Here is a 72,089-nt window from a genome sequence, read left to right as displayed (position 1 = left end):
ACTTTTTGCCAAGAACACCTTCCTTATACTTTTGAGCACTTATACAGTTGAGAAATATGTCAGAAATATCACTGTTATAGAGTGGTTACGATCTTGGTCATGTTGGTCTGGAACTCGAACAGAGCCTTATACAGTTGAGAAATATGTCAGAAATATCACTGTTATAGAGTGGTTACGATCTTGGTCATGTTGGTCTGGAACTCGATCATTCACCTCTAGTCACAATAGGAGGAATTAGCGTGACTTAAAGGGATTGTATAGTTTGGTTGGGACCTAACTTCGGTTTTCAAACATTTTTTGGTGAGATAATGAGAAACCTTTTATGAAAACAATATGAAAGAGCATCTAATTCCAAGATGGATTCAACGTTTATTTGATGAAATTGGTTTTGAAATGGCCGAGATATCCAAAAAAGAGCAATCCTAATAAAAGGTACGTGGGACCCATCTTTTATTAGAATCGCTTTGTTTTACTTTGTTTTTGGATGTCTCAGCCATTCCAAAACCGATTTTCATCTAATAAACTTTGAATTCCTTTTAGAATGGTATGCTCTGTAATGTTTCATAAGTAGTTTCATAGTACCTTTCAAAAAGTTAAAAGCCCAATCCTCATCTCCACCAATACTATACCATATCCCTTTCAGCGCTAGCGATCGCCCAGCCATAATTCTGCTGAATTGAATCAAAACTTCGCTATGTTTGCTTTGATAATCTTTTAATCTTGTGGACATCAACCAAGCCTGCTTAATCATTTATCAATTCTACATGCCCCTCAAAAAAAGGCCTGCAATTTTATTTTGACGTATCATGTTTCTCTTACAACTGCATTATGTCATTCAAATGAGACATCATAAAAAAGACTAATCAATAACTTTTCCATATCTTTAAAATGACACCTCACTTGCTATGATTTAGTGTTCCTAAAATGTGCAAAATAGCCGAGAATGGGGACAGATCAAAACTGAAAAGTCTCAACATTTCTGCCATTGATGATATACTGTTTCAATAAATCAAAAAAAAAAAAGGTCAAATACTCCCATTTCCTAGACATTAGGTGATTGTTCTGTCAACCTTTATGTTTGATTTTAATCTGCAGATACTAGTACATCTTTTTTCAATTCATGGACGAAAGGATTTATTATGTACGAGTGTATATTTCCACTTATTCTTTTACACTAACTTTGAAGAGGTGTGAGTGTGAATGTGAGTATGTGTGCATCAGATTAATTTCACTTCATTCATATTCTATTCAATTCAAAATCACTTACGTATTTCGTCTCCGTTTTTCAACAAGTTTCCAAAGTTCCTTTCTTCTTCTGATCACCTCGAACCAACCTTAACTACAGAATACACCCGATATTATAGTGATTTCAAAATGATTTTTGATTGCTTAGAAAAATGACGGCTACAAACATCGAACATTGAAGGCACATAATGCACAATAGAATTAATATTTGTGAATCCATACAAACTGACATCTGTTTAAATAATGGTCAATTTGAACTTCACCTCTTGAACCTTGCTATAGAGATAACCTGTTTGCTATATAGTCGATTTCAAAGGAGCAGTGCTGGTAACTATTTGTCCAGAAGGAAGTTTGCATCTACAATCCAAGACTCGAGATTACTGTCTCCTGTTTAAAGAACTATATTATATGCAGTGCAATAATATATGTTGACTTGTTTCGATTCACAATTCCCTGATCATCACTTATATGGCCAAAGCCTAATAGGATATCTAAATATTTCATTTCATTCATTATAAGTTTTCGTCCTTATTTTTTTTTTCAGATTATTTGGATTTGCCGGCATAAATACTTCCAAAACAAGATTCTGTCAATGTCAATCACTAACAAACTACTTACTGCGTATTAGGATTTTTTAAAGATACCAGAATGCACCTTCCTTAAAATAAACATAATTTGCGTGTTTCTCTTGAATGTCTTTTGTAAATCATATTGGTCACATGCAAACATGCTCAGTCTTGGGAAAGGTGCATTCCACTATCTTTCGTTAATCATACTATGTACTTTACTTTCTTCTTTTTTTTTACGGCCGTGCATCCAATTAATCTGAAGAAAAAAACAGTCGAAAAATCATTATGAAATAATGTTATAGCACATATACTGTTAGATATAAACGTTTTGTCACATAAGGAACGTTAAGGGAACCATGATTCAGCGCAAGTCAACATACATCTGCAATCCATGCTTACCTTTGCAGAGAATTTCCAGGGAGGGCACGAAGTAAGTGGTGCACACGTACCCGATGACTCCGCAGAGGTAGAAGGCCGCCAAAAAGTTGACGACGATCCCGCCGTTCTGGCGCTGCTCGTTGGTGAAGACACCTTGTGGGAATTTGTTGATCCCCCTCTCGGTGCAATTACTCTCCCCTTCCTCCTCATCGTCGTCTTCACGGTCGACTTCGCGTGAAAATGATGGATCGACGTCGACTCCGTCGATGGCTAGTAGATGCCTTGATTTAAGTCCTACGTATATTGATTTTGATGTAAATTGCAAAAGAACTTTGAAATAACCCTTTCATCTTAACTTGCCCTTCCCCCCACCCCATGGTAAGTATATTGACGAAAACTATTGCGTCCCTTGTATTTCTAACAGTAAGAAGTTCTAAAGGTAATCATAAGAAATGAAGTCATATTGACTCCGCAGAAAAAAAAAAGTATAATACACTGTATCTGACACAGGGCACTTGCATGCAGAATTAGATAGAAAAATGTAAATATAGATTGTGCTTCGAAAGACATGCATTGAGTAATAATTTTCTGAATATTAATTGCCATCATAGAAAAAAGAAATTGCTCGTTAATAATGAAGTAAACCTTGATAGTAAAGAAAATTAAGTAGAGGGACAATGGGAGAAACAAACGCCGAAAATTTTCATCCGATCATTTTTATTTCCTTGCATTGTGAAGATATAGGTTTCAAACCTCAGAATTGCATTCATGGTTCGATAACACTGAAATGATATTAACCGGCTTATAGTTTATGACGTACTTTATATATTAAAGCAAGTATGATACTTGCTTTTAACCTTTCCAAGTCCTCAGATAGCTGGAAGGCAGTCTCTAATAGATTTACGTCAGGCTCAACAGAGTTTCTAGAGACATATTGTGCGTACCCTATTGGGCCGGTATGTATATATAGATATATATATATATATATATATATATATATATATATATATATACATGTGTATATATATATATATATATATATATATATGACGAGTTTGTTTGCAAAAACCGATAAGTCCATATTTGCCAAATTGAGATATTTGCGATTAAAGGTCAAGAAAAATAAAGAGAATAATAAGAAAATTTTTGCTTCTTTTGACCATAACTTCAAAAATATACCTTTATATGTAGTGACCAATATATCATTTAAAAGGTATTATTTTGTACTTAATGACAGAGATCGTACTTCAAAATCTTCAAAAATGGACTTATCGGTTTTTGCAAACAAACCCTTCATATATACATGTATATATATATATATATGTATATATATATATGTATATATATATATATATACATATATGTATGTATATATATATATATATGTATATATATATATATGTGTGTGTGTGTGTGTGTGTGTTGTTAGGTATGTACCATATGAATATAACTCTAACCCAATCCATGGGATACGAAAGACGATAAAGGCATTTTATTTTGGTCTCAGAGCATGGGATTGAAGTGCGATTTCGCTGAGGATGTACGCCTCTAAAACCCTTCCTCAGCAGCATCCCAAACCCCTCCGATGGGATAATGTTCTGTATGTTCCCTCTACGCTAGTCCTAATTATCATAATGTTGTGTGTACATCCCCAGCTACCGCAACAGAACTAGTACGTTGCGCCCAAGAAGGAGGTATATGGACTCTGAATAATCTATATGGCGTCACAATCGAGACACTTATGAACCTCTCACAATAAACTACTTAAAGAGATTAATATCAACACATGAAAAAAAAAAAGGTGCGGGCGATGGATGTGGTTCCAAAGAATGAGTATCTTGCATAGATCAAAGTGTAATTAAATGATGCATTGTTTTCACGTGTGTGTAAAGGTATATATGTTTATACGTGTGTGTGTGTGTGTGTGTGTGTGTGTGTGTGTGGATATACTGTATATAATTGTAATTCTCACTTGACGTGTGGATTTTTCTATGCTGGAGTCATATGTGTGTATGTACATACTTCTCTGTTCCACTTTCTGCACGTTTCTCCCTGTCCTTGAATTCGATTTCTTCTCTTTTGAGGGATTGATGACACTACACACAGGCTTTAATCCCTTTTGTGCCAATGTGCACAAATTTCACACATATACCTATGAACAGGTAATTAATGTGGCACGCAAAAGGTTACCTGGTATTGGGTTCGATTTGGTTTCTGAAAGGGATTCCATGCATTCTTTGGCTATTCAAATTATCTTTTTTTTTTTCCTGGTCACCCGTCCATCACAATCATAGTAACATCCAAGCTGCAAATATTACTGGTATGTTGCCTAATTATCTACTGACGTATGGTAATCTCTTTCCCCTTCTTGTTCTGTCGTATGTCATAGCATATCGCATGCATTATTATACTGTATTGCTTGCTGTGTTCCAGATTTACATGGTGTATACTATACTCAGCGAATGTTATGAAACATTTGTAAAGTAGAAAGTAAATGTGAAATGAGATATTCGTCGGGTATCTATGTATTTAGTCATGTGGTCCCATGACATTTGCTCTTGCATCAATTGCTCCCATGAAATATCTGCACACTATATATGAGCCAAACATAAACCCTACCCACAATATAACCCTCACCCTAATCCTAATCCTCGCATCAAAAGAAACCAAAAATCCTATCTCAACATTAAGAAAACACGAAATCCTTGGAGAAAATAAGACCGGAACAATAATTGTCGCAGGAGCAAATGTCGTGTCACCGGTCATATTTATCATTTTAACAGCAGCTTGGCCATAACGGAGTGGGGAGGGTATATTGGTCGAACTATTGTCAGATGTATTCCTATACCTATCATATAGTATCAGATTATGCTTATACTTATCATTATACAATATAAGTTATATTAAAGCTTTTATGACTGTATTTGCAGTCTTACAATACAGATTACATTGTCTGTGAGCCCCTTGCATATCCTTATTTCATGTATAATGGGGACGAATGTGAAGCTTGCTTTCCCGTATAGATTTGTCCCCGTCTAGAAAACTGCCTTTATGCTAAAAGCATGCGCACCCAGCCCATTTAATCAAGGGATGGTGTCACCTCTTTGCCCAATTTCGGGGCTCGGTCAGTTTTGAAAAAAACAAACAACAACACTTAGGTTTAATGGTCCCGAATTTTTACAGCCACCACACTCTCCCCGTGTAATTATCCCACGGTTTTCTCTAAGTGCTCTTCTCCATCCGAAATGTTAATTCATGCTCTCGCTCGGAGGTAGGCGGACGAGATCATAATATCATATCTTCCTAACACCAGTCGAGAATTGTGACTTCACAACACGTGAAGAACGCACTGTACGCACTTGGGGATAATGAAGAGCTACATGCCTTCGTACTATCTGCGCGAACTCAACCCGCCTTCGGAGAGGTCCTAAATATTTCAGCATCCAAGGCATTCATCGGTGAGATATGTGATGAAATATTCATGGCATTATTACACTGAAGCCTCGGAATTTATCAAGACCAGTGAAGACTCTAAATATTTACACTGATAAAGAATGAGGAAAGAGAGAAAACAAACTTTAACAAACAAACAAACAAACTCACACACACTATACAAAAGGAAAATGAAAAACACTGAAAATGAGAACAGGAAACATCGATATATCAATACAAACAATTCAAGAAACAGTGACAGGATTATTTTAAACAACGTGGCAAGAAAGAGGAGGGATGCTTTGCTTCGTGTTGTATTAACCATTAACGAAGATTCTATGCTGTCAAGCACAGACCGTTTTAATGTGTGGGTCCTATAACCGGCTTCAAACACATATACCGCTGTGCTATATAGTAACAGTCTGTAACTGATGTTATCCTTGATTGAGTATACAAAGTACTCTTAATAGTTTGATAAACTAAACATGAATTGATAGATGCTTGAATGAAAGAGATTGTGTTGTGTGTACATTATGTTTACATATTCGTCCTTGTGTATGTATGTAGCTGTGCAATGCGGAGGGGAAAAAAAAAAACAATAGAGAATTATGTTCATGACATGAGCAATCTCCATGACAATTTCAAGCATAATCTAAATCCAAATCTAGCGGGAAACTGAAACGCCTTCTACATGGGGACGACGAACTCTGCAACTAACAATCAGATGTTAGCAGTTTGGTTGTATTATATTGGCCCCAGTTTCGAAGGCAATTACTTTAACTTCTATAATTGCGAAATATCCCATCTAAATTTTGGACGTCTTTTATAAAGAGATATGATCATTTTAGTGAGGAGTCTCTTTCGGGAGGATGGAGACAATAACAATGATGGAAAGCATTAATTTTCGCATGAGTATATTTGTTTTCGTTTGAGAAAGAAAGGCGTATTGAGCAGTGCATGATGCACACAATATGGATCCACAATAATATGGATATTGACTTAACCTTTAGACTATAGCACATTTTGACTCTGCCCCGTACCACATAAATAGTAATAATAACAATATGTTTTTTAGTTACCCGGGACAGACTCCACGATGTGAGAACTATTCTCCCACTGGACCTTGTCTGTTTACCAAAATTTTTAACGACCAACAAGTGATAGCACGGAGTTGTTCTATTCTATAGCTGAATTCTTACATTAGTGTTACACACACACACACACACACACACACACACACACACACACACACAAACACCTTTTGGCCACACTGCATGGAAAGGCACATAACCGTTTTAGGGTGTAGAGGGTGTAGAGTCTGTTTACCAAAATCTTTAATGACCCGCAAGCGATAGCACGGAGTTTTCTATAGCTGAAGTTTTCAACATATTATATGAAAAAGAAACATCTCGTGACCACACTGCAAAATAAAGTCACATAACCGTTTTAAAACTGGAGGGGTGTAAAGTCTGTTTGCCAAATCTTTAATGACCTATGAAAGTGACAACATGCATGGAATTGTTCTATAGCAAAATTCCAACGTAGTCATTATGAAAAAGAAATATATTATGACTATACACTGCGTATCAAAGTCACATTACCGTTTTAAAAGTGGAGGGGGTATGTAGTCTGTTTACCAAAATCTTTAACGGTCTATTATACAAGTCATACAGCTGGATTCAAATAAAATCGATATGAAAAAGAAACATCTTATGACCCCAATGCATATTAGTCACAAACCGTTTAAACACCTGAAGTGGACATAACAAGTATGAAGCATGTTAACCATTATCTTCAATGAAGTATACAAGTGATGACATGCATGAATTCTTCTTTAGTTGAAGTTCAACTGTTATGAAAAATGACTACACTTCATATCAAATTTGCATGATCTTTTCTAAATTGAAGGGACAGAGTTTAAAGCAGCTCTTACACCCTTAATCAATGATGCGTATGGTCTATAGTGCCTCGGTTAATGCAATAAGATCCCCCTATGCGTATTGGACTTGGACTTGGCACCTTTCAGAATTAGAGGCATACGCATCCCTCTTCCTTTCCTTCCCTAATCTGCTAATTGGTTGATTAGTCGGCTTAATTAATTTAGAACATGATTTGCCTACATGTATGATATGAAAAAAAAAATGAAGCATATAGCATAACTACAAACGATTGTGTGTTTCGACACACCACGGGCATTTGCAGATTTTCTTGTATGAGTGTGTCTTTTCTTTCTCCAGTCCATCCATATTGAACATGTTAAAGTGCGTTAGGAAGAGTTTGAACTATCTTGTCTTGAGAGTCTTTCGCATGCTCCTGCCTCCTCTCTAGGACGTGTATTTGCTACAGCATACTGCAAAAATTGAGATCAAACCAAGCTTTCCCTTTCCCTGCCAATCGAGATCCCTCCCTCTTTTGGTATCAATTGATCAATTTCAGATCAGTCGCATGAAGTTACGATTGTACATCAACATACTTGAAATCAACAAGCTCTCTTTTGACGAGATGAACGTGTTGCCATGTACACGAAACCCATTTCTGTTACAAGAACTCAAACGGATTTTCAAAGTACAGAAGTAGAGCTATGATGTACGTGATACACATTACATGTACGTATGATATGATACAGTTACCTGGCCCCAGCCATGGACTTCAAATGACCTCGTTTACATTGTTAGATGTCCTGTCACACAGAAGCGGAGCAGGGCAAGTGGCATTGTAATAAAACGACTAGGTGCCCTCTCACACTTTCTCAAGGTGATGAACTAAATTTTGCTCCGTCACAACGTCAAGTGTTATCACATTGGACCATCGATCTAGCCTGATTGTACTTTCATTCTGTCTTCCGTTTATATCTGTCGTTTGTCTGTGCCCATTTACTAATATGTCTCTTTCATCGGTTATCACACCTTGCCCGGTAAATCGACTCCACATTGGGGCAAACAACGTTTGCTTTATCTTTGCATGTTATCAATCACAAACTTCTCTGTCGGTGAAACATCGACGTATCATAGCGAAGAACGATAAGCATGATTACAGAAATGAGTGTGTTTGCGTAGGCATGTTCAAGCAGTATTTCATTAAGCAAAAATATCCCTCTTTTCCTTCCCCTTAAACATACAGATTGTAAACTATGTTTGCCTTTCGGTCCTGACCAGGGTGGTATGGGCGCATGCAGAATGTTTATCATTGTAATAGTGATCGGAATGAAATACGTCCGTGGGGAGGGTGGGGGGGGGGGTGTTTCATAAAGCTGTTCGTAAAGTTACAGACGACTTACGAGCGACTGGTGATCAGTTCTTGTGGTGAAATATGGAAATTCTGATAAGTATAGCACATCACACCTGATCACAGTCGCTCGTAAGTTGTTCGTAACTTTACGAACAGCTTTATGAAACACCCCCGGGTAGTGTTAATTCCAGTTTTAGTTTCAGTTTGTTTTACTTTTCCACTTGTACAAATGAAATCATTACGAAAAAAGAAAAAAGAAAAATCTTCATAACAAAAGGCAAACAAGAGTCCTAAAAAGAAATAGATAATATGTGCTTATGATATACGTATTTTTCTTCGAATCTTAAGGAATGCAGGTCAAGAGACCGTTATCGATAAGCAATTCGCTTGCCAGGGATAACGGCCTCTTGGAAATATAATTTCTTACATTTCTCCCTTATTTTAAACTGAAGGAACTAAACACATACACATAAATAACCATTGTGAACATCCGAGTACTTTTTAATTATCTCTTTCCGAAACATTTGTATATTTTAAATGAGGATTCTGCAGTAACTCAATGCTTATGTGGATCGGTGAGGATTCTTTTTTTTTTATTTCGAGTGATACATTGTGAGAAAACTTTTGTAGGATGATTAGAAAATTGGAGAGAACTCCGATTGAATGCGTTCCATACATCAGGCCATGGTGCCATATTAATCTTTGACCTTTGGTAAATTTAGGATTTTCGAAATAAAAGTCCGTTGCAAGACGGATGATATGTGAATGAATAGTGAAAGTTCAAAATAAACGAAGGCCCTTATCTTAAACATTTAAGGGAGTTGATTATTAGCGTATCTCTATACATGGATATTGCTTTTGCCATGTGTGTACAGTTTGATGTATATCGGAGATTCTAAAGTTCTTAAATCATGAAACAAACATTCGGTATGTGCTAAGTATTTCAAAACCAGCAATATGTTTTACCGCACGTTTTTGTTTGTTTGTTTGTTTTTGGTAATGACAAGAGAGAGTTGATTTTGCTAATACCACAGTTTTCCATGCAGTATTACAACAGGGGGTATGAGGTAATATGAGTGCATTATAGAGAAACTTGCAGGGTGTTTTTACGAAGATATTCTCGAATTTTGCCGAAATCTAGATATTCTTGAAAATGTTGAACAAACCATGTGCATCATGGTCGGACCATGTTAAAAATGACATCAGCAGTGAGCATCTTTGCACCATCCTTATTTCAACTCGTCTCAAAGTCCCTTTCTTGCATTGTTTTGGCTCTAAAAACAGCTACGGTGAATTATTACCATAAAATTATGTCCAGAATAATTATTAAGATAAAGAAACAAACTTCAAAATGAACAAAAATGGATATATATATACATATATATATATATATATATATATATATATATATATATATATATCCCTAACGCAATGGAGACACGAAAATTGTCTCCTTAATGACCAGTTGTCTCCCTAATGAAGACACTTCCCCCCAATATGTCTCCCTAAGGTGCCAACTAGGGATATATATATATATATCCCTAGTTGGCACCTTAGGGAGACATATTGGGGGGAAGTGTCTTCATTAGGGAGACAACTGGTCATTAAGGAGACAATTTTCGTGTCTCCATTGCGTAAACTGCCATTGAACATGTATATAAAAATTTGCATATAAAACAAATGGAAATGTCTTCCAAATGACCCATCTAGGAGTGTGTGTATATATATATATATATATATAATATATTTATGCAATACATCATCCTAAGAAAAACAATAATGCTCATATAATTATGACCTAAGTGTTGGAACAATCATCCCCCAGGTACCAGCTCGAGCACCCCTGCACGGTTTACTCCACTAGCAGACAGTAGTAACATAATCTCCATGACTTTTAACCTTGCTTGTTGGGTTTGTTTGTTGTCGTTTTTTAATTCCATATAGTTGCTTCTGTCACAAAATTTGGCATTCTTGTGGTTAATAGAGCTGCCAAGTCCTCGGGATCTAGATCAAACATCGTACGAGTGTAGGTCACAGGATGCGGTTTTGTTTTTGACACTTCAATGGTTGAACACGTGACTGGAAATCATGTTTCTGTTTTTCAGATGTTACCAACAATTTTATCCCCAAATTGCCACCCTTGCGAAGTCGAATCAATGAAACTTTAGACATTTGGGATTACATTGGCTTCGATGTATTTTTCCTCCTGGTATAAATTCCCTTTCATCCGATCCAAACCAGTGTATCATAAATGCTTCGTGTCAAACATATTGTTTGCTCTCTTTGTACCTGGTAATAATCTCCTATTTTAAAACTTCTACAGTATATAATTATCATCACTTTCAAATTCGAACGTTGCAACTGATTAACAAATTGCCCTACATCGACGTAAATAAGCTCTGAAATGATCAGTGTTTTAGTAGTAGCAATGATAAAAAAAATCATGGGCGTACATACTCGAGCAGGATAGGATTTGAACCTACGACCTCCTGATCTCCGGACAGGCGTCATCTGCACTAGACTACCGAGCTTCCGCCCGACAGCAAGCGTTGGTTCTAATCCTTCTGGCATGCTTCGGGTCCTTATTATTCATATTCATGAAATTCTTCCGTCGAGATGTTTTCATTGCACCTGATTGACAAATTGCCCTACATCGACGTAAATAAGCACTGAATTGATCAGTGTTTTAGCAGTAACCATAGTTTCATAAATTTCAATAATTCCCTTATAACATTTTACTACAGTGGCATGATATCCTACCTTGGCTTGGTTCGTCCGACAACTTTGACGGGAGGAAGTCAAGATCTTGCCGGAGCTTCGCCCCGCTCTCTTGAGGCCCTCTTGACAATCTTGAGAGGTACACGGAGCCCGATGCTGCACAAACTAGCAAGACGATGGCGGATTTTACCAGCCTGAAACGATACAGTTTGCTGCTGCTGGAAGCTGCCATCAGGTCGGGAGGTATATATAGCGGAGACTGAGGCGCGGTTTTCAGGTTGAGATGAAGAGAAACATTGCTGAGTCGCAGGGATAGATTACAGTGTGGATATCCTTCGCGACTTGACAAAAGTGTACACGAATGAATTGCAGGCAATGCTTCAGTAAACTTGATTACGCTTTTGGTCATAAGTGGTCATTCTGTTTGACCCATCAGCTCTCGCCTTCATTGTCGAAAAAAGACCAGTTCATTCGCTTAAAAATATCCTATAAATCCGTGGCGTCTTCAAAATAGAGCTTCAATGGAATTGAAATATTTCATCCGTTGTTGGTGTACATACTGTAGCGTATGCAATCTTGCCCATCAGTCAGTTGCCCAAATCACATATTTGCATCACTTGAGTTCACTCAAGTAGTGACTTGTCAATGTTTCTGTATAATAACATGCATTTGCCTTGTTATCACTTTTTTTTCGTGACTGCTTCTAGTGCGCAAGGTAAGTAGTTTTTTCCTTGCAACGACGGGGGCAGCGTCAGAGAATGTATACCTGAAATTTTATCATAGATTGCTGCGTTAGATTTAGACAAAACGTGCTGTCTCATGACAAGCTCGAGGGTAAACGATGACGACCTTAATTTGTGAAAGAGACACAGCTAGCTCATTAAATATCTATCAATAGACGAACGCCGCCAGGATGAGTAATCGCAACAGTCGCCTGCTTTGACATCCAGTCGGGTGCCTGCTCTTGTAACTGCGATATCATTAAACGAAAAAACGACAGTGAATGGTAGCACGATATTACAACAACGTTATACTACCATGCTGAGCAACACAAGCGGGAGTTCTACCGCTTGCCGAGTCTCGCTGTAAAACTTGCCGTGTTCAAGCAGCACTCGACACAGTCAGTAATCGAGCTGTCGAGATCAGATTTTCGCAAACGTAAACTTGACCTCACATCTCGAGGATACAAAGTTCGCGCGTGTCAACATGAAGTCGGCCGAAACGGCGACCTTGCCTCATATTCAGGGCCGTGAGTGAGTCAGTCGAGAATAATGTTGAATGATAGATAGTAGCGCGCCCGCTGTATGTGGTAGAGCCCAGCATATTATGCAATGTATATCTCATAGCAGAATGAGTCGGGTTATGGTGCATTGTGCATCTGATTTTCAACAGTAACTAGCAGATCTATCAATCGATGTACATGTATAACCTAGAAGATCTTCACTGAACACGAATAAAATATATTAAACTGATTCAAACTGTCAGACATTGTCTGTATGACACTTAATCATTAAGTTTGTCACTCTGACACTGTATCACTCGATCTACCACTCTGTCACTATCAGTCTGCCATTTTGTCACTTTCTCTCAATTATCTTCCGTGTTTCTCTGTCATTATATCACTCTATCACCAGGCCACTGTGTCACACTGTCACACCCTGTCACAGTCACACTGTTACGCTGCCACTCTCTCACTCTCTAAATTACAGGGAGTTTCATGATCTCGTGCAATTAGCACCATTAGTGAGTTTGTGCATTGTATCGGGCACCAACAACGTGTCATGACCTATAGAAGGCTTGATTCTTCTTTTTCTAAACGAAGTAGTAATGTCTACATGTTCTCCTGAAATATTATCTGAAGCATTCGTCGTTCATTCAGCTGAATTCAGTCTTGTCTCGTTCTGTCTTGTATTTAAGTCCCCCTTATAAGTTTTATCGTCCCAGTCTCGTTTAATGTCCATTCGCCTGTGTATGATTGTCTGTGTGTTACTCTGTCTTCTTATTGGGCTTCCAAACTTTTTTATCTGACTTTATTCCCAATTTTTTCCCTTTTTGCATCAGTTCATTTTCTATTGACATTCTGTACCTGAGGGGCCCACATTCTACAAGCATTGCCTTTACAGTGGGTCCCTCCATTTTTCGATATTTTGTGTAATGTTATATCGTCTATATCACTTCAGTCAATTTTCATTACAACATTATTTACCCCAAGGTTCCTCGATTATGTTTTCTCAATTTACTCTGTTTTGATTATATTATGTAACCATATTCTCTGTTACCAAAGAAAGTGAAATGTTTATGTTCTTTTCGAAAAATGAAATAAAGTTTGAATTGAATTGAATTGAATTGAATTGAATTGAATTGAATATTACTAAAAGCCATTGTCCTGCAACAGGAAATAAAGATTATATTTCATATGATTCCTTTGCCATTGTTTGATTTTCTTCAAAGCACTGACATCGATGGTGATGTGATTACACTATCATTGGTTATATAAATTGAAATCAATATTGTGCTAATAATGATAATGATAATGGAAGTATTACGTCTAGCGTAAAATTGAATACAATGTTTGAATGTAAATTTCTCAAATTAAGAGTTAAAATTATCATTATTAAAAGACAAAGTGTTTTCTTATCAGATTTCTCATCACGAGTTAGTAGATGAACGTCCTTTGTCCGATGCATTTCACATGGCAATATCCTGACATCTATTCATTTCATGATACGATTGAAGAACGTGTAGGAACACAGGCAAACTACCATCATAGCGGTGATTGATTTCAGTAAGGCTATTGACAAAATCGGACACATAAGAGTACCATGTGACTTTAGATTTCGTAACATCAGGTGGGTTTCTAGAGTCATGAACGAGAGTAGGTGACAATTTGTACTGAAAGGAACAATTTCATCTTTTGTTGAAGTCGGGTCAAGTGTCCTATGGTTCTGTTCCAATATTGTCAACGTATTTTTTTTTTCAATTTAATTTACTTTATATCCATCAAACAAAAGTAATACATTATACGTTCGTCATTTCATATTTGCATTGGAAATAAAGAACAAATGAAGCGATGGTAAAAAAAAAAAAAAAAATTTATAGCAATAACATAATACCCCAAATTCATATAAAATAATTATGTGCCGTTAAAGTATATGGATATATGGATTCTAATAATAGAAAGCATATCTTTAACAGAGGCTACTTGTTTTAAAGTACAAGAAAATATAAACATAAAATAATATGTCTCAGGACCTTGCCTCTTCCTCTTCAATGTGAATATCCTGCTAGACAAGATAAGGCTTAGAATTAGACTGTTTGCTGATTATATGCCATTACGTACATGACAATCCATTCGCTAGATGATGCCAGTAATCTTCAACAAGCCATTGACGAACTCAGTAGATTGTTAAGCAAGTGGAAGGTGGGGCTCCGAATAAACAGAAGTACAACTAGTCTCAGTCTCAAATTAAAGACGAGCCGGCCCTGCTAAGGGATCGTAAATACTCCTTGAATGCTACAGTCATTAACACTGTTTGTTCTACAAAGTATGTGGGCAGCATCATTACCCCAGAGGTCCAGACCTATATAAAGTAGAACGGTGAGGTTTCTGGAGTTTGCCAGAATGCAAACAACACCTTAGCCATCCTTCGTCCAAATCTACACATCAACACTCCACTCAACTCAAAGCAGCATACAGAAAACCTCGTACGCCCTCTTCTGGAGAAAAGTTGCACAGTGTGGGATTGTTGCACAGTCACGTGTGGGATCCCTGAACTGCACTACCTATATAGGGCTCACACCCGTAAATACAATGGAATGTCCCAGACCCCTTCACAAATTCGTACCAAAGATACCAAAATAAATGAAGAAAAAAAATGATTAAAAATCAATGATGTAGTTTGGCAAAAAACTTTATGGCTGTAGATATTGAGTATGAATTCCTCTACAAACTGCATTTTGGTTGGAAGATGAAAGCTTTTCTGATGGAATTTGAGGGGACCATATTATTTCATTGGGTACGTGTACGGAAAATAGATGATTTTTTGAGTGACAAGAACTCGGAGTCTGGCTTTGCGGACCCCTGGACAGAATTTGGACTGAAGAATCCACCCTGAAAATTTGATGGATGAAAGGGTATATCTCATTTATCCAGGTTAGTGAAGCTGAAACACCTCATTTCTCCCAGCTATTTTACAGAATTTTTTGAAATTTGATTTTTAACACGCATCGCCAATAACAACCTGGGAATTGGCCTTCAACAAGGAGATATTGATCGATGTCATCGCATCAGTCGCCGTCACCCACCACCTGCTGGTACTACACCCAAACCGCGTGCGATCATTGTAAAACTGGCATCGTATCGTCATCGTCAGGCCCTGCTGAGAAACAGAAAAAAGCTAAAGGAACAAAAAAGCGGAATCAGCATATATGAGGATCTTACTGACACAAATCGTGCACTTCTCTGGGATGCCTTCGCTGAAATGAAAAGACCAAATACCAAGGTCCTGTCAGCTTGGACCATAGATGGCAGGATCATCATTTCCATGAGGGCATCAAATGGGAAAACAATCACAAAAAGAATCTACAGCAAGATTGACTTGCAAAAGCTCTGAAGATCCACCAACGTATGAAGTGATTAATAGATTATTGATTCTATGTAAACTGGGTTCTGCTGATTGATTTCTTATATATCTGACAATATAAAAGATCCGAATTTCAATACTACCACTCATATCTCACAAGTTTAGTGTCTAATGAAATAATCGAAAGGTGTTTTCTCCTGGTGTTTCTTTGCTCTTGATTACAACTACAATACGATCTAGGTTTATACCATTCTAATTTTTGCATTGTTTTTTTCTTTGTTTTTCCTCAACTTGCCAATTGTGTGATAGTTATTTCAACTACTCTGTAGTTATGTTTGTGTGTATTTTCGTTGTTTCATTGTAATGTCCAGTAAGAATGATTATCGTCATTTTCAGCGCCTTGACAATGTTGATTTAAGTATTCTTAAGGATTACCTAACTCCTTCTGACTCTGAGGAGAATGTCTTCTCGCAGGGGTATTTGACAATTAATGAATTTAATAAGTTTTTAGATAGTAATTTTGAACTCAAACAATTTCATGATAAGATATTTTGTGTACATGTGAATACCCGCAGTTTGTGTCATAACTATGATGAGGTTGCATTGTTTTTAGACTCTCTGTCTGTACAGCCCTCTATCGTAGGCATAACTGAAACATGGTTTCATGATAATATTGCATTGTCTTTGTATAATATTGATAATTATAGATTTGAAGAAAATCATAGAAAAACTAAGCGTGGAGGAGGAGTTGGTATGTATGTATTAAATGATATTGACTGTAAGAGACGCATTGATCTAGATGTAAACAATGATTTCATTGAAAGTATTTTTGTGGAAATTGAAAATTATAAGAATTCGTCAATAGTTGGCGTTGTTTACCGACCTCCAAATCAAAGTACTGATGAGTTTCGTTTTTATCTATCTCATATTTTAGACGTTGTACATATCGAAAAGAGAATAATATATTTGATGGGTGATTTTAACATAAATTTATTGAATGCCGGGAAAGTGCAAGATGTTAATGAATTTTTAGATATGTTGATGTTGTACTCCATGTTCCCTTCTGTGCAATGCCCCACGCGAATCACAAAACAAACTGCCACTCTTTTAGATAATGTACTTACTAATGATACATGTGTTATTCATTCAGGAGCCCTTTTTACAGATATATCTGATCATTTACCGGTATTTTGTATTTCTGATAATAGCATTAAGTCCCAAAGCAAGACAAGTTATGAAAAGCGGGATATCAACGAGACCACTATCACTCTTTGTGTACGTATGATGGAGAATGTGGAATGGTCACCTGACGCAAATGATGTTAATAGTATGTATAGTGATTTTTTGATTAAGTTTTCAAATGTTTACAATTTTTGTTTTCCTAAAAAAGTGTGTTGCAAAAAAGAATTTAAGAAAGGTAAACCATGGATAACATATGAAATTCGTAAGTTGTGTAAAAGAAAGTGTCGTTTGTACAGATTATTTGTAAAGAATCCGAGTGAACGTCATGAGACTGTGTATAAGAAATGTCGAAACAAAGTTACAAATATGATCAAACTTGCCAAAAAACAATATTATGTCGGACAGTTAAACAAATGTAATGGAAGTACGAAAAAAACTTGGAATGTTATAAATAAAGCAATGGGCAAAGAAAATAACACATTCAAGTGCAATGGAATATTAAAGAATTGTGAGAAAATATCTGATAAGAAAGAAATATGCGATGTTATGAATAAGTACTTCGTTGATATTGGATATGAATTGAATTCAAAGTTTACACAAGACCTTACTGATAATTTTATGCAATATGTGAAAGTAAATGAACGCACTATTTATTTTAACCCTGTTACTGAGAAAGAAATCATAGACATAGTCTGTAACTTAAAATCAACTACCAGTGCCGGATATGATGATATTCACATAAAAGTTGTAAAGAGAGTTATACATGTGATAGCAAAACGTTTGCGTTTGATATTTAATAAGTGTTTTGAATTTGGTATTTTTCCAGAAAATATGAAAATTGCTAGAGTGATTCCTGTGTTTAAAAGTGGAAGTCCGGAACTTGTTTCTAATTATCGGCCAATTTCAGTCTTGCCAGTATTTTCAAAAATATTAGAAAAGTGTATATATAATCGTCTTTTTAATTTTCTTACACAGTGCAATATAATACATGAAAATCAATATGGTTTTAGGCCGGGGCACTCCACATCATCTGCAATGGTGAATTTTGTGCATGAAGTTGTAACTGCGATTGAGAATAAAGAATATATGATTGGTGTATTTCTTGATTTAAGTAAGGCGTTCGACACGCTTGATCATAGTATATTGGTACGTAAATTATATGCATATGGAATTAGAGGATTACCATTACAATTACTTAAGAGTTATTTGTGTGAACGTAAACAACATGTAAGCATCTGTAATGATAAATCGATTAATTTAGGCATAAGATGTGGAGTGCCCCAGGGCTCTATTTTGGGACCTTTACTATTTTTGTTATATATCAATGATATTTTCAATGTTTCTGAAACCGTAAAGCTTATTCTTTTTGCCGATGATACGAGCATATTTTTTTCACACAAGAATATTTTAGAGTTACAAATTATTTTGAACCAAGAACTTACTCTGATGACAAAGTGGTTTTATTCAAATAAACTTACAATTAATGTTCAAAAAACTAATTACATGTTATTTACCAAGAGAAAATGTAATATTGAAAATTTTTCTGTCAATATCTGTGCCTCTCAGGTAAAACGTGTGTCGGCTTTGAAGTTTTTAGGATTAATACTTGATGAAAATGTTACCTGGAATGCTCATGTAAATAACCTTTGTAATGTGTTGGCAAAGAATATTGGTGTTATGTATAAATTAAAGTCAATGCCTAAAGTGTTTTTAAAAATGATTTATAATTCAATTGTTTTACCACATTTGTCATACGGGATCATAATTTGGGGCAATGCATCAAAAACCCAGTTGAACAGAGTTTGTGTCTTACAAAAACGTGCAATACGTATCGTACACCATGCTTCATATCTTGCCCATTCAAAACCAATCTTTCATTTGTATAAGATGCTGCAATTTTATGATATTTATCTTTTACAGTTGGGTATTTTTATGTATTTATGTTACAAAAAGTTCCTTTCAGAATCCCTTTTAGATTATTTTTCGCTGAACAGCACTATCCATAATTACGAAACAAGAAATTCTGCAAACTATCATCTATATCACATGCGCACCTCATTTTTCAAAAATTCAGTTATATATCAGGGCCCTCATATATGGTATTCTATCCCTAGAGAAATTAAAGCATCAAAATTCATAAATAATTTTAAAATTAGATATAAACACTTTTTATTGGAAGATTACAAACATAATTAATTCAAGGCGTATTTTTGTTGTTGCTGTTTTCTGTGTTGTTATCGTCCATACCTCCGTAGTTTTCTTTTGTAATGATTGCATCGGTTTGACTTGTTCTGTTTTGTCAACTTCACTGACATTTTTTTTTTCTTAGATAATTTTATGTCAAAGGTATGTATGTTACAGTAATATGGGTCAGCTACTCACAAGGGCTTTTCCTTTCTTGCTGCTTTCCCCACCAATGGCATTGTCTCTGTATGTAGTCATACCGCCACATTATTTTTACTTTTATGTCGTAATTCTATGTCCTATGAATTTTTCTCTCTTTGTATCTCATTTTGTACACTCATGTTTTATTGTATGCTCTGTACATTTTTAATGCTTGGTGCAAAATAAACTAAACTGAACTGAAAATATTTATGGGTGTGAGCCCTATAGTGCTCATGGTATTCAGTAAACCTGCAGCCGCTATCACATCACCTCTAGCGTCTTGAATATTATTCATTTATTTTCATTTTTTCCAACAAAATATAGTACACAGAATAAGTCAGGGATTATATCATAAGCATACACATTCGACTTTGCAAAGGATAATGATGCAGATAAAAAAAATATATACATGCATATCGGCAAAAATACAAAGTTACGCTTCAGTTGAGAAAAAAAAATTAGAGGTCCACTAAAAAGCACGCTTGTATACTGTAAACCATTGAAAGAAAATCTATGAAATACTTAGCACAAAAATAATTTAAAGACAGGACGGCACAAAACAGAAACAAAACAACATGACACGACTTGACAGAATAAATGGAAAGAATGGAAGGAAAGAAAGAAAGAAAGAACTAATGCCTAAACGCTGAAGAAGGGAAACGGAAGAGAAATTTGAGGAGGTACGTGCTTCAGACAGCTGGTGGCTACACGCAGCACTTCTGAGCAAGGATTACAAAAATGAGATGGCGTATTTCCTTATGACGAAATAATGAATTCAGTGATAGATTGATTGATGATTCTCCCAAGTGCTGCTATAAGACTTCAGAAGAGAAGATAAGCACTCAGAATCACAATCACAATCTACAATATGCACAACTCCATTGTATATACATGTACGTATATTCAACACAAGTCAATGCATAGCACCCATCAACCAGACTGTTAAGAAATTCTCATTCAATTTGCTACCCTTTGAGGTGAGACGAAAACTATTCCCTGCCCTACTCCAGAACTGAACAACACCTACAATCCTTCAGTCTGCCTGAAGAGACTGCCATGGCATCTGATGTAGGGAACTCCAATAGTTGAATGGGAATTAGGAATTTTCCTCGCCAAGGCCTCTTTTATTGATAGGCCTAGGCACCCAACAATATTACACAGTTATGCATGTATCCAGTTCCGTAAACAGGGACATAATTATTTACAATCGGTAACGATTTTCAGAATACAAGGAGGGAGATACAAAGAAGAAGAATACAAATAGAAAAGAGAGAGTGAAGGTGATTAGCACAAGTCTTTTCTGCAGTTTGATATGCACGTATGATTTTTAGATTTTGAAGAGACTGCCATGGCATTGTCTGTAGAGGCCTTCTGACACTATCTGATGCAGGGAACTCCAATAGTTGAATGGGAATTAGGAATTTTCCTCGCCAAGGCCTCTTTACATTCATAAGCCTAGGCACCCAACAATATTACACAGTCATGCATGTATCCAGTTCCGTAAACAGGGACATAATTATTTACAATCGGCAACGATTTTCAGAATACAAGGAGGGAGATACAAAGAAGAAGAATACAAATAGAAAAGAGAGAGTGAAGGTGATTAGCACAAGTCTTTTCTGCAGTTTGATATGCACGTATAATTTTTTAGAACTTCCCTGGAAGGACAAAGTCCAGTATCATATTATTTTAGTCCGAAGACAAGACACTGAGTAAGGATCTGTCAGATATATTTGGTATACGTATAGGGTATAGGGTATACCAAGCGGGCGCTGGGAATGGGGACATGTTGAAAATGATTCAATAATGGGAAAGAGGGACCCAAATGCCTCAAGTTTCTTATCACTCTCGAGAGTAAGCCTTTATACATACTAGGATAATAACTCTGTGAAGAATTACAATAGTGCGAAGGCAATAAGCTTTGATTTCAATAACAAATTAATGGATGACTCAGGTGAAGAGCAAGGAATGGTGAAACAGGTCGCCAAAAAAAAAAGTAATATTATTTCAAAGCTGTGTTCCCTAAATTTTCGATAGGTAAAACTCTTGGTAGCAAATACGGACAAATTAAAGACGGAGAAATGTAAGGAATACGGAGCATAGGAAAGGCAATGCCACCACATCAAAGTTATGCGAGTTGTCTGTCCTCGAACAAGAATCAAAAGCTATTAAAAATAGCGCCATCTCTCTACGACGTCAGTATAACTGTGTTTGGGAAACTGACCAGTGGAATGACTAACAATGTCAAAGTGATTTATGATAAAGAAAATAAACTCGTCTAAAGAATAACATTTGTAAAAGCTTCATTAGAATCGAACGGATATGAAATGAAAGTGTGATAGAATGTAAAATTTTCATATGATTTAAAGGGGATGGCTAGTAACTGATCAGTGGGAATCAGTGGGAATGCTAGGGGATGATTGTTCAAATCCTTTGGGATTCATTTAAGAGTACATTATATATCTATTGTTGTGTGAAAATTATTTGCTTCAGAATGGTCTCATATTCAAGCAATGTGCATTTTAATGTTTCCAGGTTAGTATGCCTGTACAGAGACGGGGCGATTAAACTGCATATTACTTGAATATGAGACCATTCTGAAGCAAATAATTTTCACACAACAATATATAGGGCCTACATAATGTACTCTTAAATGAATCCCACAGGGATTGGAACAATCATCCCCCAACATTCCCACTGATTCCCACTGATCAGTTACTAGTCATCCCCTTTAAATCTCCATCCCTAGTTTGTAAAAAAAAAAAGAAAATCTGTCAATAATTCAGCAACTATAAATTCCCCTACTCATATTCATCATTGCTAATACAAAGACAATGCAACAGTACCCTGACGAGAAGGATCTCATTTTTTTTTTATCACACTTATATACTCTATACTTTTTTTTTATTCTGTTTCATTGTGAGAAAAGGAAATCTGGTGTAAAGTCGTAAGCCCTATATACTGATGTATCATTAGAAGACATGCGAGGCAATATACGGTATGGAATTATCACTTTATCAAATTATGAATCAATTATTATTCACAAAATAAATCACAATTATAAATAAAATCCCTTTATTACAGACATACATCGTTCCGCCATCTAAACCGGCGATGTGTGATCGCACCTTAAAGGTGCGATCACACATCGCCGGTTTAGATGGCGGTTCATGGCGGTTCTCAAACCGCCGTGAACCGTGTCCCAATGATGGCGGAAAGCACTTTGACTACGTTCTCAACACTTTTTGAACACGGAGCAAACGCGGATTGACGCGGTAGTAACACGTATCGTCCCGGAAGGTGGAGGAGTCCATACCAAGCCCATGTAGTTGGATGCAATCAGAGCCCTTTCACTTGTCCTCAATGGGTTTCAACAAGGAGCGTTTTGCTTTATTAGGTATATAAATACAATTTGAGTGATGCAACAAGCAATTATCTTCAAGTTTCAACGTGACTTTTCTCTTTCTCTTTTAATTTTTAAAATATCCGTATTAACTGTCATTAAAAAGACATACATATCAAAGCAGAATCCAAAATAGTTTCCAAAGTTTCCTGATCATTTGTAGGTTTATTTATCAAGTGATGTACAAGTACTTGCTTGTTTCAACATCTCTCTTTTTTTTAATTCTTTCTTAATCAAGTTTTCACATAATTATTTCGCGTGTTGAATTTAAGATCTTGTTGCTTGTTTATCCATGTTTTCACAAAATTGCTCCTTCTTATCTTTCACAGCTTCTTGTGAAATATGAGCCTAGGAGAGTTCCTAAATTGTAAGGGGAATCTTTATGTGATACCCTCGATCCATTACGACAAACTAATATGGCAAACGTGGTTTATGCCGCCCCAGAACTGTGGAACAGCATCCAAAGTGATAGAACATGCAAGTTCCATCAATAAGTCAAAAATGTTTTTAAATACTTAACTGTTAAAATAGTAACATAGTGATTGTAGATGATGATTTACGCAGCATGTTACTGTTTCTGAAATTACCTTTTCCTGTTTATCTTTTTGTTCCCCCTCTAAAGCGCATAGAGACCTTGCCAAAGGTATTATGCGCTATATAAGAACGGTAATGATGATAATATTATAATAATAATATCTTTAATAACAGTCAATAAAAAGACATAATATGTACATTATACATTATCAAAGAAGCATATATAGTATTATGTGTATAGTTTCCTCTTTACTTACAGGTTCATGTAACATAATAATGGTGGTTTTTTTTTTCAAGTTTCAACATTGCTTTTCCCTCTACTCTCTTAAGTTTCAACATATCTGTATCAACATGCAGTCTTACAAAAATGGCATACATAATCACGAAAGCAGAACCCAACATATTTACATAAGTCTTCTGTGTGTAACACGTTGCTGGCCATCTTAAAAGCTGTTAAGTCTTGACTGAACTTACCTTTTAATGTAAATGATGTACTATTCAACATACCTAACAACTTTTTGAACATTAAACTTTATTTGTTACTGTATATGTGTTAAAGAAGTAAGGAAACTGTAGCATTCAATATATTTGCCCGATCTTGCATTATGGGTTCATCTTTGCGTTTATCTCCATTTTTTATTGCTCCGCCACGAAGTGTCGCCGGAGCCATTATTCTCTTTTAAGTTCATTGTTTCTTTTCGCTTGAAAATTATGGCGGTGTTAACACGGTATTATCACGGATCTTGCGGTGCAAAGACGGAGGATGCCGTTCTTAACACGATGAACGGCGATGTGAACACGGTCCATTTCAAACCGCCAAGACCGCCACGAAAAATTAAACATGTTTAATTTTTCTGGCGGTTCCCCGCGGTCCCCGGCGGTTCTCGGGGTTCATGGCGGATGGGTGACGGATGACCACGGTTTGTGTACGGTGTAAACACGGTCTTTGGCGGAGCACGGCGATTTGCTGAACCGCCATGAACCGCCATCTAAACCGGCGATGTGTGATTGCTTGACGGTTATTAGACAGCTCACTTGTGTACCGAAATAACTGTCGCGTGTTCAAACGTACACTTTTCAGACTACGTACATACACTCCATTCCATAATTTATCCCTGTTTACTTCTATTTCAAAGACGTTTGGAAAGCGATAAAATGCGTCAAAGGTATGCTTTGTATTATGTATTACATTTTATTAGATGGAAATGAAGTCAATGAATTGAAATGAATTGTGAAGCAAAGCTAGAACCTGGAGAAATATTGGATTTTTCCTGTATTGTAATCTTGTAAAAATGCATTTGAGATCTTGTAAATTGTACGATGCACACTTGACGTGAATTACTTCTTTCCTTTAAAGAAATGAAAAGTACAAGAATTATCGTTGTTTTAGCAGGTTCTGGAGAATTTCGTTTCCCCTCCCACCTTACGCTCCCCTAACAGGCAATTACGTTTTATAAAATGCACTGTCTAACAATGCTCCAATTTGAGAACAAAAATGAGTTGCATGTTTCCAAAACGTGGTGACAAAAGACGCATGCCACCAGGAAGGAAAAGTTTTCAAAAAATCTGATCTATTTAACAGGTGAGCAGATAGCTATCTGGATTGCCAGAAGGAGCCATGCATACATTTTGAATGAATTATGAATCTAATGTAGTGCCGAGAGGGTACTCTGAGATCACAGTCTGAATATGACATGGGATAACCAGGGAGGTGCTAGAGAAGGAGAGGCAACTAAAGCTCTCCTTTGAAGTCATGCGCGGCACCGCCGAGAAGTTATGCGTTCAACTACAGGTGTTACCCATGTGCTTTGACAAAAGAGAGCATCAATAATCGGGACTAGCGCTCTCACATCTAGAAATATTTGCTCCTACTGCAATTCGCTCTCTCTTTCAATGTGATGGCAACAATGAATCTGTGTACCTTGAATTGGAGCAGCGAATCAAAATGCAGTGTAAAACTTACAATTTTAACAGCAAATAATTTAAAAACACGCTGGAACACGCTTTAACGGAGTACTTTATTTGAAAGATCAAAATATCCCTTATTAAAAGATAGAAAAATTAACATGCGGAAATGTGCGCATTATAGAATAAATTAGGTTTTTAAGAGGGCCTAATTTTCATTTCCTTTCGATTTGCGAATTACGAAGAAACTAGAAATACATGTTAATAATATTGAATTCTTTCCTAAACTATTCTAAATCAATTCGAGTATTTCATTTAAAATTTTGCGGTGAAATAAAGCTTGTAATTCAACGAAAGGTGAAATGCGTTCTTCGTCTCCGAACTTCGTCTTGCAACTAGAGCGGTGCCGAGCATGACTTCAAAGCGTAATGGAATGCTAGACATCCCATTGTAACGCCTTGAACCCAAACATGTGTTTGCATGAATTACGAAGAGTTGCCACTCCATCTCTGTAACACCTCCCTGGGATAACTGAGATAATGGGGAGCACGAGCAGATCAGAGTGACTCAAGGGCCGGAGTGAAGCGTCGTGCACGGGTAAGTGCCGGGGGAGACTGCAGAACTCTGCTGCCCGATGGCAGGTGGTTCTAGTTTTTACACTGCGACTGAGGTCTAGGCTGTGCTATTTGATTAGAAGAAAAAGAACAGATGAGCTTTAACATCGCTGTCGTCCTTGGGAGAGTCGGAACACCGACCAGGTGGGTTCGAATTTACAAGATTAATAGGTATGATGACTGTAGATGAAAGGTCCTTTACTGTGATGAAGCAGATTAACGCTCAGACTGGGAATATTGATACTTAACATTGCTTAAACTGGGTATTTGTTGATGGTGTTTTGTGAATAGGTCGTCTCATAATATGCTTGTATTATGGGTATTTGCTTTATTTTGTTCGGCCGATTGAGCGTGTTGTTGGTAGACAAAAAAAAAATAATCATAATGACCCTTAACCGCACCACAGCATTCAAAATGATATGACAGTTTGATACACTATAGAAAGTAATTGTACAGTTTTGTTTTTATGCCAGGACAAGGAATGTTTGATGCACTGACACACTCACCGACATCATAGTCGGCTGTTTGGCTTCTTCTTAGAGGTTTTTGCATGATAATCGCACATCGACATGCCACCTGAATACTGCACTGCTTTGATTTATTCCATTTCCAACAAACAAATAATTAGGAATACAATGAAATGTTCGTACATACAGATGTCAGGAAATCACTACAACAGTGCGATGAACATATTAACATGTAATAAAGACACACTGTGTCAGGTAAATTATCAACAAAGATACAAATAAATGTTATATCATTATGGTAACTAAGGCAGAAACAAATTGCTGGAAATGGAGGGGACTACTAAAAAGCAGAGCTTGTAGTATGCAGTCTTTGAATGTAATGTTGTTTTCTTTTAAACTGCTGTTAGCTTATCTCCCAAATATTAGTTGTAGCATACGCTAAATATTGGTTCCATTGTCAAGAGTTTTGTTTCTCACTTACCAGACGTGTTAGAATACTTAACACAAACTCTTTATCTGAGTCACAATTATGTTATTATAATGAATGATTGTGAGAATGAATGAGTGGAAGTACGAGTGACAGCGATAACAGTAACAGTAACAATAACAGGGATTATATGAAAATCGTCAAATCAAATTCAATAGATTTTATTTCCAGATAGAGCAATAAAGAGTTATATAGCTATCGCTTACATGAGTAAAGATTATTTTAAAGAATTTCAAATAACACAAACTTCAACAATACATTGTGAAATATTATCATCTTTGTATTTCGATAAATAAGCAAACTGTATTATGGCAAAGAGAAATTCACAAGCGAAGCGTAGCTTGTACATTTTGTGAATAACTCTAGGGGATAAGGGCATCTCAAGATCCGTCAAGGAATCCATGTATGAAAATTTTGACATTATGACGTCAGGCGAAACTAACAGAAAAAAAAATTAACAAGGGCAAGAACGAAAGAAAGGACGGATCATTAAATTGAATTGGCAATAATAGCATACATAATTAATATAATGATGTAAGTATAAATGTCTGAAATGTTAAGAAGTAGATACACACAGTGACTTATTTGTGTCAATATAGCACACCCATACCTACATACGAATTACTTCACCAAGCTTAATCTTGGGAAGGTCGTGCATCACTAAAAATAGGTAGAGCCCCATCTACGTTGGTAACGGACGCAACTCTCCATGGCTCCTTGTCACTATTTGATTTACTCCCGCCCCTGATTATTTTGTCAAACGTATCTAGATATCTGCCAGGTTTGTCTGACAGTTACTTGAGGAGGGAAGAATTGAATGTAAATACGGCTCACTGCAGCTCACTTTACAAATCTAGGGTGTATGCCTTTAATAGCGTGTCCAGCCATTTTTACCATTCTCTGCACATGACTGTGATAACGTAAGGAGTATTTTCAATTCTGTTGTCTTGGTAGCGTACCGACTCTTGACAGTGATACTTTTCGGGGGATCACATCTCCGCCCAACCTTACACCCTTGGAATTCCAGAAAGATCAGCGCGTCACTGCTGGTGTAGGCGCAATTTATTGAGCACACGAGAATCGCCTGTGCGCAGACGCGCGAAATTGGACGTACAACTGGACTTCACTTCAAAGCCTACGGAGCAGACGACAAGTTGCAATTGCTTCGACTGTGATTTCGCTGCAAACATGCCTACAGCGAAGGAGAAGATGTTCGAGACCCTGCGGATTCGCAACAAGCTTGCACGAGAAATTCTGGCTGAATTTATCGGTACTTTCATCCTAATAGTAAGTCTCTGTCGGACGTTGTGTCGTTGCAAAGTGCGTGTTTAGCTGGGTGTTGGGTCGCTCGATCTGAGGGAGGGTGATTTATGTGTGCTCTCAACGACGCGGGGACAGAGCAAAGTTCAATCCCGTATCAGAATGCGAGTAAATATTGCAGATTGGTCGTTTTTATCTGTGTGCAAAACGTGTTGGAGTTGGCTAGGGCAGTAGTGATAATAAATAGTCCACAGGCTTTAGTGCGTAACTGTGTGTACCTGTGTAAGTAAGCATGTAAGTATGTATACCCTTACATCTATAATGACCTAATTATTTAGAGATATGCCTGTACCATATTGATATTGGGAGGAATCCTTTTCTGTAGTTTAGAGTCTTTCCCCCATTTTCCTGTTTGCATTTTCCGGTTTTCGACGTGTTGAAATCCTCAAAAAGGCACAATACAGTGGACTCCCATTATAACAAAGCCATTGGGACTGGCAATTTTCTTTCGTTATATCGAAATGTTGTTAAACCGAACAAAAGGTGGATAATGTTGATGCCTGGATTTTTACTCCGTTGTAACCGGAATTTTGTTATAACCGTGTTCGTTATAACGAGAGTACACTAATTGTTTTCAGTGATTATAGGAGACTTGTAGTATCTAAATTACCCACTCGCACCGGTCAAATGAATATTGTGATCTTTTCAACTTGCATGTTACCAGCGTGACATTGTGTGTTTACTGCCATATACTGGGATCTGTAGGTCGCTTTTTCTTTGGTTGTCTTTTCTCTTCATCACCCCAACTATTCACTATTAAATCCCTTCTTTTTCCATAAGTAAACTTTGGATTCTTCAATACGGATTCGTGGCAGGAGATCTGACAGTAACATAATTCTCGTAAAATCTTTATTTTTATTTCTTATTTCTGCTTAAAAGCAAGTTTCTGAGTAGGGTTTCAAGTCTTTGAAGTGCATGGGTCCCTGTGCAAGATGTATCTATTACACCGTTTCTTTCGTCGTGTCTCCTTTTGAAAAATCTTGGTAACCGTTTCCATAGCTACATAATGCAAACCACATCAAAGAATCAAACACAACCTCACACATCACACACAGACGCAAGCAAATAACAAGGTTTCGATAACGAGTCAGCCATAGAAGTCGCCATGTGCGGACACATCATTTCGGTTAACATTTTTACTAAACGCTTCTTCCTGAGCTGAAGTATCTATGTATTGTTGGATCTATATGCACGCACAATGATGTCTATGAGTGAATCATTAACCAAATATTGATATTGTCCTTAATCTAAGGATCATGTAAACCGAAAGCGAATTGATAAAACGTTTCTTTAAGACATTAAGGTCTGTGCTACGATAAGAGACTACGAATACCGAAGGTGATGACAGAACGGGCGTTAGGGAGGTGTGTCCCTGGATGCTGATCATGTGACCCGATTTGAATCAAATATCATAATACGACATAGTTTCTAGGTCGGCAAGTTCACTCAAAGCAGATACGCTGCCGCCGTAGTCAAACATCTCGTGGTTGTACTCCTGTGTCAAGGGGTTAGATTGAAGCCGCGGTCCTGAGAAGTGACTAGCAACAAATTGGCTCACGTTTCTCTCTCTCTCTCCCTCTCTCCCTCCCTCTCTCTCTCTTTCCCCTCCCTCTCTTTCTCTTCCCTTTCCACACCCCTGCTCCCTCTTTGCCCTATCTGTCTATCCATCTGTCCCATCTAATAGCCTCAGAAATAGTTGTCTAAACTCTACGATATATCAAAGGGATATACTCAAGTCACCACTCAGGTGCAAGGTGGAGATAAAGAGAGAGAAAAATATGAAGACAAAAAAATAAACGGTGCAATGTGCAAATGATTAAAAGCATAATTTACCATTTGCAGATGAAACAAAAACCCAGCACTCGTGCTTTAAAATGTGAGTTAGGGATAGAAATAACCACTGTAAAAATTTGAATCAGTAAAATTGATGTTAAGCATTGTTAATATACAAAATGTGAACAATAGTTATAATAAAAAAATGTTCCCAGACTAAACCGTCTACAGTTACGGTTTATTGAGAAAAACACTGATATCTCCTTGTATTTCAGGCTTTATTGCAAATTTTTATATGGTATGATGTTTTGTGGTAAAACAGACCGACGCATATGCATCAAATGTGATATCTTTGATAAATGTGACATTTTTTTAAATCACTGCTTCCCAAAGGTAAGCTGGACATTTAATGTAATGTGTTTGTGTGGAGATGAGTTGTGGATATGTGATCGTGAGTGTGTCTTCATGTTTATGTTTGTTGTATATACATACGTTCAGTTCTTACGGCCCTTTCTTGAATGATAGCAGAGAATAGTCTGTAAGAATGATGTTCTATCCATGTAGAAATCAGTAATGTATTCATTATATCTTTTACATATTACCTTTCTCTATGTTTAATCATTTGAGCTCTTTATATCGATGGATTTTTCCTTCCTTGTCGACGGCAAAGATATTTCATCACAACTTCCAAAGAGATTTGGTTAATGTTAGTCAGTTTTGTCATTGTTTAGCTTTACCTTCGCAACGCCAAACGTTCAAATACTCAGGATTAAGGATCGAAACATAAGATGCAAGAAGTGAACAATATCAGCCATAGCTACAGCGTAGACGCATAATTCCATTGCATCAGACCCTGCAGCCAATAGACGATCAACTTTCACTCATAAAGTATGAAATTTGGCTCATAACCTAATACAGTAGTCTGCGTCGATAGCCGTAAGACCCGATATAGATTTACAACCATTAATGTATGTTATGTGTACACACAGAAACACACACACACACACACACACACACACCCACACACACACACACACACACACACAAACCAGAGGTGCACCGAAGTGTACTGAATGCATTGTATAACCCGTTATACAATGTCGTATGTGCAGAACAAATGGAAACAGAAAAGTCAACGATTCATGGACACGAGCTTTGCTTACAGAAAATAACCTTTTATTGTTTTTCCCACTGATGTGTCATCCTTTCAATTTCCGCAACTTAAATCATAAATATTTATATTTCAAAGCCTAACTAGTATTAAAGGGGAAATCCAGTCCCATTATAAGTTAGTCCGATAGTTCAACGGTAAAATAATCATTATTATAAGTTCAACGGTATAACTTTGATCGAAATCGGATGAAAAATAGGGAAGTTATGACAGTTTCAAGTTTTGCTATTTTTTTTTTTTTTTGGGGGGGGGACACTTCTTGAACAGTCAATATGAATATGCAAACGGCAAAGTGAGCATGTCATTCCCTCAAAACTTGCAATAAAGTTTTTACACAAAATTTTGAAATTTTCAGTTTTTATTCAAACGCAATTATGCCCGAGGCTCAAATCCTTGTATATCTAAGCGATCACTATTCTTAAAGGTATTTAACCAGGAATAACATCGTGTTTAAGACTTCAATGACAGAAACATTGAATTTTTGCCATTTTTTTTTTACACGATCAATGGAAAATTGTGAGGGAATGACATGGTTGGCTCACTCATTTGCATATTCATATCCACTGTACAAGAACTGTTTTGCAGAAATTAGCAAAACTTCAAAATGTCATAATGTCATTATTTTTCATCCGATTTCAGTGAAATTTTTACCGTTGAACTAATAAGATTCTACTTTTTTGTTTTATCAGACTAACTTATATTTTGACTGGATTTCCTCTCTAATTTTATTTAGCCGGGCACCTTGCGTTACGCTTCACTTGGAATTATTGTTGGTGGTTTTGATATGGAACCACCTTATCAGTTAGTGCGGAATTATTTTTGGTGGATGTTTGATAATTTCACTTATTTTGCCATATCTGTCATCAAATTTAGAAATTAAAGCACATCTATTATTTTACATATTTTTGGATATCTTTTATCCGAATTCCGTCCAATGATGTAAAAAAAAAAATCACAAAGATACGAAGACGATTAAACACTTCTTTTCCATTATGATACAAAAAAAAAAACCATTGGCAGACGGAAACTAATTAATGCGTCAGCAGAATACACGGTGGGGATCATAGATGAAAAAAGAAGAAAATATTTTGAAGACGAGAACTTGAGAGATTTTACTGCAAGTATGACTTCTAATAAGTATCATTACAATGACATGATTCTCAAATTTGTCTACAATATATGTCTATACCGCGAATTTTAAATTTTCCTATTGTGTCCACAGATAGATAAGATTTACAAGCGTTAATTGCGTAAAGGCACAAGTGGGTGCAGACGCTCAAGTCCAAAAATGCCCAAAACGTTATCGGATCAAATTCATTTTGCATTTAATTTCTTTCTTTGGGCTTCAGGCAAAGGGACCAAGATATGGTTGCAAATGACTGTATTTTTATAAGCTATGCCCAGATTCTGAACTTGAAGGCGTTTGTTTGAAATTTGCAGTGTTTGTGCAACGGCAACATTTCAAAGCTGGCAGTAACTATAGTAACAGGGGAAAAAAAAAAACGTTTCTATCTCAAGAGGGTAGGTTTTGACTTTGGAAGCAATAAAAGCTCAATAGCCATGGATGCGGGTGGCACCTTGTATGAATTACTACAGGAATATGAATTGTGGATAAACCCATAATATAAACATTTCATCTTCTCTAAATTGGCAACTGTGTATACCATTAATTTTCTTCAATAAATTGAAGACGTATTACTGGTTAAATCCCTTCAATATACACAATATCAGAAAGAAACCTTATATGCCACCTTGAAAGGAAAACTCAAACTGTCATAATCTAACATTTTGTCGCCAAGTTGAGAGTCAATTAGAGATTCACCCTTTCAGAAATTTCTGCAACCGAAACAAATAATTCTATAGACATGCACAACAAAGGGCTCAAACAAAAATGGCACATGCGGTTTACTCTACGCAATGAAACAAAGAATGACAAAATTTTGAAATAAGAATATACAGTGCCATACCACAATGTTTTTTTTTTCCCCAGTTGATTTATTTTCGAGAAGATCCAAGAAAGAAATTGAGTTCTAATGCACTTTGAATCCGAGTGTCGAACTCGACTTGTTGATGTTGCGAGTAACCCAATGACCTGAATCCTCTTGACACCCCAACACTTTTTTTTTTTCACGAGCATAGAATTAACAAGTGTATAGGCCTACCATTTTGAATCGTATAATGATTCATTCGTCTCAGTCGCATAATTCACACTAACATCAGCTGTCTGCTGACAGATGTTATTACGAATATCCTTTACGTCAATTAGTTTTATATGTTAAATGGAAACAACAACAAAATCTTGTGTGTTCTGTTTAGAGGCTTTTTCATCAGGCATGTTGTGTGGAAATTATTTCAGCTTGTTTCCCGTATTCTGTACTTAGTGCTATGTATGTAATATAGAATATTTTGGGAAATTAAATCCTCAACTTTTTGAGGGTAGCTCCAGATCAGTAAAGCCCCCGTTCCACTATCACGATTTGGACCCCGATCTGTCCCGATCTAGCAGATCGGGAGAGAGCGGCAAAAGCGTACGGGGATCGGAAGCATCGTAGCAGCAGCGTGTGGAGGTCGGGGTTGGAGCGGGCATTTTTTTCAGATCGGGAAGAAATTTTGAACCGGTTCAAAATTTCTTCCCGATCTCCCCGATCAAAATTGACATATTTTTAATCGTACGGCAAGCGGGGAGAGCGTAGTGACAGCGTAAACGCAGCGGGGAGAGCGTAGTGACGGCGTAAACGCAGCGGGATGAGCGTAACAAAGTCTTTCTGAGCGTAGTAACATCGGCACAAGAACGGGAAGTAATTTTAGCTGTAATTTTCGAAGAAGAAGAAGAGATGAAGAAAAAGAAGAGAAGAAAGCAGCGAAGCAGCTACCCAAAAGGCGAAGAAAGAGAGACTGCACGTGGTGCTGAAAGAGGAGGAAGAGGACATAGCAGAATTTTGAGGAATATGAAATCATCTACAACTGGAGGAAGCAAGGACATCAAGAAAAAGCCTTGGAAAAATCAGCACGTCCTTGTTTATACAATATGCATTGTGCATGCAAACGTACCGTGAGTTGAGGAGCCTCTTCGGGGTCCACAGTGTATTTCTTCAGTTCTGCATGCTAATAAGTTGATGACTGCAGACCGACAGTCGAATCGGGGTACATCGGGGTACATCGGGCACTTTTCAGCTCTCTGAACGGGGTAACAGCGTGATAAGATCGTATAGATCGTTCAGAGCGTAGATACAGCGTGCATTGATCGGATAACATCGGCAACATCGCACTGACAGCGTAGCTACATCGTTCTAAAGCATACCGGCAGCGGCAGAGATCGTAATGTCTCATTCCCGATCATCGTAGTATGAGCGTAGCAAGCACTTGGTAGTCGTAACTGCAGCGTACTTAGAGCGTTCTAACATCGTACTGTTTCCAGATCGGCTCAGGTTTTACCCGATCCTTCCCGACCTGAGAAAATTATCAAATCGCAGCGAGAACGGCATAGTGGAACGGGGGCTTAAACAAGTAAAATAAGATGAAATAGCCCACAATACTACACGTTATAAAATCAACGTGTTGATGCGACGAGTATTATGTCCTTATAGTAGTGACCAATCCCGTACGAAGGTGGGTCGAGTAACACGTTTGTCATCACTTAAAATGGGGTTTAAAGGTTGTAACGGCTTAGCGGTTTACATAGAGAAAATTGTTGGAGGTGAAACCTACTCTTCTTATCAGTCTTCATGATTTCGCAGTTTGTATTAGGATCCACACGTTAATATCACGTAGTGGACATTTATCAAACTCTATATGAACATGTCATTATTTGGTTATGATGAAATACATATAATTATGATACATACAAGCATCTGATGTGATAATTTGACATAATAAAAAAAAAATACATGATTCTAAATGGAAATCAGAGACCGTGTAATTAAGTGATCATTGTTAAATAAATATACTTTCTCCTTTGATATGAATAATCATAAAATACTATTTGCATACTATAATTATCACACCCATACAGGTGGAAATTTTTTCACCAAAATCATGCACAGGCAGAATTCACACTCCTTTGCACTGTCATACGAGCACCACATTACATACACTCTTACATAAACCTGCACACTATACATGTACTGTCATTATTTTTTTTTTTATCTACACACTCACGCGTAAACCCATTACGCCACGATATGCCAAAAGACTCATATTATCACACAGCAAGTAAAATTTACAGTGACTAATTAACTAATCATTCGATTTATCATTTTAAAAGTGGACCCATAGGAGTGTGTAATATGTGTTGGCATTTTCGAAACGAGTGATTGGGCTCGAACCGTCAATAATGATCACGGGGGAACAGCTGTGTATGTTATTGTCACGTTCAGGAACGGGGCGTAACGAGAGGTATTTTAAACCTGGATCCACTGATGCTCACTTTATTTTGGTCTGTTATTCGTCAAATGAGCTCATTATACGAATAAACTGTGCCACCTTGTAATTATTGGTATTTCACTTCAGCAAGAGCTATGGTCGTCAGTAATGTGTTGATGTAAGCATGCATGCATGCAAGCGCAAAGAATTAATTTTTCTATCTTTCTGCATCTACATCATGCACTTAAATGGATGATATAGTTTTGGTTAAAATTGGGCTGTCAGGTTTTAACTTTTTGTGAGATGATGATGAGAAACCTCTTATGGAAAATTAAAGGGCATGTAATCCTTACAGGGTTTAAAAGTTTACTGGATGAAAATTGGTTTTGAAATGGCTGAGATATCCAAAGGAATCCTAATGAAAGGTGGGGCCACCTTTTATTAGGATCACTTTGTTTAATACTTTGTTTTTCGATATCTCAGCTATTTCAAAATTTCAAATCAACTTTGAATCCACCTTCGAATTGTATGCTCTGTAACATTTCATGATTGTGTCTTTTTTTTTTTGTTTAGTATCTTGCAAAAAGTTAAAAGCTCAATCCTCACCTCAGCCAATAATATACCATCCCTTTAAAGCAGTCTTTGTTGTGTCTTCTCGGGTTTACCCGCCATCCTCTCCCCTCTTCGCTTCCTCCTCCCCAACCTCCACATCCATCTCATAATATAGACATCAAAATCAATGTTTTCATGAAGTCATCATTCAACATATGCTGTTGTTGCATTACTTGACAGTATAACATGATACTGCTCTTGTCCGTAACATATCACGCGCCTGGTTGGCATGCGGTGCATCACATAAACATTAAGACAGTACTGTCTCTCCGCCATCTTCAATTCACACGTCATTCCTAGCAGTTCATATAAAACAGAACTTCCTAAAACAATAATCTGTATGAATGCCATCTCTCTCCCATCCTCTCTCTCTCCCTCTTATATCTTCCTCTCTATCTATCATGATCTACTCGTATCTATCTATCTATCTTTCTATCTATCTATCTATCTATCCATCTGTCTATCTATCTATCTATCCATCTATCTATCTTTCTATCTCTCTCTTTCACCTCCTTTTTATCTTAATTCCTCCACCTCTGGTCATGTGTCATGAATTTTCTGATCCTTGTTCTCCTCATCTTTAATAGTGACAAAGTTCCCAACTTTTCTGACTTCTTCGTGTGGAGATTTATCCTTAAACGTGCAGATTCATGGTGACGAAAATTATTTTGAGTATGATAATGATGTTAATGATGATAATGATAATAAGTCTTCCCCTTTCCCTGATATCCTTATAAAATGCTTATGGTTACTTTACCCGTCTCCTGTAGTACCAAAAACACACAGAAAAATCTGTAAACTTGTTCCTAAACTACTTGTAGTAAAAGCGATTAAAATTCTAGAATGATAATAATAATAATAACTACCATCGTTAATTTATTGTGATGATAATAAAAATCATGGTAATGATAACAGTGACATGTCAATAACAGTGACATGTCAATAACAATAACAATACTGTTGTAAGTCAAACATAGTATGATAATTATTTCAAAAATTTAAAAAGACTAATGTCTCAGTTGTAGGCAGATCGTGACGAAATTTTGATTTAAGAGTAGTCCTTCTTTATTTGTAATGAGCAGGATTTCCTACTATAGCCAGCATAATACAGTACACAGCTATTAGATAGTTAGTTGTGAGGGAGTTATCGTGAAGGAGGTGGGTTGTGAGGGAGCTAGTAAATTGTGAGAGAGATGGGTTGTGTGGGAGCTAGTAAGTTGCGAGGGTGGTGGGTTGCGAGCGACATCTTCTATACCCCACCCCCCAACACCTCTTATCACCCCGGTCTCCCTCTTAAATGCCTATGGTCAACTAACCCCTCCACTGTAATAACAATAAGCCATAGAAAGAACCGAATGCTAGTACTCATGAAACCAAATAGGCGATTATGCAAAAGACAACGAAAGAGAGATGGAACATGAATTGGAAGATACGGATTCGTTGGACAGAGTCAATATTTGATATCACTTCAGAAAATCTCCCCTTTCCCATATCACTAACCATCTCAGTCAAAATCCTGATATGTGTGGACAGTGGGAACCACTCCGTCTGCCGACATGTTTAGTCAAACAGACGTAGCGAGTTTAGATTGTCCTTAAAGGGATACTCCACTTTGTGTTCAAATTGACTGCAATAAAAGAACATATTGAGACGATGTGGAATTATAATGACATTATGAAGTTGACGTAAGACGTGTTTCGCGCATTGAGTAATATCGGTCATAATAACACGGCTTGACTTGCTAATGATTTGAAAAAACAAACAAACAAACAAGCTAATCAATGCTAAAGAAGAGAAGTACTTCTTCGTGTGATAATCACAAGCTAGCAATTATTCCGATAATTTTGCAGTGCAATGTAACACTGCGTAGAACTATGACATTTATCATGATCAAAGATATAGTCAATGCAACGCATTGAAAACGATTCTGTTTTAGTTCATAGCATGCGTGCCTTTTAAAATGCTTTTTCATCAATACATTGTGTTTTGATATGACAATATGGCCCGAATTCACGAAGGTGGTACAAATGAAACCATGGTCTAAACCATGGACAAAAACCATGGAGCGCCAAGTGTCGCATGGAAAATTTCGTTACAAAATCAGTCATTTCGTCGGTGAAATGATCATTTTGTAACGAAATGACAAAATTTTGTAACTAAATGAACATTTCGTCCTCGAAATGATAATTATGGAAACGGTCATTTTGTCGAAGAAAATGACCAATCTTGTAACGACATATTCCGTGCAACACTTGGCGCTCCATGGTTTTTGTCCATGGTTTAAACCATGGTTTAATTTGTACCACCTTCGTGAATTCGGGCCTAAATGTTTATAGCATGCCATGGGTATGACGGACGTTTGTGTGTATTGTTTGTTATTGTGTGTCTGTGTATGATAATGTATGCGCGTGTGTGAGAAAGAGAGAGGAATGTGTTTCCCGCGCACGCAGATAGGGCTGTTAGACTCTTATGAGCGACAAGACTGAAGTAATGTCTGCTGCTTAAACTGCTATTGTGTGGCGATGAACTCAAGAAAAATCTCACTTTCTATTGTTCAGAAAAATTATGCTCACGTGTGAAAATTTGCATTTGGGCGAAGGCAATATTCAAATACCCTATCTGATGGACGGTTTGCGAATTAGGTTTTTTTTATTTATCTTTATTCATTAATGTATTTATTTTTACGAGAGCGCTGAAAATTATCACGCGGCAAGCTCTCCCTATGACACAGACTGTTATGTGAACGCGTTCATATTTGTATGTATTGATATGCCTACCGGAATCAACCTATGCCTCCTATTAATGACTCGCATTCTTGTGGACCTATTTCATCCATGATTTATTAGACCCCGTTTACAGTGCGGGGCTTGGCCGAGCCGCGGCCGAGCCCGGCCTCAATTGCGGGGCCGAGCCCCGCAATTTTGTCCGTTTACAGTGCGGGGCTGGGTCCGGGCTTTTCATTCAAACCTTCTAATATTTTTGTCGTTGTGGCACTCTGCTTGTAAACAAATGCAATTTGGTATAGTTTGGTTTTCAGACTGTTTGCCAACTGGATTCCGTGGCGACGAAGTCGCCGTTCGGGCAAAGGCCTTTGCCAAAGGAAAAATCCTTTGCAGGACAAAATCACCATAAACTATACTAGTTTTCGACGTTGAGGGGGGTTAATATCCTGAATAGCGAAATAGTACGGGCAGAGGGTCTGGAAGCCAGACTAAAATTGGCCGCGCATTTGGCCCAGTTTATCTTTGGTTTACACTGAGAAAAGGCCGGGCTCGGCCGCGGCTCGGCCACGGCCGAGACCACCTCCAGAGCGTGGCCAAATGCTTGGCCAATTTTGGCCCCGCATTTGGCCATTTGCGCGTTTACACTAAAATGAAGGCGGGCTCGGCCGCGGCCCAGCCCCGCACTGTAAACGGGGTCTTAGAAAACGAGCAGTGAGTACCGGGGTAAAATCACATACATGGTTATATACCAATACGGACACACACATGCTTGAATTATGCATAATATTCACAAAATGTTGTCCGAAGATAGATTAATCATTTCGTATAAGCAGATAGGAATACACAAACTTCCAAACAAAAGACACAATGGCGCATTTTTTGGTAGCTCCAAGGTTGTTAGAGGGCGGTCATATCGTAGGACTTCGGATAGACAGAATGAAAACACAGGGGTGGAACCTTCCTTTTCAGCTTTTTCAGAAAGCTTGCCTCTAGGTCAGTACGTGATGTACTGGAAATTACAGTGTTCTCCGATTTAAAAAAAAAAATAGAGGCCATTGATCCTAATTCATTTTAAAGGTTTAACTTCTAGCCAATTAATTTCTTTTTCCAATTTCGTATTTTTTATGACATAATCGTACATTTGTTAATAACTTTCAAATCACTTACATATTTTGCATTGATTTCATCAGTTTTTTTATATACAAATTGCGTTCATTCGTTCTGGCATTTATCTTTTCATTCATTTACATTTTGCTGGGAAGGTCGTTTCCGATTTGCAAGCTGCAGGATATACAGATCGTTGTATTTCGGATGCCTTTCCCCGCATCCTACATAAGGAAAGTGTTATTGACATCATGAAAGAAACTTCAAAATTATTCCACACTGACGTCATGTCGAGTAGACAAGATAGGACCTCTGTGACCTGTGGATATTTTGAGAGTTGTGTTGACGTTTGTCACCCAGTACGCAAAGGGACCTTTTTTCCGTTGACATTGCTCGACTAATGGTTGGAAGAGGACAGGAAATCATCAAGGAAAAATAAGCGATCCAATTATTACGCTTCGCATCATCCGCACATCGTCCGTGTGACCAATGTTGTCTACCAACGCCTGTCAGTGAGAATTTTTAGAATAATATTTTGAGTGTGATTTGCCACCAAAGGGACTTTGCAGTGTTTGAATGAAAATAACTTGAGGCACAAGAAGAGAGAGAAGCCTAGACTTTTTCCCCACACGTGTCCTTTCTAGTGCTATGGCTGATTTTTATCATAATTTTTTTTTTCTAATCAATATTATCAACCTCTGTACAAAGTATTTGTGACATATTTCATCTACTGCTTCCAGGCATCAACGATACCATCAGGGCTGTCGCTGATTTGAGGAAGTGACAAGGTGAAATTGGAACAAATACCCAGGCTCCTGAATTCCGACATTGTCATGTTCAGTTCCATTGTCATTGTCAGTCCATCACGGACAAAACTTGTTGAATGAAATAAAGAGATTATAGATGCAAAGGGGTAAAAATGTGCTACGGCTGATTCCTTGCACATGTATTTTTTTTTTTAATCATTGTCACCCTCTGAACAAAATGTACAGTTGCGATGTTACAAATACATTTGTACGTAGGGTGACAATAATATTGATGAAAAAAAAAATGTATTACTAAATTTTTCTTTCGGTCAAAGCGTGGAGTGTATTGTACTAGCTCCATGTTCAAAGAGTTCGTTCTTGTTCACAACAGCCATCTACATGAGAGAAGACAACACCAATGGTGATGTCATGATCTTTTTTCAGAAAGCCAGACCTACACCTGCGTGGTTTTTAAGGGTGCGAAGATTGTTCTACCACGGAGAAATGAATTCCTTAAAGCCCTTATTTACCATTTGCAGATGAAAAACGACCAGCTTCAGTGCTTCAAGGTAGTTCATGTGAGTTAGGGATAGAAACAGCCAATGTAAAAATGTTCATCAGAATAATCAATGTTACTGTTATACAGTATATTATACAAAACTTGAACAGTAGTTTAATTAAAGGTTTTGTTTACCATTGGTAACAGTGATTAAAAAAAAAATCAATATTTGACATTTAATGCATATAAAAGATGTAGGTCTGTTGTACCACAAAACATCCTGTCATGAAATTTTCACAATGAAGCCTATAAGGAGATATCTGCATTTTTCTCAATAAACCGTAACTGTAGACGGTTTAGTCTGGAAACATTTTCATTGTTACATTTTGTATATTTAACAATACTTAACATTGATTTTACCAATTCAAATTTTACAGTGGTTGTTTCTATCCCTAACTCACATCTTAGAACTATGTTGAAGAACTATTGCTGGGTTTTTGTTTCATCTGCAAATGGTAAATTATGCCTTTAAAATCGTTTCAAGAATAAACCGTATACAGTTATGGTTTATTGAGAAAAAATAAGGATGTGGCTTTATCAATGTTTATTGAGATATTCTTTTTTTCACAGGTTAGGGCGTTTTGTGATACAGTCGAACTATACATATGCATCAAATTACTCGAACATTCTGGGGTTTTTTAACCACTGCTCCCAGTGGTAAACAGTGGTTTTAATGAGTAGGCCTATACCTGGTGACTGTCGGAGGCACCTTCCACCTTTTGACTGTTCGAGAAGTCGAACAGAGAGCATTTTAGCTTCGCAGTTAGTGAAATAATGCTAGCTTTGAAAATTTTATTACCACAAAAGGATACATCCAACACACTGTCATCATGGTTCTATGCATTATTGCTTTTTGCTTGAACGAATTGAACGATGCATTTATTCCCCAGTGACTGTTTTGGCGCTTGCACAATACATACGTTAATGTTGCGTTTCCGTAGCACAACCTCGTAAAGTTATAAGCGTTTACGTTGAAGCTATATCCAGTGTGGGATATCCGTTTGGTTTCCATTGAGCAATGTTCAGCCTGTATCGAATGCCCACAACCAGTAACGTAGGTCTATAGTGCTACTCGATGACGTGATGCTAATTTTGATAACAACAGCAACAACAGTAGCAATGATATTTATATTCAGAACATGATGAAAATTGATTGATTAATTTGATTTGTTCACACAATGCATAAATACATAAATTATACACGAATATGCACGACGTTTTTGTAAGGAATATGTGGTATACATTTTGTGTTGATCGTCATGGGCTATGAAAAGCTTGACTATATGGGACTTCCAGTAGATATAACTTACACAAAATTATGTCCAAAATATTACACAAATTGATGTACGAAATAATTGAAATCATCATCATCGTAATCATAATCATAGTCATAATCATAGTCATAATCATAATCAAGATAACGATTCCATGGCTGCTGAAACACTGATAAGCTTCTAGTCGTAAGAAGCACATTACCTGCGTCTATGTTTAATCGGATTTCGACAACATAATACCATGCATAACTATCAAAGGACAATTCTGGACCAGGAACAATTTTACTTCAAAATTGACACACAATATTTGATACCACATAGATTAACATTTTATCGAAAACGGATTTGAAATATCTAGGAATAATATTCCTAAATATTTCATATCCGTTTTCGATAAAATTCTTCATAATTATATTATAATTATGAAGAATTGCAAATTGGGAACATTTTGCAAAACACTTCTCAAAACGGTCGAGATAGATATGCGCATGAGTGAATTGATGATGTCATTACCTCAAAAGTTCAAATTTCCTGCTATAATAGTGTTTTTCCTAAAACTAAATGAATTAAAAAATGATGATTAAAAGGTAGAGAGGATTTGAGGCTGTGACATGATTGCGTTCAAAAGAAGAAAAGCTGGAAATTCCTCAATTTTGTCTTCAAACTGTAATATGTCAATATGTGAGGCGATGTCGGGTAGGATTAGAAGAACATTCATAATCATGTCCTACCACATGTTACGGCTTAGTATAATAGTGTCACGTGGGCCTGTTTTAGGAAGCATATCAAAACAGCAAAAATGACATTTTACTGAAAGAATACAATTCAGTCTACACAAAATAATCCTTGCAGTATTCTATTTCTACATGGAGCCTCATTTTTATAGGGGGGGGGGGGGGTTCGTTGCCATTTATCATCTAATATAATGAAAGTGGGTGTATTGAACAGTGATTTTCCCTCTTCGCCAATTATACGTGAAGTACTGCTCTATTCTTGCTATTGATTGCTCATAATAATGACCTACGAGAACGGTTAAGGCAGGAGGTGGACTCATTATACATTGTCTGTATCTGTAGAAATATGTGTCTGTGTGCTCATGTATTTTTTCGCTTATTATTTTTCTCAAGAGTGTATTTGTGAAAGGAACTTAAAAGTGCATTGTCCTAATGTAGTTCAGTCAAACCAAGATTAAATTGTACGTTGAAAAAAAAAATGCACATTGATATGCGTCATTTTGTACCGTTTGTGTATCATGGGTAGCTCCGCTCGCCCATACAGTGGTGTAGAATACGTTTGTGATTTACAGGACGCTTGCAAGGCAAGTTTGAGGGGCTTTCACCAGGTTTCACCCATCCTGGAGAAAGAATTGGAGTTCATCTCCCGTAGTCTGCTCTTCCATCTGATGGTCAGAGATCTGGCCAGTTGGTCTACAGCATTATGAAAATACATTCTCTATTATAACACATAAAAACGACCCCATGGGCTCTAGCGCAAAATGTTCGCTGACAGAAGAATCAAGCCCTTGGACTTTTCTTGTGGTTTGAACGTTATCCTACCTATATCATATGTTCGAATCAGGATCATTTTATGTCTTATTCAAGGATTCATTTGCGATTTCGAGGAAACTTTGCCAAATGAATAATGAATGAAGTTGAGTATCCACATGCAGTCCCTAGCATTAGTAACATGACTTACAGCCCTATTGGTGTCAGTGCTTACTCAGTAATATGTGAAACTGATAAATGACCACATTCTTTTTCCGAGGTTTAGGTATACCCTATACATGTCAGTGATGGTGTCTTCCGATTATCTGGACTGTGACAGACTGGAGATACTACGTAATCATTACAGCTCCTCTGGTGTTAGTGTTACATGTATGTGGTGCTGGTGTTACCATCGAGGATTGTAGCGATTTAGTGTCGAGTTTAAAGGAGATTTGTGTTTGCCGCGTGGTGTTGCTTGCAGCGCGTGTATGTATGCGCCCCTCAAGTCAATATTCATCTTTCTGTTGCCAGTTTATGCAGAACCATTCAAGTCAAGAACATCACGAGGCCAAACAAGGCCCCGGCAGATAGGGTTATATCTAACGGAAACCTGTCGGGGAGAGAGTTTCTGGAAATCATATCAACCAGAGGTCGATAGTTGCGACATGACACTGTTCTAATTGACCCTTTTAATTCAACAAACCGCGGGCTACTGTACAGGACCTTGTGTATGTGCACGTAGGGAAATATCCGCTGTGATCCTTCAAAATTTGAACTTATTTCAGAATATCAAGAAATAACTTCATTTTGCTTTTTCAACAGCTCTCTTTCCATTGTTTTACATACACAAACACATTCTAATGTAGGCATATATATATATATATATATATATACGACCATGCATCCAAAAAAAAAAAAAGCCCAAAAGTCGCACCCCTTGATTTTACGTGAGGATTCAAGAAAGGTGAAACGTGTGAACCAATAAGTCAATTTTGAGTTGTCCTTATTTTCTGAAAGAGCTATTCATCTTCTACATTATTCTTGAGTTTCAATATTTATGTAGGAATCCGTCCTTGACTAAAAATCCATATTTGGCGACTTATGTTGGTTTTGTGGTGCAGGGTCACATATATAATAATATGTACGTGGACAACCTACTCAATATATATATATATATATATATATATATATATATATATATATATATATATATATATACATGTAATTTGCTAAGTTATATAGACACAGAGATTGAGTGAGAGAAAAATATACTACTTCCCAAACCGGAACATTTCGTACACCACAGGTCACAGTTTGTGTGCCCTCCCAGGGATGCCCATTAGTTGCTGTTTTCTATTCATAATTACTTAAACTTCCGAAAGAGTCATCCTGTTTTATCAGTAGAAAGAGGACCTGATGAAGAAAAATAAAATAAGACTCATTTTCCGGAGCTTAAATGAAAGCACATTTGTTTCAATCGTAATTGAGCGACCTTAGGAAGAACAGTGAGGGCGAGAGAAGCCGAATTCGATACAAAAGAGATCTACAATGAATAGAATACTCGATATCGGAAATTGGAGGTGAAATGCGTTGCATATATCACTCCCTTGATAGGTCACATTCGATATAAAGTGCATGCAGTTTTCACTCTTTTAAGCATTCACATCTTTTTATACCCCTGTATATTGACGGTTATAGCCATTGAACTGAGCATCTCTTCCTAAGTGTGATGGATGCAAATAGCATTTGGCTGCGCTGCTTTTTTTTTCAGCCAAAATCGAATAGTTCAGACGAAAGGCTGAAAATGGGGGACCTTCATTTCGAGACATGTCGATACCCATGTTACCTAAAAAAGTCTAGATGAAGGTTCAGACAGTAGGTATGAGAAACGCCAGGCAAAATAAAGAAAGAGAAAGAGGGGTAGGAAGAGAGAGACGAGAGAAGAGAGAGGATGAGAACGCGAGAGAAAGAAAAGAAAGAAAGATATAAAAAAAATGAGAAAAGATTCTGAAGAGGAGGGAAAGTGGATAACAGAAGACAACTCGGTTACATCTTGGTATGAGCTGGCACATGCAAGTAACCCATAGCTTACCAAGACCTGATTATTCTGTACAAAGTCAACGAGGGTTTCAGAATTCAAATTGGACTGGTCAAGTACCGAGTTATGTTAGATCTACGAATGAGTATAGGAAAGGATACGGTAATTACAGATGGTGATAGAACTGTCTATTCTGTTGCATGAGCAATGATTAACACTAATATTCAAACAAGCAAAAAAACATATTATGATGGCAGATATCACAGAAATTATTAACATACAACAAAAAACACGCCTTTACTTGTATGATAAAAACATATCCTTTTTACCCTTGACCAAAGCAAGTATACATGTGGAGTGCCGAAACGAACACGAAAATGCAAAATCAAATGTATAAGCCCTTGATATGAATTTGTTTCTATATTCATTTGCTTAGCTAAGCAAAACTGCAGATGAAATTCTTCTACTCATTGTTAGGTGCAAGTCTTTTTGGACATTATTTTCGATGTAGAAAACGTATCATGATTACCCATTGTACTTAAACGAAATAACATTTTTGCTATAATTGTGGCAAAATCGATATACATGTTTTACAGATTATTTAATCTTCAAAATTAGATTAGATTAGAGTAGTTTATTACTTATGTCATCTGTAACGAGAAACCATTTCACAATGTGGATGTCTTCTGAAGGGCCTTGTAAAGTGTGCACCATACATACATATACATGAAAAGTGTATTGGATATTACATCTACAGTAGAAGTAGAGTTGGTAGCAACAATTTGAAAATGGAAACATATGACTATGCCCAAGGTGTGGTGTCATTTATAGGTCTGTACCGATCTCTCTCCATGTACCATATCATTATCTGGAAACTTTTTCCCCATCCCCATCTAAACCAGTTTATATATTTCTTTATATATTTTCTACAGAAACCTAAAAAAAAAAAACAACAAACAAAAAAAAAAAAAAAACAAACAAACTCATGAACCAATCTTCCTATTATGTTTTGATACGTAAATTGATGTTTGATGTCCATACCATAGGCCCCCGTTTATAACAGTGGGTTTACAGCCGTTACATAACAACATGATTCCCACGTCACACTGACGTACATGATATGTACTTCTTTAGATAAATAGCACCATGCACACTTCAAAAAGCATGAATTCCTATCATAAATATCGCCCTCAATGGCATGATGATGTGTTCACACTGGGCGTTCAGCTCGATTCTCTCTTTGATATGAATACATGTACATTCCTTTATGAACTGCAGAATATGGAGCATCTGACAACGGGGGGATTTCAAGGCAACAAAAAAAAAAGCAAGGCTTTTCACCAACATGCATACTAGTTATTGAAATATGACAATGTACACTTATCCAGCTATTGTGTGTGTGATTCAGATTTAGTATGTGTGTACGATTGTGTGGTCTATGCGTGCGAAGGTGATAATCCAGCATATTGTCATATTCGGAAGTTCGACTGAGAAATAATTCTTGCTCTGGTATTTTAGAGCTTGCTGATTTGTGTTAGATAAAGCATAAGATACATGAGAAAATACCTTTTTTAATGAAAAAAAGGGAAAAGAGTACAGATTTCGGAATCAGAGAGTAAGAAAAATTGAGAGAAGTGAAAGGATTACCCAACGAATAGAGAAAAGAGAGAGACAGACAGACAGACAGAGATAAGAATATGTGAGAGATGTCTGATATGCTCACAATTGACTTGGAAGTCATCTTCGAACGTCGGAAATATGATTTATGTCTCTTTGAACACGTCACGTTTTGTGTTATCCAACTCTCTGAACATCAATATGTCTTATAGTTAACTCCTCTGAAGGGCGCAGAAAAGGGGCTACTTGGCTTATCTACGTATGCAGGTACATAGCACACTATGCTGTGATAACTTACGATTCTCTTCTAAAAGGGTTGCCTATATCCAGCTGAATTATACTAGCGTCCATTGCAGAGCAAGTTTATCACCGTTTGTAATATTTATCAGTAGCAAAGACCGTGGCTCGTCGCCTTTTATAATGATTATCATAATTCTTCTTTTGACTGGTGTTGTCTGCCAACATGATATCTACCTCTACCCTATAATCAATGCACCAAGACATTTTTTTCCAAACATAATGTCTTCCAACATTATATCTACCTCTACCCTATAATCAATGCACCAAGACATTTTTTTTTCAAACATTTATTAAAGCTGTTGCATTTTCGCACATTCATCGCATGCGACAATATTGTCCTCTCCATACTACAACGCTTATTATGAAATTTGGAATTCATTTTCATATGCAGTTTCTTTACCCCTGTTTAAAACAGCAGCATGTATTTCCTAAAAGTTACAGATTTTCATGAAAATGCTGTCATAACTTGTTATCAAAGTTATCAATGTTGTCAAAGCATTAAACGATCTGTCATTCATATCAACGTGTGTTTTTTTTTCTCCTCCATCCTTAAACATAAATCTTTCTAAAGTTTTTTCTTCGATGTACGACAGAATTTTGATTGCTGACGTTTACAGATATCAAGACGTGTTGTACAAAATATTGCTTTATACGACGAATCATATTTTGAAATAATTTGGATATAAATGTATTTAAAGCTCCCACCAACTAAGATGATATCTAACTGAATATTCTTATGGAGTTAAGTAACCTTCAGTGTTGGAAAAGTAAAGCCCTACCAAATGCCATGAAAATTTTCAATGTTACATCTTTTTTATCAGCGAATTTAGCTCTTTATGGCTCAGACATGTTCGTGACCTGAACTCCCGATTTGACGCCTGGAATGAAGGCTACTGTCTCAGATAATGACCATGCTTAGTTTACAAATGTCCACATGTCAAATACAGTCATTTGTATATGTGTGAGCATCTGAGCTCCCGTGCTCTGCTCTGCAATGCCTAACATTTACCGTCCGTGGCCCCGCATCTTCGGGCCTGCTGAGCTTCGAGATGTCGAGTAACCGATTAGGATGATCGGCGCATCCCAAGTATGTGAAACATTTTACGTTTGCCCAGGGTCTTGTTGAGAGCTCTCTGTTGGATATTGATATTCATGTCGAGCGAAATCCCCAGGAACAATGAAGGATTACCTCACAAACTAAGACATACCGAAAAATAAGAAAAATGGTTGAAGAATAAGGACTTTACTAGCGTACTATAAGCACTGTCCATATACGATATTTGCGGCGTTTATACACACACACACACATGCACACACGCACCCAGACACACATTGCATGCACACATACACGCACGCACACACACACTAACACACACACACACACACAAATGCCTGCTGTTTTTATTCAGATAAATGACACATTTCGAGCATGTTGTTTACAGAGCATTATAAAGCTTAAGACATGCACAGTAGGCCCTAGCAATGCCTACGTAGAGTATACGATGAGACTTTTAAAACTTGGCTTAACGACCCGTGTAACAGTACAGTTCAAAGATCGATTATGGCAATATACCTTTGCTTCAGAATCACTATGTTAATCGGGGTTCAAACTAATGTCAAACCTCTAACCTACGTGGTTTTATTTCTCAAACATATTGATCAAATGAAGAGATGAACTGACAACACTCACTACCCACTGTGTATGCGTTCCTGTTTATCCAGTCATCCACGAACGGAATATAGAAAGGACGTTCTTCAGCGGGGTAACTTCCGCGTGTCAATGTTAACAGATAATGTCGTTCGCACGCATCAGCATGTCATAAGCAGAGGACTGTGCATATTCATTTACTGTGATGGTTCCTCTAAATCAATGTCATTCTAAGGTTACTCCATATTGTATCAAAGTCCTATAGTGTTATCGATTCTTTCTGTGATTCGGGAATAAACCCGCCCATGAGAGTTTATCTATGGTTGATGATAGATACTTTGGGAATAAATTATTTGTACAACCTGCTCCGAGTAACAAAAATGGTCTTTCTTCTTCTTCTTCTTCTTCTTCTTCTTCTTCTTCTTCTCCTCCTCCTCCTCCTCCTCCCCCTTCTTCTTCTTCTTCTTCTTCTTCTTCTTTTCTAGGAGCTGGGGTTTGTTTGTAACGGGCAGTCAACACTTGTCTGTTGTTCCGAAAATTTAGTTTTGCATATTCCAGTGACAGAATTCATCTCTAGCAATTATTTCAGGACTCGAATTCGTTTGCCCGCCATTAACTCCTCATGGATATTCCTCGAGACATATTTGTCTATTTGGAACTTTGTTTCAGTTTTGTTACTTATATATATATATATATATATATATATATGAAGAGTTTCTTTGCAAAAACCGATAAGTCCATATTTGCCAAATGGAGATATTTGCGATTAATGGTCAAGAAAAATAAAGAGAATAATAAGATTTTTTTTTTGTTTCTTTTGACCATAACTTTAAAAATATACCTTTATATGTAGTGACCAATATATCATTTAAAAAGTATTATTTTGTACTTTATGACAGAGCTCGTTCTTCAAAATCTTCAAAAATGGACTTATCGGTTTTTGCAAACAAACCCTTCATATATATATATATATATATGTATACATCGTGGGCTTGTCAAGTCGACTTTGTGTAAAACCTGTTTTATTTGCTTAACAATACCGATGTTGGTGATTTAATTGAAACACACCAACAGCAATTTTATTTTCGACTCATTTTTCCTTTCCCTCACCTCACTGCTTATCACGGTCATTCTCTCCAGTATGTATTCGATTAAACCGCATCGCTTCGTGTTTATCCATGCATTAAAACGATTTCCGAAAAAAAAAAATCGTGTTTATGTGAGGAAATGCGCTACTATAATGGGTGGAAGAGAGAAAATATAGAAATCAACCTAGCAGAGTCATTTTTTTTTCCACTACACAACTGTGTAGTGAGATGCATTGGAGGAGGAATGAACATGGAAGCAGATTCTGGAGATAGATCAGATAATGGCGGTATATATTCATTGTGGAATTAAAGTGCTATATATCTTTTTTTCTTTTTTTGCGGCCAAGCCACACTTGAAGCGAAGGAAAAAAAAAAAGTAGCGTGAAATGCAACCAATACCAGTGGCGTATTATTGATATCAGTTATAAGGAGCAAGAAAGAGAGAAAAAGAACACAAAAAAAAAAAACAACGAAAGAGGAACAAGAGACAACATTGTCAGATAATTTACTAGGAAACCTTCCGGATGATAAGTCACATTATTAACATACAAACAAGCATACATGCATAGGTGCATACACACACAAACGCACACACAGACACGCATATAATTGATATGTATTATATATATATATATATATATATATATATATATATATATATACATATATATATATATATATATATATATATATATGTATATATATACATATATATATATATGTATATATATATGTATATATATATATATGTATATATATATATATATGTGTGTGTGTGTGTGTGTATATATATATATATATATATATATATATATATATATATATATATATATAAATGAATAACAGCAATAAATAGTTTCTGCTCGGAGTCCTGAAAAAGTATAGATTCACAACAGTAGGTCACGAAAATTCGTCGAATCTACGTCTCCAACGGAGTTTATATTGACCTACTGTTGTGAATCTATGTGTGTGTGTGTATATATATATATATATATATATATATACAAAGACTTAGTGAGGCAGAAAGAAAGAGGGAGAGCTAAAAGTAGAGAGAAACCTATATCCTGCTTCACTGTCTTCTCACTTGAATTATTTGTCAAGTCGCAAGGAATCATGGACCACATCAATACGATTGAGATGAAATTAATAAGACGTATCTTTCATACGCCTTGAGAATAAATCAAGGTGACACGGCGACGGGTGCAAGGAATTAACACCGTCTCCAGCTTTTGATCTTTCTGCAAGCATCCGAATAATGTAACTAATCTGATGATTGGCATAACTGGGGCATAATTTTTCTCGTTGCAATTACCACCAATTCAGTTGCTTCTGACCTATGTAGTCTTCATGTCATTTTAGAAGCACTACCCCCCCCCCCTTGACATCTTTGTAGGTGTATCTGCATGGTTCATCTATATGTGTGAGTGATTTATAAGCATAAGCCGCTTTCGATGGCGATAAATTGAGTTTGCACAAGGCACTGAAGGCTGTCAGTACTCGAAGATCAGACTGAAGTAACTTTGACTTGTAGCACAAACTGTATTACTTTAATCTATATAATTATGTGAACAGACTTGTCCATGACCACGAAAAATACGTTCGCGCAAGTAACCTTTGGATTCATATTTACCGTTTGCTGATTGAACATTGCATGGTAAACACCATTTTAGGTTCGGCTCCGGCACCTCTATTTAGAAACTAAAATTACATTGAAAATATGTCAAAAGATATGCAGAACTTGGAGCTAACAGAGTTGACATATTTTCCGATTTTCTTCATTTCATGGTGGTCGCCAACTAATTTCGACGAAGCGGAGCACACTTTACCTAAAACAAAAAATCAAAAAAAAAAAATCTCGATTTCTTTCTTTCTTTCGTTTTTGGTAGGGGCGCTTGATTGGTACCATGATTAAAAAATTGTGCGAGGTTTAATTTGGTATGTTGTGAAGTTGTATTTGATTTCTTTTTTACTCTAAAACGATTCACTGTCCACACGTCATTATGTATTTCGCATTCTGTTACGGCTTCATCACTTTTTTCAACAACGTCAGGTATGAACCAAAACACATCGGATACTTTTTTTTTTCGTCAGCCTTTTTGTTTGTCAATATTTTTTTAAAGAATATTTGCTGCTTCCATAATGGACTCAGAAAAGAGGGACCTTAAGCTCTGAAAACGAACTGATGGATACTCTTTCTTATTTTCCACCTCTCTCTTTCTCTTTTCGGAGGTTTGAATAAACACATGAGAAACAAGACTTTACTTTGGTGATTTAATTTACTGCCTATTGCATGGAGCCTTATCTATGGGGGCCAAAAATATGTGCTCGGAGTAAAAAGATTTGCGGGCATCTTAATCTAATATTTTAAAGGTGTTTTCATTAGGCTTGCCGGCTTTGTGAACAGCCGGGCCCGGAGCGAGGACGGGTCGAGCCGTATGGCGCCCCCGGGCCCAACCAGGAAGAGCGGGGTGCGTCACACTACCCACCAGCGCAGCTCAACGTCAATTTTATCAGCTTAAAGATAATTTCTTTTCATGACATCGAAGACATGTTATCACGAGAAGGTGTATTATGGAGAAATTTATTTATAAAACAGTACGTATATACAGGGTATACTTTGTTTGCTTCTCAAAGGCTCGTAGTGTATTCATTTATTCAATGCCGTAAAATCGACGATTTTAAGTACAAGTACGCACATTGTTTTGTTTTTCATCTCAGCTAAAGCGCAATGTAGACAAGACGATGCACGACAATTATTCGCATGCACTCTGCTCTCTCTCTCTTGTCAAGAATACTGTTTTGTGAAAACATCAACTTTTACGGCCTTTTCAGTATGCAAATGTTTGACAACTCATCAGCGGATCAATCTAACTTGTGTGAGATTTCATGAATGAAAACTATGTGTAGCATTGACTGAATCAGCACACTCGAGGACGCGCACGCAAATACACACACACATTAACATACACATATTATGCAAATTAAGATAGAGATAATTCGCAAGGAGAAGAATAAGATGATTATTTAGTATAGACTACATGAAGAAAGTGGCGACAAAGAAAGGAAACACAAGAAACCAAAGAAGCAGCATTAAATCGACTTTTGCTAGACATTCATTCTCTTTGTACGAAAAAATTGCACGTAATTTTTAAATCGTAAATCTGTTTGTGTGTATAACCTTCTTCTTTCCATCGTTTACACTTACAGCAAGATCAAAAACTAGGACGTACTAACCGACAGCCAGCCCAGAACCATTTCTTCTTCTTTCTTTTTTTTTTCGTTTATGATATGTGAGGATGCTTGAAACTAAGAGCCTTATGTTTGTATACGATCATTCTTTTTCTTAAGACCAGGATATTAAAATGTCCGAGAGCGACAAGTGCTTTACTTAATTAAATGAAGTGAAAAATGCCCAGGAGTGAAATCTGGATCTCATTTTAACTCGGCCACATTCCCTCCTCCTGTTCTCCCTCATCCTGCGGTCCTTCTCCTGATGTTTAATTCTCTCCCAACGCCGTAAAATATTCGTGAGGTTGCATACCTGCAACCAGTGATCAGATTATCTCTTCAAGCGGAGGATGCGCGTTATAACCTTCAATGAAATATCAATATCTTGGTCCACCATTACCGATTTACTCTCATCTATGTTAGCTATACACCAGATAACATAGGGCTGTACCACATTTGGAAAATGATGCGGATAAAATGCCTCACGAAGTCGAGTATGGTATGACGGGTTGTATGTATGAATGCTGCCCATCATATTATTTTATGATTTCTTTTGATATTTGCTTCTTTTTTTTTTTTTTTTGCTCTATCAAAGCCAAACAATTATAGTGCCCCTCCGAATAAAATGAATTCTTGAAAGTGGCATTATACACGCTCTCGGCAACACTCAATCCACATTGCCAGATGAAGGCTATCAGATCTTGCAGCCCAAACGTTGTCTTCTTCTTAGTTACAACGCACTGTGAGACAACTGATTAACTTGACTTTCTCTTCATGCGTGTGTGTGTCTGTTTGTGTGTTTGTGTGTGTGTGTGTATGTGTGTTTGTGTGTGTGTCTGTTTGTGTGTGTTTGTGTGTTTCTAATTCCACTGGTTTGCGGGAGACACTTGTCCCTGCCCCTCGCTTCGAATTACTGTTTCCTTCATATTGGTAATAATAACAACAGTATTACCTTATGATGTGATGTGCACTATTGATTTCAATCAAACACTCGTTCAATTCATAGGTGAAAACGTTCATTACTATTAATTATATAGAGGTGTGATGTTTCTGTCTTGTCAGCTGTATTTGGTTTCAAAGTTCTCGAATGTTTTCCATATTGAATCGAACAGAGATGCTGCAGTGAATTAAGAAGTACCTAGTTCAATTTCACTTCTATCGTCGGTAATGAGATATTTCTATCTCTATTTCTATCTACATGTATTACTTTTCTCTAGGAGAAAAGTACTGAGAGTGATGTTGACCAGGGCGTGTCTGTAAACAGAGGTGTGGATGCGGAAGATTCGAGATATTTACCTTGTACAGGAAGCCAAAAGGTCACATCCATTCCGCATCACTGGTTGGGGTTCAGCAGGACGAAATGGGATGCAACTGGACGGGGAAGATTAAGCAGCGTTGCCTAATTCAATGTGATGTTTCTTCGACAGTTGACGCTCTTTCCGTGGTCGGGGTGCCCAGGTCGAGATGAATGCAGCTATACCGCTATCCCAGATATTCGCTTCATCTCCCTCTCCCATCTCTCTAAGGGGTTTAAGAATGTGATGGACGTGTTTGGGAGTTTCTTGTTGCCATGCGCCCCGATTTCGGACCAAGCTATAAACTGGCCGTGATTGCTTATACATTAACAGGACGGAGGTATAGAAGTGAAGAGCAAGCAGTCGAACGAGTTCAATCCATAAAATACATGTCAAACTCTCCTTGTGACATGGATTTCATGGATAGCATGTAAAAAGAAAATCTTTCATGTTGCGAATATGCTATGTATCAGACATAACTTTACCATGTTCATTGTCCACATTTTCAGAACACACTATCAGACAAACTTTTGCTCTCGTTTATGCGTTCGTTTACACATCTAAGACACGCCGAACTTTTGTGAAAGTAAGCACATGTAGATGTAAACGTAGAGCGATTCCAAGGATATTATAGCGACCTTTCAGAAATATCCAAAATTAGGTTGCTCGGAAATCACGCATAATGGCACTTGCCGTTCTTTCAGTACCAATTCCTGGGCCGCCTGCCTGCTTCATCGTCCGTAAGCGATTTGAAGAACGCGTGACCTTGATTTGGTGCGCCAAAAGCGTAAGCGAGAAATCTCCAGTGGTTGCTTGCTTGTGGCGAGTACAGATACTTATGCTTGAGTAATCATGGTTTTACTTAATCCACTTCACTGAAAACACCTTTACAATCAATGTCAGCTTACCTCCGCCACGACTATGTTCGATGATACATTATACCAACGTGCATGATAGTACTCAGTACGATGTTGCACACCATGTTAAGAAGGACAAGTGAGAATGCTTAATGTCTTTTTTCCCCGAACATTTCTGATATCAAAGTCCTGAAAATAAATGCCAACACATAGACAAAATTATAATCTTGAGTCTTCTTTCCCCTTTTCTTGACTCATTAAATATTGTGGATTCGAAAATCCGGCGTGTTGCTTCTTTTCAAAGACATTTGGAATTTCGTTAAAAATGACTATACCTTTTTATACCATAATATACGGCTTCGCGTATATCACCGCTTTATGTCAAAAGCCTTTCTTGTTTTGAATAAAGTTTGTGTAACACTGTAAAAGACCTTTTGTCATAAGCTCAGAAAATAAGGCTTTTACACCCTAACTCATGATGCTCAAGTCACTGATACGTGTGTCTGTTAATGGTATTACTTACCTATCCTCTCGAAGTCTGGTGAGTTACAAGACTGGCTGGGCGTGTACTGTGATTGCCAAGATGGGATGATTTTGGAGGGAACTCAACTCGACTGAGGCCATGAAACTCTCACTTAAGATTGTCAGTGCTAACAGCGGGAGCTTTGGTGTCCAGTGGCGCTTTTTTTAAAGTAACCATATAGTTGATGACAAATTAAAGCGGCTGCTGTTGACCTTGGTGTGGCACTGGGCGGTATGCGAGGTGTGGCGACCGAATAGATGGATGTCCGCCGTGTTCATAATCTTCACTGACTGGAATATTGCCGCGATTAAAAGAGGTTGAGTTACGGTGTTAAAGATAATGTAGGTCGCCTGTATATAATAATATGTACAATAATTATGCATACAAACGTGCGATGAACCTTGACTACGCCACTCACAGGTTTTACTCCATTGACAACTTGTTCTTTACTCTGAAAACGGGTTAATTCTCAAACAACAATCTTCCTTATTCAAATTCGTGAAATTTTTCCGTCGAGATGTTTTCAGTGCAACTGATTAACAAATTGCCCTACATTGACGTAAATAAGCATGAATTATTGATCAGTGCTTATTTACGTAGATGTAGGGCAAATGATCAGTGCTTATTACGTGTACGTCGATGCAGGGCAATTTGTTAATCAGTTGCAACAATCTTCCTGTCTTGCAGAAAATACGAGTACAGTGATGCCCTGCTGGCAATGTGAATGTTTATTGTGTGCATGATAATCGTAAAAAAGTGAGAAACATAACGATAATTATGATAAAAAATCCTCCCTTCTATAGTAAAGAGTGACCTCGGAGTTCATCTTTCCACCTCGTTGTTATCATTTTTGTTTCACATCATAGTTGTCCGTCCATAACAAAGTATTAAGTAGGCCTACGTACTCGCCCTCTGGGCGTGTGTCACAGAAACATGTATACAGTATCATTCTATGCGTGATGATAATCAAGGGTCGAATTTCAAATGCAGTACTGGCAAAGTTTCATACTCTGTTGGATACACTCTACCTTTACTATTGTCCTATTATTCTGACCCACATTGTGTCATTATTCCGTCATAAAGAGAGAGAATGATGTTTTGCTCGTTTTGTGGATGTTTGTCCTTTACCATTTGTTTGTTGGCTTTCTTGCTGTAAATCCACATGCATTTTAAAGAGTTCAGAGTATGTCCTTGTAACCCGTTCAACTGATCCGGATAAGAAGCATTCACTATACACGGAATTGTGAATGACATTCATTCAATATCAAAGCCATTGATTTTGTCATAGCCCATATTTCGTCTCAATCCAGCTCAGTTTGCTCTCCATCAAATAAAAAAGGAATGTTTTCAAAAATATGTATACCACACACGCACACATTCATACTCAGTTCTTGGACAAACGCCAAGGGAATTCACATCGTAATAAATGGAGTCGATTTTTGTATGTATGATTTCCCCACGGAAATCGGGTTTGCTATTATTCATTCGCTCAAGCCTTGTCAATCACTGTTCATTCATTTAGGGTTGTTTTCTGTTTGTTTTTTGTTTGACAGGCTTTTGGCGATGCCTCGGTCGCACAGTCCGTCCTCAGCAACGGGACCAAGGGCGGTTTCCTCTCTATCAACTGGGGATGGGGTGTCGGTGTAGCACTCGGAGCTTACTTCGCTTCTGGCGTATCAGGTAATGGCAATGGCGTGTGAAGTAGTGAATCAAGGGCGAAAGCCAGTATGACAAATTTCATGTATGACAACAACGTATTGTGATGATAACGACGCAAATTAAACTAAATATCACACAATCGAATTCAATTGGTTCATACCAAACTAGGTAATGTGTCTCTACTGCGAAATGTCACTGCAAGATTAAGCAGTCGATTATCAGTTTAAAAAAGTCAATTGCAAACCAGGAAAACTTGACTCTAGAGGGAACTGTCCAGTCCCTCTGGAGGGAACTGCAGATTACAACCTCTGCTTTTCAGCAGTCCAGTCCATCTCCAACATTTTCGCTTTTTTTTCGGTATTTGTCTTGAAATGTACAAAATTGTATCACTTCTCATAGTTTGTTTTTCATTGCATTGTTGTGTTTTTATGCACATTCAAATGTTGTACTCATAAGTGTTGGAAATGAAATTAAACGAAATGGAAATGGAACGGGAATTGCGTGTTTCTGGTCAGCTAATCTATTGCCGAATTAAGTGCTTCAGGACTTTTATATATATTATGCAACATCATTAGGATAATCTTCCGTTGAGTATGTCCAAGCAGCACGGAGAAAACGTCGAGTCAGTAAGCCGAGTGTCTGACACGTTCTGTCATGACTTTGTATGGCACGTTGGACGTAACAGAGTATTTCCTATAACATGTGAGCACAATTCGAGAGTTTTTCACCATTGTTTTTAATAGAGTGAATAATGATATAGATTATCAAAATACATTGCTTTGTTTTTGTTTTTGCTTTTGTTTTTTGTTACAGGTGCGCACATGAACCCGGCAGTGACATTGGCTTTCGCTTGCCTAGGTCGATTCCCGTGGAAGAAGGTGGCGCTCTACATTCTGGCTCAGATGGTGGGGGCCTTCGTGGCCGCAGCTGTTGTATTTGGCATCTATTCAGGTGAGATCGGGATGGGCCGCGGAATGATCCCATGAAAGGGGGCGGGTTTGGGGGTTTGTGGCCAGTGAGAGAACGTCAGATTTGAGAACGTGAAAATCGTCTTGTTTTGACAAATTAGAGTGTCCTGTTCCTGTATATGTTTTCATTTGTTTGTTTTTGTTTTTGTTTTTCCTTGAAGATTCACTATCTCTCTGGCGGGGGGGGGGGGGGAGAGATGAGACGTGTGAGGTATTGGCTGCTGTGAGAATCACCTGTGTTTGTTCTTGTTTTGATTTTTTTTTTTTGCTTTATCATTAATGATACACTAAAACACCTTTCCTCTTATTTGTAATCACCCTTAACCTTAACACCCCCTAAAATAAAAGGAGTTAATACCTCGTTAGATCATACCACTGCTTGTTGAATGTTTCATCACGTATTGTGATTGATAGTGATGTGCCCTATCTAATGAGTTTTTTTATTAATCTATTAATAGACGTTTGTTGCCCTAATGTTATTTGTTCAATGCGTCGACGAGTTGGTCTTGAGTTTGATCGCTTGCCATCTGCACTTTGGTCACTGCGTGCAGTAATCAAAATAATCGTTCCCTTTCAAAATGTTTTATGTACCAAGGCTTTTCACGGAGTGATGATTATGACATCGTAAAACTGCAAATGGCAGGGGTGTGGTGTCCTACATGTAATATTCAGAATGAGGACATTGCTTCAGCATAAACTAATATTCCGTTGTGGAATTGATTTTGTGTATTTCTTTTTTTTTTCTACGGTTGGACAGACTAAGGGATTGTGTTTCTACAAACAGAATATGCATGTCTCTCTCCTCTATTGGACAATCCCTACATCTGATAACGAGAAACTTTTGGGAATATTGCTGACTTGACCAAAAAACACAAGATAATTTTCTGCTGTCTGAGACTGTATAGGTCAGGCTTTCGATGTCATGTAAGCTGAAGTATACAACTCTGTAGGTAGCAGTCTCTTCTATTGCCTTGATTACTGTTCTATTGAATAGTTTGTATTGTGATAGCATATGACGAAGTTCAGGTGCATCTTCAAAAAATGTGCCTTCGACTGTCTGTCAACTTATCAATAATTTTTTCAGCTGCGTCCTTATCATTCACATCCAAATCTTGCTGTAAAACGGTAACTGCATGTGAACAATGCTGTACAATCAATGTAATGATACACGGCTTGGAAAATCTGGTAAATGCTTTAGAACAATAACCTATTTTTGCAGATTTTTACGACGGCTGTCAGTTGCCAAGGAGAGTCAAGAAATCTTCCTTTTAAAAAAAAAAGGAAAAGGGGGTAACGCAGTTATGTTTGTAGGCAATAAATCAAACTCTTTTCCAGTTTGATTTCGGACAATTGGCGAAAATCGGCCAAAGAGGCCTGTCACCACTTGACTGTCCGAAATTGATTGCGTGAATCATTGACATACGTTGCCAAAAAATCTTCCCACCGGTGTGGAAACTGCACAAATTGAAGTCAGGAAACATCTGTCTTAGCAGACTACAGTGGAGCCATCGTTTGCTTTGTTTTATTGCTCTTCTGTAGAAAAAGTTGAATTTAACTGAGTTGTCACGCAGCTTGGAACAAACACTGGGCGATTTTACACATTGCGCGATGTTTATCATCGGAACCCAAGTCATATCCTAGTGTTGACTGCCACGGACACTGCTGATGATAATAACATCACTCCTTGGCCTGTGGGTAGAATCGTTTTATATAAAAGAAAAAACAGGGTTTAAATACAGACAAGAAACATAAAGAAATATTGATGATGGTGATGATACCGCTAACATCTTGTCCTTACGATTGAGTGACTGAGTCTGTACTTTTTCGTTGGTTGGTTCAGATCTGTCCTTCTGCCAAACCGTCTACTTCTCGCTTCGCTTTCGCGAAATCAGGGGAAAATAATTCAACAAATTAAATTCTCATTTTTCGATCATAAACATAACACAAACATGCAACATTGATATAACATCCTTAGTGGATTCTGGCTGAAGAGAACCAGATCTACTATAACACTAGGATCAGGGAGGTGGAAGAGAGACCACTTCCCTGCTAGGATATTGAACTGTTTATTTGCGCTGTGTCATTATTCTACTGATGTTAAGGGCCGATTTCGCTTTCCCGAGATAGCGTTGTGAAATATACGTTTCATTGCGTGTTGTCGGTATATTCTTTCTCCTTGACTGAACCCCTTACTAACCTGTTTTGCTGAAATCAGTTCACGTTCCAGATATCTCCGTCTTCACCCCTAACTGAAACTAGGACGCTCGTTTTAGACATTATCAAAGGTCAGCTAGTAAAGGCGCTCACTTCCGGAGAAATGTAATTAGATCTTGACAACTTCCGGATCAAGAACTTTAATTCAATTGGTGGCATTAATGTCATTGCTATCAATCCTTCTTTTTTTTTTTTTCTTTTTCTTTTCGCGTTTACGCTTACTACATTTACGCTGGCATATCGTCAATAAGATTTTCTGCCATTGTCCAGATTTTCATGATTAGATTTCTGCCTTCTGGCATTGCTTCGTATCGAAACCTCTGAAATTCGTTTCTTTATCTGCTTGCCTTTTATTTCTGTCGCCATACAACCATTCCTCTCTTTTACACGAATGTAAGCAATACATTCATGACAGAGGAAGATGCAATGGGGACCTTCTAAATGAAAGCTTGAGCTAGGAGTGTCTGGTTCTATGCCTTTTGACTGAAATGTATTCATTCGAAGCATACATTTTTATATCCCGAGTACAATTAATAAACATTCTACCCCCAACACATTGGTACACCAACCTTTCGCAATGTGGTTCTGTGTAGCTATTTTTGTCCCGATCTTATGTATCAACTCATAAGTGATAGGAAAAGATAAACAAGATTATGAAATATGACATTGATACTCTCATCTCTCTTTTAACAAGACATTGTTTTGTAGAAAATATCCTAGCTTTATCTTTCTGTTATTCGACTCGTCTAACGAAAACTGACAGGAGACTTCTAGATCTCGTTTTCAAATCTTGTTTTGCATTTATCTTTTCATTTTTTTTCATTTAGAGCTAAATCGCATTCATGTTTGAGGGGTTACTGAGTTCTTCTCTTCCCCAGCCCCCCTCCCCCTCCCCCAAAAAATTCATTACGGATGAATTTGAATCTTGTGTTATGTTTTTATTGAAAAAGAAAAAAAAAGAAGAAGAATGAAAATAAATGAATTGAACTGAATTGACAATGACGAAAACAATAAAAACATTGTTATTAATCAAGGCTGAATTAAGAAAGTTCCTTAATAATTTTCAATTTAAATATCCTTCACCTATGTGGGTAGAATTCGTAAAGGATTGATGGTCATCACATGAAATTTTCTATAATCATCAGGGTGATAATATTCAATTTTCATAATTCTTATTTTCATGCGATTTTAGTGCTATTAGGAAAATAATGTGATATATGAGTAGCATGTAAACTGTTTTGGATCTATAATCACATGGTCTTTTTGTATCAGCGGCATCTGTTTCAGTTTTTATGTCATCTGAAACAAAAAATATCCATTTCCAAGCCCTAGGCTTTTGCGTGATTTCCTCCTTTGACTCATACATCTATGTAAATATTTTATATGTTATTTTATGAAATAAATAAATTGAATTGAATTGAATTGAATTGAATTGAATTGAATTGAATTGAATTGAAAAATACAAATCAGCAGTGAAAATGATATCAACTCGAATCAACTCAAAGGTTCATTCTATGTATTGATGCTATGACACCCTTTCCAATGATAAAACGTCATCGTCTTAACTATTAGAGGGCGCTATGGATGGTGAAACAACTGTTGTGAAGAATGAAATAATCAAGGGAAGTTGAGGACTTGGTATCCTCTGTAATGCTTGGAGACCACGTCCTCCAATATCGTTGATTTCTTATTCACTCGAGAGGGGTTATTTTCTTTTCATCTTTCCTTCCTCTAACGATGAAGGTGTACTAGATTTGTTGTTATTGATGTTAAAAAGATGTTTGCTAAATTTTCATCGCTTTAAATGTTCGTAAGTTTGTCAAGTACAGACTGCAAGAAAAATGTGGCTGCACTGCTTCTCACGCTGTTTGATTCCAGACGCAATCAATGCCTTCGACGGCGGCACTCGTGCAGTTCTCGGGCCCAACGGCACAGCGGGTATCTTTGCTACCTACCCACAGCCTTTCCTCTCAATATGGAGCGGATTTGGTGATCAGGTAGGATGCTAGCCGTATATCTAAGTAAATAATAATATGTATGTATATTAATTTGATCAATGCATGGATGGAGACAAAGAACGAGAAAGGTGAAAAAAGGGGGACCATAATTATTTTGTTAACACATTATTACCATGACCCTTACCCCTTACAATGTTGTATTGATTTTCTGTAATCATGTGTATCTAAATGCTTATTCGTAATTTCATTTTTGTTGGAAATTAAATAAATGAAATGAAATTGATCTAATGGAAAATAGCTACCAATGCAAATTGTACCGTTTCTTTAACAAAAAAGAATATAGGTTTCCGGTCCGGATGGCAGGTGTTGTTAACCTAATACACATGTGCATGCATATAACAAAATTACCGTATTATAAACAATATTATTTCCACTCTCAAGTTTTGTCTATGAGTGACAACGATCAAGATTCAATCTGAAGGATATGTTTTGAAACGTTTATTCGTCTCTCCGACGACTGAATCACAACCTACAGATATTCGGCACAGCGCTGCTAATGTCCGCCGTTCTTGCCATAACGGACAAGAAGAACAATGCGCCCCCTAGCGGCATGGAGCCGCTACTCATCGGTCTGGTGGTCTTCAACATCGGCATCTGCTACGGGTTCAACTGCGGTTATGCCATAAACCCTGCTCGTGACCTTGGCCCGCGGATCTTCACCGCGTGTGCTGGTTACGGCAAGGAGGTCTGGGTGTAAGTATCATCAATAAGGGGTGAGGGGCAGACGCCAAAATTCACTCGAATGTTTTCAAACTTCTCCTTCTACTAAAATTTATTGACACGCAGAATAGAATGTTACATAATACACGTAATACAGTACATTTCTTTTTCCTGACAATACACAGTAAATTGACTGATCCCAAAAAGGAAAATACACTGTAGGTGTATCCTAGCAATTTGATTGCGTGGATCCACTACAAAAGAATATTGCAAAGGTCTGTGTTTCTGTTGATACCCATACCTTTTACGGAGACAGTACACTATAACGTGTCCGAGAGTATTAAATTTCAGCGAGTCGTTTTATGAAACACCATCGCAAAAATACCCATATTCACTGATGATTATCTTTGGTAATAGACAATAAGGGGTAATAGCAACACAATAATTACTAACACGATAATTTCAATTTTTTTCTCACGTTTCTTACGTCACTCCGATGTCATCGATCTCCAGTCCCGACGGCATGCACTGGTGGTGGGTGCCCATCATCGGTCCCATCCTCGGGGCGATCTTGGGAGCCTATATGTACGTGTTCGTGATCGAGCTCCATCACGACCCCGACCCAACCTCGGCCAGATTAGAGGACGGTGGCGGTCAATACAGTAAGACAATACACCATAATGAATAAAAGCAACCTGTTATAGAGGGTGATACATTACTTGCTTAAACAGACTTTGAAAAATAATGTCTCCCAACATCGTGTATATAAGATCTTACGGCAATGCATCTCAGAGATTAAAAAAAAAAAAGAAGAAGAAAGTAACCCCATGTCATTAGGGAATATGCTCTCCCTTTTTGAACCGAAAATAACGGTTTTGAATTTTGGCCCGAATAAATTCATTTGGATTTCTGTAGTATTTTTTCCCTGTCCATTATAAAGAAATTTCCAGTTTTATCATCCTGGAGAAAGGTCTGAATTACCTTTCTCTGCAATATACCAGATATTAGGGTTGAAAAAAGGGGAACACACGAATTTTTTACGTTGTAGTGCCTACTCTTCATTCCAGTATCATACACTTTTATTTCTCCAGCGCTATCGCAGTACAGTAATCGTGAATAGGAGTGTTCGTTTGTTTGTTTGTTTGGTTTTTTTTTTTCGTTTACTTTGACCAAGCGCAAAAGTCAAAACTCAAAGTGTTTGTTATCACGTGACCTCCTAACTAGTCTTTTTAAACGGTTCTGCTTTATTTTGTTCATAGCATCTATGCGACGATAACATAGGCCTACATGGCTCTTCTGATGTCATGACGTGATACGGAAGCATACACTGTATGTGATGATTAATAATTTAGCGTATTTCATTAAGGTTATTTTAAACATCTCTCCAAGTCAAACCTTCTTATTTTGCTTTATTTTTTTTCCATGATCAGGAATGGCTGAGCTGTCCAACAAGGACGAAGAGAGTCCAAAGATACAGAATCACGGCGAGCCTTGAGAAGAGACTACGCTTCGAGCCTCAATCACGAACTTTGCTGCAGTTGCATGACGAGGCTATTGGCTCGTGGCTTTTCCTCGAGTATCAATTGACATATAAAACGAACTTGCCGAAACTTTAGCTCTCTTTCTTCCCCTGACCAAACGATCTCATGACTATAAGATGATACTGTGCATTAATGAAGATCATAATGGTAAAGCCAATCTTTGAAGAACTTGATTCTTGAAGGTGATAATCCAGTCTCCGAGGCATTCAGACGTGTGTTTTGTCATCCTTGGCGTTTTTAATACGCACAGAAAACCTAGAACGAAGTGTCTTTTTCTTTTATATATATTTCCTGTCTCTCAGTCGATATGATCCACAACAAAAAAGTATTCGAGATGCAGCATTATGCTATGGGCAAATCAAAGAGATTTTTCTCCTCCCCTGGGGAAAATCTCTTTGGGGCAAATCAATGTTGCCAGAAGGATAAATTTTTATGGCGCCCTCAACGTTTATCAAGCATTTGCACTGTCGTCGGACAACATGATACAACAAAAGAACGTTTGAGCAATTGAGGCAAAAGCCTATTAAAGCTAACGTGGTCTGGTGGACATGATATTCTAAAGCATTCAAGTATACAATAATTGCATTTGGAAAGAGTCATATAAACTGACAAAACTGAAGTGAAAATGACATTGCATTTTATAAGAGCAGGTCATTACGTTCAGGTGAGTTTCACAATTTTCGCATCTTTTAGATTGCTAGATCTGCTGCTCCTCATGTTAGCAGACAGTAGTATCATTTCGCGAACCTAAATTTTGTCAAAAAGGTCATCTAACTTTACAATATGTACAGTCTATACCATTTTTGTTGACACTTGATGTCGCCGGATACAAGTTACGAGTAGAGATGCTTAGATTAAAAGGAATGTTATGCTACTAAAATCTGCGAAAAAAGAAAAAAAAATCAAAATCAATTGAATCAGGATACAAAGATTGTATTGAAATATGTGTCAGCTTTATTTATTTATTTTTTTTTTTTTTTGCTTAGCGCTGTTGTAGAGAAAAAGATAACTATAAGGTGTTATATCTTAGCTATTTTGATGATTATGATTATAATGATCATTATTATTGGCATTATTATTGTCATTGTTATTATTATTATTATTATTATTATTATTATTATTATTATTATTATTATTGTTATCATCATCATCATCATCATTGTTGCTATTTCTTTTTTAGTGATTTCCTCATTGACAATCTGCTTGACAGGATAAATTCCAAAAACAGGCTTGTATTTTCGAATCACATTTTGTTCGCTTTTTTCCAGATTTTTCCATGAAACCTTCAAACTTAATGATTTAAGACTTAAACTGTATGCGTTTCTCTTATTCTTCATCTTGTATAGGAAGAATGCACAGAAACATAGTAAAATTTTGTTGCATATTGATATTGCATAAAAAAAAAAAACATGACAGATCTCTTGAGTATCGGTAGGAAATGATTACCCTGGTTAAGATACGGAAACTAGATTCAAACTAACAAAAAACAAACAAACAAACAAACAGATAAAAGGGTGCTATTGTGCTAAAAGGTACCAAGACCAGCACTTATACGAGATAGGTATTAGTTCATGTAAAAGTGTATGTGTATTTGCTGGAGTCAATGAGTTTACACTGACCATCTTGTCAAGACGAAAGAAGCCGCCAAAATGTTGAGTTATCAAAACCTTAATGAATTTCAAACGAACTATTCACTGAATGCAGTGAAAGTTTTATTAAGATAAGATTTAACTCACACTCCTATCACGCTAGGATCAAACTCATCCGTATCATCTGTAACAGTATAATTTCATAACTGTTTCTGTCCCAAACGCATTTATATCAGTGTCGTTATACTTGTAGCAAAGAAAAAAAAAATCTAAAGTTGCTTTGCTCTTTTGCCATTTCAACAATCTGTTAGCGGGAGCCGTAGAGAGACGTAAAATATCCGGTCCTATTTGCGGGGTTCAAGTACAGACTTCGGATATTGTTTCGCGGCGGTGACATGATTAATTAAATGCGTTATTATGATGCGTTCTGTATCAATAGAATGACTTTAAACAGTAGAGTATAGCCCCTATTGATTGATACAGCAGAGACGTCAATATTCCCTGCCACAACGTGTGACTCACGCGCCTTCTGTGTTGTTTTATCTGGACTCTTGGGTTTTTTCCCCCATATCTAATATTATGAATCTAGTATGGAGTAAGATTTTCCCACAATTGCCATATTGATCGGAGTTGCAATATCACAGCGATGTGATAGTGTTGTTGCGTTGCATCGTAAGTGTATAAGCCACGCTGAAATAAAATGATCTTTATCATTACCTTTATCATATGGATTAGTGATGAAAACTTTGACGAAGGCATAATTATAATAGGCCTCATATATTAATATTCACCATAATGTAAATAACATCAAGCTGTATCTATTAATAGTTCTGCATTTTTTTTTTTGTATTTAAAGTAGAGTCGTATTGTTTATCAGTACATCTAGCACTGTATCACCCAGCTACCTCCTAAGTTTGTATTATGCATATTGAGCACGCTGTTTTCTTTTTTCTTTCTCGTACATTTTCAGGTATACACCTCCCGGGTTGCGCAGACTACACAGTTTAGTCTCCGTTCATAGACGCAATGAAGACATAATTCAATATGAAAAGTTTGAATGTAGGATGAGTTAAGCGCCATGCTTAAACATTTCAAAGTAAGAATATCATCAGATAGAACAAAATAAAGCCTTTCTATTCATACCTCACTTGTTGCATAACAGAAATATCTCGAAGTCATAACACATATTCTATATTTTCTTAGTACTTCCCTTATTTTTCAATGAGTTTAATCGCAAATATTTCAAATTGACAAGAATAAAGTTAACTCAATTTGACTCTTCAAATATCATCCAAAACTATTAAAAACAAAGAATCTCCATCTCATTCTCTGTTGATAGTGTTATATTGTACTTAGTAGTTGTAGTCTTGATTCTCGTTGATTTGTCATTTGAGAGCTACAAATTGTATCAACATATTTTTTATAATGCACAATTCTGATATCTTTTTTCTTTTCTTTTCCAAAGTAATTGTCTTGTCATTGCTATTGTCAGGATGAATGTACTGAGTGCAAAAATATAAATATGGAAGTCATGACGAACCATGTCAAAGAGAACCACGGGATTTCACACAGTGTGTTTATATTTGTATATAGCGTGTGATTCTATAGATTAGGGGAACAATTATGTAATATAATTATACAGCTTTCCACACACAAGTGGCTGGACTAGCCAGAATTAATGTAACGTATGAAGTGTGACTAGTAGTTGCCCTTGGCTGTAGTAAGTCAAAAGAAATGCACTGGACGATATGATTGAAGGTCTGTGGTTGCACAGATTCATCATTTTCACAAAGTCGTATTTCAAAGCCAAGTGAACCGAAGCGAAGGGAAACCAAAACCCAGATGTAAATATGGATGGAGTTGAAACGGCAGTATCAGTAGACCGATAAATCAGCCTCTTGTTTGGTGGTCTCTTGTATTACTGTACGGTCGGTAGACGGTCGGCCCCTCACAAACGACAGATATTTCCCATGCACTCGTCTGCTATTCGGACTTATATTTTTACCCGACGGCGGCTAGTAGGAAACGGGGTAGGATTCCCCTTTTTTTCCGTTACAAGAGATCACTGAACTTGGCATACATATCCTTATATACTCACGGAACGAATGAATCTCACCAATTTCATGATTTATTCCTCTTCTATAATTAATCATTTTGCGTTCTTTATCATGAAAACGCGGCTTTCGAACTCTGCTCGCAGTCACTTTCAAACCACTGAAGCGAATGGGAGATATACCTGTTTGTTGTGAAGGGGCGACCGTACCACCGAAAAAGAAACAGATTTATCGGCCTACAATATTAGTCGAACGCATCAGTGAAAGATTGAGGAAAATCGGACAATCAATTCAAGAATTATGATTTTTTTAGTGTTTCGGCGCCCTCATATTTTTTTAAGGGTAGACCCTTGGACCCCGTTTACAGTGCGAGGCTCGGCCGCGGCCGAGCCGCGGCCGAGCCCAGCCCCGCTTCAGTGTAAACGCGCAAAAGCCCAATGCGAGGCCAAAATTGGCCTCGCATTTGGCCTCGCTCTGGAGGCGGTCTCGGCCGCGGCTCGGCCGCGGCCGAGCCCTGCCTCTTCTTGGTGTAAACGCAAACTGGGCCAAATGCGCGGCCAATTGCGCGGCCAATTTTAGTCTGGCTGCCAAACCCTCTCCTGTATCTTTCGCTATTCAGGATATTAACCCCCTCAACGTCGAAAACTAGTATAGTTTAAGGTGGTTTTGTCCTGCAAAGGAGTTTTTCCTTCGGCAAAGGCCTTTGCCCGAACGGCGACTTCGTCGCCAATGAGTTCATTTGGCAAAGGGTCTGAAAACCAGACAATACCAAATTGCGTTTGTTTACAAGCAGAGCGCCACTACGACAAAATATTGAAAGGTTTGAATCAAAAGCGCGGCCGAGCCCAGCAGTGTAAACGGACAAAATTGCGAGGCTCGGCCGCGCAATTGAGGCCGGACTCGGCCGCGGCCGAGCCGCGGCCGAGCCCGGCCCCGCACTGTAAACGGGGTCTAAGTTTGTTTGCTCAAGATTTCTGTAATGTATTACAATTTATGGATGTTTCTTTTCCTACAGCTTAGTAACGAAGCATTGCATCAAGGAGGGTCAAGAGATGGAGTTCCAACTGGCTGTAATTATTCAAACAGTTGTCACTTTTCTATTGATGTACAAAAGAATTCCACAGGTGCATCTGTGCCTTTGGTGGCGGGGTTTGATGCCGCCGTCTTGCTGAGCAATCTGAAGATTCATTTTGAACATTAACTTAATGTTGGCTATATTACATCTATTAAATGAAACGAAATCTCACTTAATGATAAAGCTCATTAAACAAAGGTCAATCCCTTCAAGAAATATGTGCAAAAGTGTAAATCAGAGCTGTATCATGTGAAAGTGTTTAAAACTGTACCCTCCCGGAAAGCCGGTTTTATCACTTTTCCACTTAATTCCTCCAAATAAAACTGATATGGAATAATCTTCGATTATAATTCTATATTAATAGATATATCAGATTAGTGATCAGTCGAGATCAGTCGAGTAATTTTCGAGTAATTTTCATTTTCATTTCATCATTTTTTGCGCAATTTCTATTCGCGCATCCCCGTGTCTTTACCATCATATACCACCTATCTTTTATAAGTAGGGATGGCGAAAAGTAATTACCATCACAAAGACATATTTTCGTTAGAAAGTGGCTGATGATTATGCAATGAAACATGAGTCAATTGTCTTCCTATCTGCGCGGCAGATCCAGTTTGCCACATGCTTCAAATACTTTCGAGTGGCGGCATCAAACGTGACTTCAAAGGAAATACGACATTTGTGACTCCATTCTCTTGAACCTCCTTGATTGCATTCACCTGCACCCTCCATTTTATAAGTAAGAATTCACCTAGTTGTTGCTAGGGAGGACAAGCCTCCGGCTAGGGCAACCTTTGTGAACAAAGCATGCATAAAATCTGCAGCATTACAGAACCGGTCTATTCAGTGGTCTATATATTCTATACAAATCTATAGAAGGCATTACCAGTTTATGTACTACCAAGAAGGTTGAAGAGATGGAGTAACAACAGAGTTATTCACTTTGATCTATGTTCGAAGCCGCCGCTCAAAAATATTTGAAGCATGTGCCAAACAGGATCTCCCGCCCCGATACGAAGACAAATGACTCGTGTCTGATTGCATAATCACCAGCCACTTTCAAAGGAAGATATGTCTTTGTGATGGTAATTACTTTTCGCTATCCCTTCTTATAAAAGGTAGGTGGTACAGACACGAGGATGCGCGAACAGAAATTGAGGGAAAAATGCTGAAATGAAGATGAAAATTACTCGACTGGGTATATGCGGGCACTAATCTGATATATCTATCAATAAAGAATTATACTTAAAGATTATTACATATTAGTTTCATTTGGGGAAATTAAGTGGAAAAGTGATAAAACCAGCTTTCCTGGATGGTAGAGTTTTAAACATTTTCACATAATACAGCTCTGATTTACACTTTTGCGCAAATTTCTGAACGGAATTGACTTTTGTTTTACATGCTTTATTATTAAGTGAAATTTCATTTCATTTAATAAATAAATAGGCAAAAT

General features: G+C 37.3%; 1 protein-coding gene across 1 annotated transcript; it reads left to right on the top strand.

The window, feature by feature from the left end:
* The first annotated feature begins 28,318 nt into the window (after positions 1-28,318).
* On the top strand, positions 28,319-65,872 carry LOC140231050 (aquaporin-3-like). Its single transcript, XM_072311204.1, has 7 exons — positions 28,319-28,417; positions 58,406-58,532; positions 59,325-59,462; positions 63,572-63,690; positions 64,187-64,404; positions 64,885-65,033; positions 65,802-65,872. Exons 1-7 carry the CDS (start codon positions 28,319-28,321, stop codon positions 65,864-65,866), a joined length of 915 nt encoding a protein of 304 aa, XP_072167305.1. The 3' UTR covers positions 65,867-65,872.
* The last annotated feature ends 6,217 nt before the right edge of the window (positions 65,873-72,089 follow it).

Source organism: Diadema setosum, chromosome 7 (genome assembly GCF_964275005.1).
Source record: "Diadema setosum chromosome 7, eeDiaSeto1, whole genome shotgun sequence".
Taxonomy (NCBI): Eukaryota; Metazoa; Echinodermata; class Echinoidea; order Diadematoida; family Diadematidae; genus Diadema; species Diadema setosum.
This window is presented reverse-complemented; position numbering and strand designations above follow the sequence as displayed.

Coding starts and splice junctions, on each gene's coding strand:
- LOC140231050 (XM_072311204.1), top strand. CDS start 28,319: ATGCCTACAGCGAAGGAGAAGATGTTCGAGACCCTGCGGATTCGCAAC. Junction 63,691..64,186: donor GGAGCGGATTTGGTGATCAG/GTAGGATGCTAG, acceptor CACAACCTACAG/ATATTCGGCACAGCGCTGCT. Junction 65,034..65,801: donor GGACGGTGGCGGTCAATACA/GTAAGACAATAC, acceptor TTCCATGATCAG/GAATGGCTGAGCTGTCCAAC.